Genomic DNA, 60,948 nt, shown 5'->3' on the forward strand with positions numbered 1-60,948 from the left:
GAGATATGGGACTAATTACGCATTTTGCAGCATTGCTCTGTCAGTTAATGGTGTGAAAAATCACAAAAGCTCTAATGTAGACAGTTATAGAAACAAAAAAAGTCCAATTAAATGAAATCTAGGAAATTAAATGTCCATAAGTAAAGATTTTAGTAAAGCTTTTGATACTGTCTCACATGACCTTCTCATAAACAAACTAGGGAAATGCAACCTAGATGGAGTTACTATAAGGTGGACGCATAACTTGTTGGAAAACCATTCCCAGAGAGTAGTTATCAGTGGTTCACAGTCATGCTGGAAGGGCATAACAAGTGGGGTCCCACGGGGATCAGTTCTGGATCCAGGTCTGTTCAATATCTTCATCAATGATTTAGATAATGGCATAGAGAGTACACTTATAAAGTTTGCAAACGATACCAAGCTGGGAGGGGTTGCAAGTGCTTTGGAGGATAGGATTATAATTCAAAATGATCTGGACAAACTGGAGAAATGGTTTGAAGTAAACAGGATGAAATTCAATAAGGACAAATGCAAAGTACTCCACTTAGGAAGGAACAATCAGTTGCACACATACAAAATGGGAAATGACTGCCTAGGAAGGAGTACTGTGGAAAGGGATCTGGGGGTCATAGTGGACCACAAGCTAAATATGAGTCAACAGTGTTGCAAAAAAAGCAAACATCATTCAGGATGTATTAGCAGGAGTGTTGTAAGCAAGACACGAGAATTAATTCTTCCACTCTTCTCTACATTGATATGGCCTCAACTGGAGTATTGTGTCCAGTTGTGGGCACCACATTTCAGGAAAGATGTGGACAAATTGGAGGAAGTCCAGAGAAGAGCAACAAAAATGATTAAAGGTCTAGAAAACATGACCTGTGAGGGAAGATTGAAAAATTGGGTTTGTTTAGTCTGGAGAAGAGTGAGAGGGGATGTGATAACTGTTTTCAAGTACATAAAAGGTTGTTACAAGGAGGAGGGAGAAAAATTGTTCCTTTTAACCTCTGAGAATAGGACAAGAAGCAAAGGGCTTAAATTGCAGCAAGGGTGGCTTAGCTTGGACATTAGGAAAAACTTCCTAACTCAGAGTGGTTAAGCACTGGAATAAATTGCCTAGGGAGGTTGTGGAATCGCCGTCATTGGGGATTTTTAAGAGCACGCTGGTCAAACACCTGTCAGGGATGGTCTAGATAATACTTAGTCCTGCCTTGGGTGCAGGGCACTGGACTAGATGACCTCTCAAGATCCCTTCTAGTCCTATGATTCTATAAACTATATTAAAGCAGTGTTAAGGTTGCCTAGTTCTGCCTCTTTCCCTTCCAGCATACGAAGAGTGGTGAAAGTTAAAACATCTGACAACTAGCAAATGAACTATACACCACACCTGCAAAAGGAAGCTTAACTCTGCCCCTACTCCCTAACCATGGAACCAGCAAATGCCACTGGGAATAGGTCAGTAAGGGTGATGCAAAGGTTTACCAACTAACCAGGGAAGTGGTAAATTTTCCATCTCTTGAAGTCTTCAACGCAACATTGGATGCCTTTCTGGAAGATATTTTCATCAAAACACAAGGTATTCAGCTCACTTCAATGGTAACTGGATGAAACCGTATAGCTTGTATTAACAGAAGGTCAGACTAGATGACCTAATAGTATCTCCTGGCCTTAAAATGTACTGATCAGAGAACATGCCCTGTTTGTGTTGCGTTCGACAGATTTGAATTCCACCACTTATCTCCATGCACTTCAGCTATGTGCTGTGTCAGCTGTAGCTTTACATGAACAGTGGAGGGAACAGTTGGAGCAGCTTGGCAGAACTGCGACTGTGATAAGAATCATAGAATAATCAGGGTTGGAAGGGACCTCAGGAGGTCATCTAGTCCAACCCCCTGCTCAAAGCAGGACCAATCCCCAATTAAGTCATCCCAGCCAGGGCTTTTTCAAGCCTGACCTTAAAAACGTCTAAGGAAGGAGATTCCACCACCTCCCTAGGTAACGCATTCCAGTGTTTCACCACCCTCCTCATGAAAAAGTTTTTCCTAATATCCAACCTAAATCTCCCCCACTGCAACTTGAGACCATTACTCCTTGTTCTGTCATCTGCTACTACTGAGAACAGTCTAGAGCCATCCTCTTTGGAACCCCCTTCAGGGAGTTGAAAGCAGCTATCAAATCCCCCCTCATTCTTCTCTTCCGTAGACTAAACAATCCCAGTTCCCTCAGCCTCTCCTCATAAGTCATGTGTTCCAGTCCCCTAGTCATTTTTGTTGCCCTTCGCTGGACTCTCTCCAGTTTTTCCACATCCTTCTTGTAGTGTGGCGCCCAAAACTGGACACAGTACTCCAGATGAGGCCTCACCAGTGTCAAATAGAGGTGTTGGAGACCCCAGGGCATGGTCACTAGTTAAGTTGAGGGGATGGAAGGCCATAAGGGTCGAGGAGATCTCCCTGCTGAAGGCCTAAGGGCTTCTTCTCAACCCCCCTTAATAGAATTCAGGCCTGGCTGGTTTGAGTAAGCTCTTTTGCTCTTAAAACAATGTTGCAGCCACAGATAATGCCTTATAGTGTAAGGTTTGCTGACGCCAAGTTAAAGGTAATAGGAGACAGCTACAAGGCCAGACAGAATGTGCTGGTTGTTTAAGTTGCTAGGAATGCTTGTTAGAGGTTGCAGGAAATAAACATTGTTGTAACCCATATAGGGAAGGCAGAGTATTTGTGCAAAGCTTTGATTGGCTGATGTGTAGTGCAGTAGCATTAAGGAATATAAAAGTGTGTGTAATGACCTGCTCTGGTGTGCAGGATTTGAGATTCTATTCTCCCTGTACCTTGTTTGCAGCTGCAAATAAACTTTTCTGCTTCTCCACCCCGTTGTGATTGAGTGAAGCACACCGGGTAACGAACCCCTGCTGTTGTTTTGCCTCTCGGCACTGGGTGCCAGCAACAGAGGGGAACGATCACGTCCCTCAATCTACTGGCAATGCCTCTACTTATACATCCCAAAATGCCATTGGCCTTCTTGGCAACAAGGGTACACTGTTGACTCATATCCAGCTTCTCGTCCACTGTAACCCCTAGGTCCTTTTCCGCAGAACTGCTGCCTAGCCATTCGGTCCCTAGTCTGTAGCGGTGCATTGGGTTCTTCCGTCCTAAGTGCAGGACCCTGCACTTATCCTTATTGAACCTCATCAGGTTTCTTTTGGCCCAATCCTCCAATTTGTCTAGGTCCCTCTGTATCCTATCTCTGCCCTCCAACGTATCTACCACTCCTCCCAGTTTAGTATCATCCGCAAATTTGCTAAGAGTGCAATCCACACCATCCTCCAGATCATTTATGAAGATATTGAACAAAACCGGCCCCAGGACCGACCCCTGGGGCACTCCACTTGACACCGGCTGCCAACTAGACATGGAGCCATTGATCACTACCCGTTGAGCCCGACAATCTAGCCAACTTTCTACCCACCTTATAATGCATTCATCCAGCCCATACTTCTTTAACTTGCCGACAAGAATACTGTGGGAGACTGTGTCAAAAGCTTTGCTAAAGTCAAGAAACAATACATCCACTGCTTTCCCTTCATCCACAGAATCAGTAATCTCATCATAGAAGGCGATTAGATTAGTCAGGCATGACCTTCCCCTGGTGAATCCATGCTGACTGTTCCTGATCACTTTCCTCTAAGTGCTTCAGAATTGATTCCTTGAGGACCTGCTCCATGATTTTTCCAGGGACTGAGGTGAGGCTGACTGGCCTGTAGTTCCCAGGATCCTCCTTCTTCCCTTTTTTAAAGATGGGCACTACATTAGCCTGAAGAGAGGTGCATGTGAATCTTGAAGGAACAGGTATTCCTCACATCAGTGCTAAGTGTTGTAGGTAGTGTCAATGAAGGTGCACAAGGGTATGTTCTTGACATGAGGGTTGTCAGCAGTCTGATGGCATATGTGCTAATGGTCTCCAGTGCTCAGTGAGGGTAAGTAAAGGAATCTGGAGTGCAAGGGTAAAGGGGTGGTGACATTAGGAAAGTCTGAGACAGATAGTGAGCAGTAGACTCAGTGTTTGAGTGCAGGCCAGGGGTAGGTAGCTTCTGTTCCCTGCACTGGACCTAACCAAGTTTTGCCTTTGCAAAGAGAAGGTGTTGGACTTAGTGTATTCCTGCTCCTGTCCTCTGTTTCCAAAGTGTTGTGTAGCAGGGCAAAGTGTTCATATGTGTCTCACTGGCCTGTTGGAGTGTTGCTGAAAAAGGGCACAATTGAGGTTGCATTGAGGGGTGTTGTGAACCTCAACTCTTCTTTCCCCTTCAGTAACCAAGGGGACAGGAATTCTTACCCAGTGAGGTCAAATTCTCATAGTTCTCCTGCATTACATCTCTGTAGAAGGCTCTCTGAGCAGGGTCCAGCAGAGCCCACTCTTCTGCAGTGAAATACACAGCCACCTCCTCGAAGGCTATTGGCCCCTGAAAGAGCAACAGCCCCTCACTCAGTACCTGCTGCCTACTGTAATAAACTCAGGACAGACAGCTGCAAGGGGGAGTAGAAAACAGTCCCAGAAGGTTAAAAGGCCCACGTCCCTATCAACTGAGAAGAGGTAACCACAGGTCAATCAGGTTCAGGTGAGAAGGGGTTATCAGAGAACCAGTTAGGATCAGCTGAGAGGGAATTACCTGAGGTAACCTGAGGTTGATTAGTAGGGGTTGTGATGGTCCCTCATATGTATACTAGACCAGTTAAAATGAATGGCATAGAGACCACTGTGTTAGTGGACTCGGGAAAGCTGGTCGGGCAAGACCAACTATCTCAGGCCAAGTGCACAAGAATATCCTGTATACATGGAGATGTCACTTACTACCCGACCATCCCAGTAAAAATAGAAGTCCTGGGAAACCCCACTAAGGTGACGGTGGGAGTAATCCTGAAACTCCCCTATCCAGTCCTCATAGGATGAGACTTCCCAGGGTTTGGCAGCCTACTCCCCAAAGAGGAGTCAGAAGAAGATAATAACCCCGAGAGCAATGGGATGACCCTGATAGTTAGCACCACTCCCCCCACCCCGGTCTTCCATGAATTTGCCCAGGATTTGTTCTCTCCCCCTGGGAAGCCCAGGAAGACTCGGCGAGAAAGGAGGGCAGATAAGAGGAAGGGAATAAGAATCTTGGCCCAGAACCAGAAGTCTACATTTGTAGGGGAAAGAGTTGGCCCAACTGACAAGGGGACTATGCAGGCAGTCGACAAACTGGCAGCTGGACCTAGTTCCCCGGGGACTCCCTCCGAGAGGGAGACAGAAATAGATCCCCCTGAGTTTGGGCAAATTGGACCTTCACTGGAGAATTTTGGCCAGGATCAGGCCAATGATCCGATATATAACAATATTTGCCAAGAAGTAGTTGAGATGAATGGGGTCCCTGTGGAAGGGAGAGCCAAGGGCCCAGGGCCATATTATATGATAAAGAAGGATCTGCTATACAGAGTAGTCCAGGTCCAAGAGCAAGTCATGGAACAGCTCTTAGTACCGCAGAAGCACCAGAGGGGTGTGACGGATCTAGCCCACAGCCATTTGTTCGGGGGGGCATCTAGGGGTAGATAAAACCCTCGATCAAATTCTGCAGAGGTTTTTCTGGCTTGGAATTTATGTGGCGGTCAGACGATATTGGGCCTCCTGTCCTGAATGCCAATTACCTGGCCCCCGACCACACTTAAGGGCCCCTTTGGTACCTCTGCCGATTACTGAAGTCCCATTCGAGCAAAGAGGGTTGGGAAGAACAGCCGAACCCAGGGAGAAACATGAAAGACAGGATAGCCCAAGTCGCCCCCATAGTGCGGGAACACATGGAGAGGGCACAAGGGGCCCAACAGACATACTACAATCGCCAAGAGACGATCCAAAAGTTCCAGGTAGGAGATCGGGTAATGGTGCTCGTACCCACAGCAGACAGCAAGCTCCTGGCCAGGTGGCAGGGGCCACACGAGAAAATAGAAGCCACTGGAGAGGTCGACTATAAAGTCCGACAGCTGGTCGCCAGAAGCTGGAACAGATCTATCATATAAACCTGTTGAAACCTTGGCAAGACAGAGAAGCTCATGTGGTCACTCTAGGCTCGCCACCCCCCAAAAGCAACTGGCCTGGCCAAGTGGGAATATCCCCAGAATTGACCCCTGACCAACGAACTGAAGTGATAAACATCATCAAATGCAACCAGGACATATTATTGGAAAAGCCAGGCAGGACTACTGAGGTTCACCATCACATCCTCACAGAGCCTGGAGTGAAGGTGAATGTCAAGCCATACCGGATCCCGGAGCCGAAAAGAGAAGAGATCAAGACAGAAGTCAGGAAAACGCTGAAGTTAGGAGTCACTGAAGAGTCTCATAGCCAATGGTCAAGTACAGTTGTCCTAGTACCTAAGCCTGATGGCAGTATGAGGTTCTGCAATGGTGCAAGGTTCTGGAAACTGAATGAAGTGTCCCAATTTGATGCATACCCTATACCCCGGATAGATGAGCTAATTGACCGATTGGGAAAAGCACGATTTTTGTCCACCCTTGACCTGACCAAGAGTTATTGGAAAATCCCCCTGGCCAAGTCCGACAAAGAGAAGACGGCCTTTTCAACACCAGAGGGACTGTATCAGTACACAGTCCCCCCTTTTGGTTTACATTGGGCTCCCGCAACTTTCCAACAACTCATGGACAAACTGTTGCATCCACATGGCAAGTATGCAGCCGTCTATCTCGACGACATCATAATACATAGCCCAGACTGGGAGACGCACTTGGAGAAGGTGGAAGCAGTCCTGGACACCATGAAGAAGGCCGGGCTGACTGAAAATCCCTCCAAATGCGTGGTTGGGCTAGCAGAAGCCAAATAGCTCGGGTACATAGTGGGGAGGGGTGTGGTGAAGCCCCAACTCAACAAGTTAGAGGCAATACAGAATTGGCCCCGACCAGTCCGGAAGAAACAGGTCAGAGAGCATTCCTGCGACTAGTTGGATACTTTAGGCGGTTCATCCCCCACTTTGCCACCAGGGCATGCCCGTTAACAGACTTAACAAAAGCCTGTGGCCCAGACATAATAAGATGGACCAGCGCAGCTGAGGAGGCTTTTGCAGATCTGCAGACCACCCTCTGCATCCAGTGCTTGTAGCTCCAGACTGGGAGAAAGATTTTATCTTGCAAACCGATGCCTCTGAGGTTGGGTTGGGAGCGGTTCCTTCACAAATGGTCGGAGAAGAAGAACACACAGTCCTGTTCCTCAGTAGGAAACTCCTGCCCAGGGAATGTAAACATGCCGTAGTAGAGAAGGAATGCCTTGCGGTAGAGTGGGCCGTAGAAAGCCTTCGCTACTACCTACTTGGACGGAGGTTTACCCTCGTCACAGACCATGCCCCTCTGAAGTGGATGCACCAAAACAAAGAAAGAAATGCTAGAGTAACAAGGTGGTTCCTGTTGCTACAACCCTTCCACTTCAGAGTACAACATAGATCCGGAATCAAGCATGGCAACGCGGATGGCCTGTCGAGAGTACACTGTTTGCCGACCCAAGTAGCCCAACCCCATAGTGTTGAGCAGTGCGGGGGGAATATGTGATAAACTCAGGCCAGACAGCTGCAAGGGGCGGGGTAGAAAACAGTCCCAGAAGGTTAAAAGGCCCTCCTCCCATCAACAGAGGAGAGGTAACTACAGGTCAATCAGGTTCAGGTGAGAAGGGATTATCTGAGAACCAATTAGGATCAGCTGAGAGGGAGTTACCTGAGGTTGATCAGGATCAGTTGATTCCAACTAAGGGCTGCCTGAGACCTTTTTAAACCCTCCCCTGTTGAGAGAGGGAGAAAAGGAGTCAAGCTACTAATAGGCTAGGTGCATCAAGACAGTGAGCCTCTCCAGGAGGGGAGGCTGCATTCCTTCCCAGAAGGGAAGAAAAACAAGCCCAAGAGACTGGCTGAGAGAAAGAACAGACTGCCCCTGTGCATCCTAGAAAGACTGTTTTACCCAAGCCCATCTAGCCAAGGCTAAAAACAGCTGAGGCTGGTGAGACTGAGAAGGTACCTTGCCACACTACTGACAACCCCACTACTCACAGGGGAGGAGGGTCAATCACCTTGAAGCTCTGGGATGCAGGCAGGCAGCATAGTTCCACCCATACCCCATCACAATACAGCAGCCAGAAAGCATCAAGGGAAGGGGAGACAAAGAGCACCCCCAATCCTCCCAGCAGAGAGAAGGGGAAGGAGTCTTCACATTTATCACTCACCTACTAGCCGGAGACTGATACAGAAGATGGAGCCCCCAGCAGGGTCCAACTCCCTGGTGCAAATCACAACACCCTCGTAATTGCCAGTAGCCAGGTCTAGATCCCAGCAATAGACAGCTGGGGTTTATGGATGGAAATTCCCTGATTTGTGGAACAGGAAACAACCCTGCTGGGCTGGGCAAACTTATCAGACTCCAGTACAGTATAAACTTTATACAGGGTAAAACGGATTTATTTGGGGTTTGGACCCCATTGGGATTTGGGCATCTGAGTGTTAAAGATGGGAACACTTCTGTAAGCTTGTCAAGGTTCCTTCCCCACTCTGAACTCTAGGGTACAGATGTGGGGACCTGCATGAAAACCTCCTAAGCTTACTTTTACCAGTTTAGGTTAAAACTTCCCCAAGGTACAAATTAATTTTACCCTTTGCCCTTGGAATTTCCACTGCCACCATCAAACTTTAACTGGGTTTACTGGGAAACGTCTTTCCCCCCAAAATCCTCCCAACCCTTGCACCCCACTTCCTGGGGAAGGTTTGGTAAAAATCCTCACCAATTTGCATAGGTGACCACAGACCCAAACCCTTGGATCTGAGAACAATGAAAAAGCATTCAGTTTTCTTACAAGAAGACTTTTAATAGAAGTAAAGGAATCACCTCTGTAAAATCAGGATGGTAGATACCTTACAGGGTAATTAGATTCAAAACATAAAGAATCCCTCTAGGCAAAACCTTAAGTTACAAAAAAGACACACAGACAGGAATAATCATTCTATTTAGCACAGTTCTTTTCTCAGCCATTTAAACAAATCATAATCTAACACATACCTAGCTAGATTACTTACTAAAAGTTCTAAGACTCCATTCCTGTTCTGTCCCTGGCAAAAGCAGCATACAGACAAACACAGACCCTTTGTTTCTCCCCCTCCTCCCAGCTTTTGAAAGTATCTTGTCTCCTCATTGGTCATTTTGGTCAGGTGCCAGCGAGGTTACCTTTTAGCTTCTTAACCCTTTACAGGTGTAACCCTTCTGCCAGGCCAAGTTGATAGCAGCAAGGGCCGGGTTCAGTACACAGGGGTTCCCTCTCATCAAAGCAAATGCAAAAATGGCTCGAGCCCCCACCCAGCGACCTGGGAAAATCTTACACACCCCCTGGGCGCCACAAAAAGGCAATACTTCCCCTCTCATAGAATCATACAATCATAGAATATCAGGGTTGGAAGGGACCCCAGAAGGTCATCTAGTCCAACCCCCTGCTCGAAGCAGGACCAATTCCCAGTTAAATCATCCCAGCCAGGGCTTTGTCAAGCCTGACCTTAAAAACCTCTAAGGAAGGAGATTCTACCACCTCCCTAGGTAACGCATTCCAGTGTTTCACCACCCTCTTAGTGAAAAAGTTTTTCCTAATATCCAATCTAAACCTCCCCCATTGCAACTTGAGACCATTACTCCTCGTTCTGTCATCTGCTACCATTGAGAACAGTCTAGAGCCATCCTCTTTGGAACCCCCTTTCAGGTAGTTGAAAGCAGCTATCAAATCCCCCCTCATTCTTCTCTTCTGCAGACTAAACAATCCCAGCTCCCTCAGCCTCTCCTCATAAGTCATGTGCTCTAGACCCCTAATCATTTTTGTTGCCCTTCGCTGGACTCTCTCCAATTTATCCACATCCTCCTTGTAGTGTGGGGCCCAAAACTGGACACAGTACTCCAGATGAGGCCTCACCAGTGTCGAATAGAGGGGAACGATCACGTCCCTCGATCTGCTCGCTATGCCCCTACTTATACATCCCAAAATGCCATTGGCCTTCTTGGCAACAAGGGCACACTGCTGACTCATATCCAGCTTCTCGTCCACTGTCACCCCTAGGTCCTTTTCCGCAGAACTGCTGCCTAGCCATTCGGTCCCTAGTCTGTAGCGGTGCATTGGATTCTTCCATCCTAAGTGTAGGACCCTGCACTTATCCTTATTGAACCTCATCAGATTTCTTTCTCTCTCAAGCACAGAGTCTCTCACAAGCACAGAGTCTCGGTGTAGAGAATCTTTAATAACATGAGGTAAACAACATCAGCATTAAATTGGGGAAACACCACAACTAGTGTTGATTAACCAAACCATGAGCAAAGACCCACCCCAGCAAATTGGGCCACATCCTTTCCCTCAGGTTCTTGAGTCCCAGAACCCAAACATCTCTTGAGTCCAGCAACCCACAAATCACCCAAAGTCCAAAAAGTCCAGCCCCAGAGTTCAAAAGTTCATCTGCAGAGTGTTACTCCCCAGTCTGGCTAAAAATGTGCCTGTGTGGGTGGTTGGGGGGAGGAGGGAGAGGTAAGGGGCACCTTACGTGACCTGAAGCTGACTGCCCCACAGGGCCCCACTCTGCACAGCTCAGCATCTCACAAACAGCTCTGCTCTGCACAGCTCGCCTCACTGGCTCACGAACACTCCACCAGCCTATCCACGAACAGCACCACTGCACGCTAGAGCTTCTAGCTCCCCACTACTTGACACAGTGATTTCAGCTCATAGTAGGGGGAGCCTTAGTGCTGGTGAACCATAAGGCCAAAGTGAATTCAGCACAGTACCTATAGCAAAACTCCTAATATCCCCAAAATGAGCTCTGATATTCCACAGTGGAGAGAGACAGAGGTGCAATTGGTGTTTCATGCCCTCACAAAGGGCCCCACACCACCAGGTACTAATACCTGTCTCAAGCCTCTCTCAATTCACAGAGTTTTGGAACCCATGTCCCTTGCCTAGCGAGTGCTACTTAGTTGATGGTGAGTCCCTCCATCATAACAAAAGGCCAAGTACAGTTCCCATAATCAGGGTAATAATTTATTCTTCCCACCCCAATAACAGAGACACTGGGGATCCCACAACAGCAAAAATGACCATTTGGGCAGTTATGGCCTCATTCTAGGTGGGGTGGGTGTGCCTATGCAAATGAGATCTGCCCCTGAAGTTCTTTTCCACAACTTGCCACACCTCACCACCAGATGTCAGGGTGGAGCTCATCCTGACTCTGCTTACACAGGTGAGAGGATTTTTGCTCTGGCCAGGAGGGATTTTAAAGGGGTTTTACCCTTCCCTTTATTTTTATGACAAAGCTGCTTTCAGTTAAGCCTACAGCTGTTAGGGGACATGGTTCAGACCTGGGTCTGGGTTTGCAACAGGCTAGTGGGTCTGGCTCAAACCAGGCAGGGTGCTGGAGTCCTAAGCTGGCAGGGCAGGAAAGCAGGAGCAGAAGCAGTCTTGGCACATCAGGTGGCAGCTCCCAGGGGGTTTCTGTGATCCAACCCATGACAAGCAGAACAAAAGGAGTGACCCTGGGGGAATTCCCCTGACATTGGCCCCAGGGCAGCACACTCTCACAGCAGGGGGCACAGGCAGAGTCAGGAATTGGCTTTTCCTCTCCCTGCACTTCACCTTGTTCACTGGAAAGTGACTCTGCCCAGGGATGCTGCACTAAGTCTGTGTGGGCACGTGAAAGATCTGGGAATCTCTCTCCCCAATTATTTCTCCCACTGCCCCTATCAATCTCTCTCTCCTTTTTCTCCTTGTGTTTCCCATCTCCGGTCCCTTCCCCTCTGGCAGACAGCCAGCCATTCCTGGGTGTTTGCTCTCCTATGGCTGGATCAGCTCCTGCAATTGCTAAGGGGAGGAGAGATGTGGGGTGAGGAGGGGCTGCTTGTGCAGTCACTTTCATGCCCATCCCCAGCACGTTCCCTGAGGTCTCTATCAATCATTTGGAGTATCTGCCTCAGAAGCTGGTGTGGGCAGAGCCTAGGGCTAGCCCATGGAGCTAATTACAGCTGGAGAAAGTTCTCACCTTGCCTGGGCATAGAGGAAGCTTCACTCCAAGTCACTCCCAAGCCCAGACCCCACCGGGGGAGCAGCAGCTGCTGCTCAGTCTGGGCTCCCAGATCACAACGCAGGCAGCAGAATCTTACGCAGGAAGCTCAACCCTAATATCCTGAGAAGAGAGAAACACAGTCAGACAGAGACTGAGGGCTTCCCCCCACTTTAGCAACAGCTAAAAACCCCTCCCCACAGGAACATATCCTGATTTTATTTACCCCCATGTTAATCTGGAGTCACTCCATGTTCTTCCTTGAAGTGTCTCAGTGAGACCAGAAACATGGCTCAGGAGGGATGAGGCCAGAGTCCTTTCCTCCTCCCTCATTCCCTCCTCTTCTTCTGAAAACAGCAACAGTTTTCCCTCCAAAACCTGAAATTCCTCCAGTTTTGAAAATGGGGAGAGAAGCAAAGTTTGTCGTGATTTCATATCAGTATTTGATAAATGGATAGGGAGTTATCAGCTGCGCCTCCCAGCCGTTCACACGGGGTGGGGGGAGCCCTGGGCGAGGATTCTTTAACAGGAAAATGGACGGCATGGAGGAGCCAAATTTTTTAAGAAATTTCCATGCTCAGTGACTGGCAGATAATGGCCAGTAGGTACCTACTCCCGAGACGACTACGTCTCAGCGCTGGGCGAAGCAACCCCTCATGGAGACCATTTGTCATGGGGGTTTGGGATATGGGACACGGGGCGGGGGGGGCGGTCAGAGGCGGGACGGTGGGGGTCGGACCCGGGGGGAGGCGGGACACGGAGTGGGGGACGGTCGGAGCGCGGGGGGCAGGACACAGAACGGGGGGGCGGTCGGAGCCGTGGGGACACGGAGACCTCGGGGCCGAGGCGCCCCGCAGCGCAGCGCCCGGCCGAGGGGCGGGGCCCCCGGGACACGAGAGTTCGCCTGAGAAGCGGGAAGGCGCCGGGGGGAGGGGCCGCTTGGCCGGGGCGGGTCTGAGAGGCGCGGGCTGGGGGTTCTCTGCGGGGGGAGGGGATGACAGGTTGGGGGAAGCAGGCTGATCTCAGGCCTCCCCCTTACCTGGGCTAAAGAGGGCGGAAGCCCCCCCAGGGCAGGCTGGGAGATGTAGTTCCTGACTCGCCCGGGAGCGGAAGTGACGTTGGGCGGGGGGGATCTGACCCCTGCTGCGTGCGCGAGGCGGTGCTGCTGCTGCTCCCCCGAGGCTGCGGGGCCGGGCTGAGACCCCCGCGCGCGCCCGGCCTGGGCCCTTCGTCAGCGGGAGCCGCCCTGGGCTCTGCCCCCCCGCGGAGCTGCGACCTCCAGGTACCGGAGCGGGGCCCGGCATCTCGCAGCGCCGCGATCTGCTCCCTGCGGCCCGCGCCCGCGGGGCTCAGAGCTGCTGTAAGAGCAGGAGCCCAGCGCCCCCCGGGGGCCGGGGGAGGGGACCAGCCCCCCCGGGTCCCTGTGTGTGGCTGGGCGGGGGCTGCCGGGCCGGGGTGTGTGAGCCCGGGCTGGGAGGAAGAGGAGGGAGACCTGGGGAAAGGGGCGGATGGAAAAATGTCTGTACAGTTAGGAAATTGCAGGAAGAGGAGAAGAGCAGGTGACCCCCGAGAAGCTGGGGGCTGAGATCCCCTCGGATTTACCGCTGCCCTCTCCCAGGGTGATACCATCCTTTCCGGTCCTTCCCCTTTCTCTCTAGTTGTGATTCCCCACCCCCCCCGCCGCCGCCGCCGCCGCCGCTTTTCTCTCAATTGCCTGAGAAGTTCTTCTCTGTTCTCCTCCACCGATTGTACCCCATTTGCTCTCCACTTCTCCAGTGTCTAGTTCAAATCTCAGATTTGGGGATGTTCCCCCCATTTTTCCCTACAGTGTTTTGTCCTTGTTTAGGTGGGAAATGTTCCCCTGAGTGATTTCTGAAATGGGCAGAGGCTGGGAGAGTCCTGATACGCTGGGCTGGGCTGGTGGGGCCACTCTCTGTTGGCAACAGGGCATGGAAAGGCACAGGAAGGGAAGAGAGGAGCAAGCATTCCCCATGGAGACTGCCCGGCCCCAGGTTTCCCAGTCCCAGCTACTTCCCCCACCCAACCCAGCAGCCCCTGCCCCTACCGCCTGCTAGTCACATTTCCAGAGCCCACTGCCAGCCCCTCCCCACAGCCAGTGACCACCTGACCCCAGCCCCACTCCTTTCCCCTGTGAAAGGGCTCCCTGCTGGCCATGTGAATATGAGGCAAAAAGAATCCATCCTGTTCTGTTGTTGCTTGAATATCACTGTATAATCCCCTCAAATTTCCCCTCTTTTCTCTTGAACTGTTGAATGGTGACATCAAATCTCCCCAGATCTTGGTGCTTCTCTCTTATATTGGCAAATATTTAGTTTGTGCCCCAGTTTCTCCTCAGTTCTGAAATACTGATATCAAATTCTTGAAAATCTTCCCGCTTTTCTCTCCAGGTGTCCAACTGAGATCAGGGTTCTAATCATACTGAGCGTGGCTCAGGCCTTGCCTGAGATCAGGTGCCCCAGTGTGCCGGACACTGCACAAACCTTGACCAAGTTTGGGGCACTCATTGTACCAGGAACTGCAGAGAGCCCCAAAGAGAGCAGGGACCTTGTTGTGCCGGGTGCTACAGTGACCCTGACTGATCTCCGGGCCCCTGTTGTCATAGAATCATAGAATATCAGGGTTGGAAGGGACCCCAGAAGGTCATCTAGTCCAACCCCCTGCTCGAAGCAGGACCAATTCCCAGTTAAATCATCCCAGCCAGGGCTTTGTCAAGCCTGACCTTAAAAACCTCTAAGGAAGGAGATTCTACCACCTCCCTAGGTAACACATTCCAGTGTTTCACCACCCTCTTAGTGAAAAAGTTTTTCCTAATATCCAATCTAAACCTCCCCCATTGCAACTTGAGACCATTACTCCTCGTTCTGTCATCTGCTACCATTGAGAACAGTCTAGAGCCATCCTCTTTGGAACCCCCTTTCAGGTAGTTGAAAGCAGCTATCAAATCCCCCCTCATTCTTCTCTTCTGCAGACTAAACAATCCCAGCTCCCTCAGCCTCTCCTCATAAGTCATGTGCTCTAGACCCCTAATCATTTTTGTTGCCCTTCGCTGGACTCTCTCCAATTTATCCACATCCTTCTTGTAGTGTGGGGCCCAAAACTGGACACAGTACTCCAGATGAGGCCTCACCAGTGTCGAATAGAGGGGAATGATCACGTCCCTCGATCTGCTCGCTATGCCCCTACTTATACATCCCAAAATGCCATTGGCCTTCTTGGCAACAAGGGCACACTGTTGACTCATATCCAGCTTCTCGTCCACTGTAACCCCTAGGTCCTTTTCCGCAGAACTGCTGCCTAGCCATTCGGTCCCTAGTCTGTAGCGGTGCATTGGATTCTTCCATCCTAAGTGCAGGACCCTGCACTTATCCTTATTGAACCTCATCAGATTTCTTTTGGCCCAATCCTCCAATTTGTCTAGGTCCTTCTGTATCCTATCCCTCCCCTCCAGCGTATCTACCACTCCTCCCAGTTTAGTATCATCTGCAAATTTGCTGAGAGTGCAATCCACACCATCCTCCAGATCATTTATGAAGATATTGAACAAAACCGGCCCCAGGACCGACCCCTGGGGCACTCCACTTGACACCGGCTGCCAACTAGACATGGAGCCATTTATCACTACCCGTTGAGCCCGACAATCTAGCCAGCTTTCTACCCACCTTATAGTGCATTCATCTAGCCCATACTTCCTTAACTTGCTGACAAGAATACTGTGGGAGACAGTGTCAAAAGCTTTGCTAAAGTCAAGAAACAATACATCCACTGCTTTCCCTTCATCCACAGAACCAGTAATCTCACCAATCTGTGCCAAGCCCTGCATCAATACGAAGTGAAATCAGGATCCCATTGTGCCAGGTGCTGCAGAGACGGCAAACAAAATCGGGGACCTTGTTGTTTCTGGAGCTGTAGAGACCCCAAGTGAGGTGAGACCCCACCATTCTGCCAGGCGCTGCGGAGACCCCAAGTGAGGTCAGACCCCACCATTTTGCCAGGCGCTGCGGAGACCCCAAGTGAGGTGAGACCCCACCATTCTGCCAGGCGCTGCGGAGACCCCAAGTGAGGTCAGACCCCACCATTCTGCCAGGCGCTGCGGCGACCCCAAGTGAGGTCAGACCCCACCGTTCTGCCAGGCGCTGCGGAGACCCCCAAGTGAGGTCAGAGCCCCTATTGTGCCAGGGAAAACGGAGACCTGGAGCGAGATCACGGCCCCCCTTGTGCCAGGCAGTGCCTCCATTGGGCTGGGCACTTCAGAGACCTCGACTGAGATCTGTGTCCCCGTTGGGCCTGGTACTGCACTGACCCCACCACTGTACGGGCACTGCACAGACACTGAAAGAGATCCTGGCCCCACATTTTGCCAGATGCAGCAGAGTCCCCAAACAAAATCAGGGATCCTGTAATGCCGGGAGTTGCAGAGCCCCCGACTGAGATCAGGCCCCCTGTTGTGCAGGGCTCTGCACAGATACTGACCAAGATCAGAGTCCCCATTGTGACAGGTACTGAACGGACACCAAGGGTATGTCTACACTGCCATTAAAAAGTCCACAGTGGGCCCATGCCAGCTGACTTGGGCTCACAGGGCTCAGGTGAAGGGGCTGTTTCATTGCAGTGTAGATGTCTGGGCTCGGGCTGGAGACAGGTTGTAGGACCCTGCAAGGTGGGAGGGTGCCAGACCTTGGGCTGCAGCCCAAGCCATAACATCTACACTGCAATTAAACAACCCCACAGCCTGAGCCGTGTGAGCCCAAGTCAGTGGGCACAGGCCAGCCGTCAGTGTCTAACTGCAGTGTAGACATGCACACACTGACAGAGAATCATTGCCACAAAAAGCTCAAAGGCTAAATAGGCAAATGGTGGGAGGCTACTCTCCATTTTACAGATGGGGAAACTGAAGCTCAGAGAGCTGAAATAATTTGCTCAAGTTTGCGTGGAGAATTTGGGGCAAAACTGAACCCAGATTGTTTGAATTCTTGCCTCTCCCCTTCACACAGCTGTCGCGGCACAGGAGCTAGCAAACAGAGCTGTAAACAGGAGTTTGAGTGGGAGTTCTGTTGGAGGAGAAGATTAACAGGACTTAGGTGGGAGGGGTTTGACAGATACAGAGGCAGCAGTGGGAGTGACTCATGTAGTGGAAGACACAATGAGGATGATTGGATGTGGAAGCTGCAGTATGTACATGATCCTGGAGGAGGTACCTGGTAAGAGTTTTGTCTGCATGAAATGCCGTCTGATAGAGCTGGTGGAGGAAAAGATCCAAGGTTTGGAGATGCAGGTGGAAAGGCTGGTTGAGTTTAGAAGGGTGTTCGAGCAGATTATGGAGCAAAGACATGAGGTATCTGAAGGGAAAAGCTCAGACTTGCAGATGGAAGCAGGACTGGGGAATTCTGAGGGGAGACTTCTGGGTGAGGAAAGTGGTCAGTGGAAGCATGTGACTAAAAGAACCAGGTAGAGGAAAAGATGGGCTAGTGAAGGAGAAATAGAGCTCAAGAACAGGTTTGCAGAGTTGGAAAATGAAGAAAGGGCTCAGCAGGTAGTCACTGAAGGTGGAAGGGCAAGGAAGAAGAGAAGAGTAGCTAGTCCTATAGGAAAAGGGGAAGAGTCAATGGAGACTACACCAAATATGAGCCCGAGGAGGATACAGGGTGGGTTGAAGAGGATTACAAGGGAGAATAGGAATGGAAAGAACTTGCAGCCAGAGGGAACCGGGGATAGACTGGAGAATAGCACTGTCACCAGGAAAAGGCAGGTCTATGTGATCGGGGACTCTTTACTGAGAATAGACAAGCCTGTAACCAGAGCTGATCCAGAGAATAGAAGGGTATGCTGTCTTCCAGGTGCTAAGATACGGGATGTAGACCTGAGGTTGAAAAGGATCCTAAGGGGAGCAAGAAAGAATCCCCTAATTATCCTTCATGTGGGAACAAATGATATGGCTAGATTCTCGCTGGAAAGTATTAAGGGAGACTATGCTAGGCTGGGGAAGACGCTTAAGGAAATGGAGGCTCAGGTGATCTTTAGTGGGATTCTGCCTGTTCCTGGAAAAGGGCAACAAAGATGTGACAAGATTATGACTATCAACAGATGGCTTAGGCAGTGGTGCTATAAGAAGGGCTTTGGGTTCTATGGCCAGTGGGAGGCATTCATGGACAGAGGATAGTTCTCTCAGGATGGACTTCATCTGAGTAGGGAAGGAAATAGACTTCTAGGGTGGAGACTGGCACAACTGATTAAGAGAGGTTTAAACTAGGAATTTGGGGGAGATGTCCAGGTAATCTCCACGCCGGATTTTAGCATTGAAAGGGAAGAAAACGAAGTAAGAAAGGATACAGCCGTGGTAGGAGAATGTATATAGGGAGGAAGGGCAGTGTGGATACCAGTCTAATAGGTTATACTGGCTGTAGAATGACTGTGCCTAATAGGGTACAGAATGTGAGCGAGGCCAAACAGCAAAAATGAAGATGTTTGTACACCAATGCGAGGAGCCTAGGTAACAAAATGGAGGAACTAGAGCTACTGGTGCAGGAAGTGAAACCAGATATTCTAGGGATAACAGAAACAGGGTGGAATAGTAGTCATGACCGGACTACAGGTATTGAAGGGTATGTGCTGTTTAGGAAAGACAGAAATAAAGGTAAAGGTGGTGGAGTAGCATTGTATATCAATGATGAGGTAGAATGTAAAGAAATAAGAATCGATGGAATGGATAAGACAGAGTCCGTCTGGGCAAAAATTACATTGGGGAAGAAAACTATTAGAGCCTCCCCTGGGATAGTGCTTGGGGTGTGCTATAGACCGCCGGGATCTAATTTGGATATGGATAGAGCCCTCTTTAATGTTTTTAACGAAGTAAATACTAATGGAAACTGTGTGATCATGGGAGACTTTATCTTCCCAGATATAGACTAGAGACAAGTGCTAGTAATAATAATAGGGCTCAGATTTTCCTAGATGCGATAGCTGATGGATTCCTTCATCAAGTAGTTGCTGAACCGACTAGAGGGGATGCCATTTTAGATTTGGTTTTGGTAAGTAGTGAGGACCTCATAGAAGAAATGGTTGTAGGGGATAATCTTGGTTCAAGTGATCATGAGCTAATTCAGTTCAAACTGAACGGAAGGATTAACAAAAATAAATCTGCAACTAGGGTTTTTTATTTCAAAAGGGCTGACTTTCAAAAATTAAGGAAATTAGTTAGGGAAGTGGACTGGACTGAAGAACTTATCAGGCAGAGGATGCCTGGGATTACTTTAAACCAAAGCTGCAGAAACTATCGGAAGCCTGCATCCCAAGAAAGGGGAAAAAATTCAAAGGCAGGAGTTGTAGACCAAGCTGGATGAGCAAGCATCTCAGAGAGGTGATTAAGAAAAAGCAGAAAGCATACAGGGAGTGGAAGATGGGAGGGATCAGCTAGGAAAGCTACCTTATTGAGGTCAGAACACGTAGGGATAAAGTGAGACAGGCTAAAAGTCAAGTAGAATTGGACCTTGCAAAGGGAATTAAAACCAATAGTAAAAGGTTCTATAGCCATATAAATAAGAAGAAAACAAAGAAAGAAGAAGCGGGACCGCTAAACACTGAGGATGGAGTGGAGGTCAAGGATAATCTAGGCATGGCCCAATATCTAAACAAATACTTTGCTTCAGTCTTTAATAAGGCTAAAGAGGATCTTAGGGATAATGGTAGCATGACAAATGGGAATGAGGATGTGGAGGTAGATATTACCATATCTGAGGTAGAAACGAAACTCAAACAGCTTAATGGGACTAAATTGGGGGGGCCCAGATAATTTTAATCCAAGAATATTAAAGGAATTGGCACACGAAATTGCAAGCCCATTAGCAAGAATTTTTAATAAATCTGTAAACTCAGGGGTTGTACCGTATGACTGGAGAACTGCTAACATAGTTCCTGTTTTTAAGAAAGGGAAAAAAATGATCCGGGTAACTACAGGCCTGTTAGTTTGACATCTGTAGTGTGCAAGGTCTTTGAAAAAATTTTGAAGGAGAAAGTAGTTAAGGACATTGAGGTCAATGGTAAATGGGACAAACTACAACATGGTTTTATAAAAGGTAGATCGTGCCAAACCAACCTGATCTCCTTCTTTGAGAAAGTAACAGATTTTTTGAGACAGGAAACGCAGTGGATCTAATTTACCTAGATTTCAGTAACGTGTTTGATACCATGCCACGTGGGGAATTATTAGTTAAATTGGAAAAGATGGGGATCAATATGAAAATTGGAAGGTGGATAAGGAATTGGTTAACAGGGAGACTACAGTGGGTCCTACTGAAAGGTGAACTGTCAGGCTGGAGGGAGGTTACCAGTGGAGTTCCTGAGGGATCAGTTTTGGGACCAATCTTATTTAATCATTTTATTACTGACCTCGGCACAAAAAGTGGGAGTATGCTAATAAAGTTTGCGGATGATAGAAAGCTGGGAGGTATTGCCAATTTAGAGAAGGACCAGGATATCATACAGGATGATCTGGATGACCTTGTAAACTGGAGTAATAGTAATAGGATGAAATTTAATAGTGAGACGTGTAAGGTTATGCATTTAGGGATTAATAACAAGAATTTTAGTTATAGGCTGGGGACACATCAATTAGAAGTAACGGAGGAGGAGGAGGAGAAGGACCTTGGAGTATTGGTTGATCATAGGATGACTATGAGCTGCCAATGTGATATGGCTGTGAAAAAAGCGAATGCGGTCTTGGGATGCATCAGGCGAGGTATTTCCAGTAGAGATAAGGAGGTTTTAGTACCGTTATACGAGGCATTGGTGAGAGCTCACCTGGAATACTGTGTGCAGTTCTGGTCTCCCATGTTTAAGAAGGATGAATTCAAAGTGGAACAGGTACAGAGAAGGGCTACTAGGATGATCCGAGGAATGGAAAACTTGCCTTATGAAAGGAGACTCAAGGAGCTTGGTAGGAAAAAACAAGGGAAAATAGGTTACCTTGTATAATGAGTTAGCCACTCCCAGTCTCTATTCAAGCCTAAGTTAATTGTATCCAATTTGCAAATGAATTCCAATTTTGCAATCTCTCGCTGGACTCTGGTTTTGAAGTTTTTCTGTTGTAATATCGCAACTTTCATGTCTGTAATCGCGTGACCAGAGAGATTGAAGTGTTCTCCGACTGGTTTATGAATGTTATAATTCTTGACATCTGATTTGTGTCCATTTATTCTTTTACGTAGAGACTGTCCAGTTTGACCAATGTACATGGCAGAGGGGAATTGCTTGCACATGATGGCATATATCACATTGGTAGATGTGCAGGTGAATGAGCCTCTGATAGTGTGGCTGATGTTATTAGGCCCTGTGATGGTGTCCCCTGAGATGATCATAATAAATCTATGAACCCCAAGCCCAGTGTGTGCGTGTACAGCATTGTTTTGGTCTGTGTTTACATTGCATTGGCTTCCAAGGGAGGTTGTGGAATTTTCTTCATTGGAGGTTTCTAGACCAGGGTAGAGGTACGCTGGTCTGGGAAAGTCTAGGGATACTTGGTCTGGCCTCATCACAGGAGGCTTCAGTAGACAACCTCTCAAGATCCCTTCCATGCCTATATTGAAATAATTTTTCTCTTTTGTGCTGTTGTGTTCTACACTGACGTCTGATTTGTGTCCATTTATTCTTTTACATCGAGACTGTCCGGTTTGACCAATGTACATGGCAGAGGGGCATTGCTTGCACATGATGGCATATATCACATTGGTAGATGTGCAGGTGAACGAGCCTCTGATAGTGTGGCTGATGTGATTAGGCACTATGATGATGTCCCCTGAATAAATATGTGGACACAGTTGGCAACGGGCTTTGTTGCAAGGATAGGTTCCTGGGTTAGTGTTTTTGTTGTGTGGTGTGTGGTTGCTGGTGAGTATTTGCTTCAGGTTGGAGTGCTGTCTGTAAGCAAGGACTGGCCTGTCTCCCAAGATCTGTGAGAGTGATGGGTCGTCCTTCAGGATAGGTTGCAGATCCTTGATGATGCACTGGAGAGGTTTTAGTTGGGGGCTGAAGGTGATGGCTAGTGGCATTCTGTTATTCTCTTTGTTGGGCCTGTCCTGTAGTAGGTAACTTCTGGGTACTCTTCTGGCTCTGTCAATCTGTTTCTTCACTTCAGCAGGTGGGTATTGTAGTTGTAAGAACGCTTGATAGAGATCTTGTAGGTGTTTGTCTCTGTCTGAGGGATTGGAGCAAATGCGGTTGTATCTTAGAGCTTGGCTGTAGACAATGGATCGTGGGTGTGGTCTGGATGAAAGCTGGAGGCATGTAGATAGACATAGCGGTCAGTAGGTTTCCGGTATAGGGTGGTGTTTATGTGACCATCGCTTATTAGCTCCATAGTGTCCAGGAAGTGGATCTCTTGTGTGGACTGGTCCAGGCTGAGGTTGATGGTGGGATGGAAATTGTTGAAATCATGGTGGAATTCCTCAAGGGCTTCTTTTCCATGGGTCCAGATGATGAAGATGTCATCAATGTAGTGCAAGTAGAGATGGGGCATTAGGGGACGAGAGCTGAGGAAGCATTGTTCTAAGTCAGCCATAAAAATGTTGGCATACTGTGGGGCCATGCGGGTACCCATAGCAGTGCCGCTGATTTGAAGGTATACATTGTCCGCAAATGTGAAATAGTTATGGATGAGGACAAAGTCACAAAATTGAGCCATCAGGTTTGCCGTGACATTATCGGGGATAGTGTTCCTGATGGCTTGTAGTCCATCTTTGTGTGGAATGTTGGTGTAGAGGGCTTCTACATCCATAGTGGCCAGGATGGTGTTATCAGGAAGATCACCAATGGATTGTAGTTTCCTCAGGAAGTCAGTGGTGTCTCAAAGATAGCTGAGAGTGCTGGTAGCATAGGGCCTGAGGAGGGAGTCTACATAGCCAGACAATCCTGCTGTCAGGGTGCCAATGCCCGAGATGATGGGGCGCCGAGTATTTCCAGGTTTATGGATCTTGCGTAGCAGATAGAATACCCTTGCTCGGGGTTCTAGGGGTGTGTCTGTGCGGATTTGCTCTTGTGATTTTTCAGGGAGTTTCTACACCATCTGCTCAACAAACTTGCTGAAAAAGCACAAGAGCAAATTCGCACAGACATACCCCTAGAACCCTGAGCAGGGGTATTCTATCTGCTACGCAAGATCCGTAAACCTGGTTTGTGGGGGGGGCAGTGACCTCACTGAGGCCTGGGGCTGCCTGAACAGTACAGCTGGTAACGGAGGGGCAGCAGTGAGTGCTGGAGGAATGAGCCAGGAGCACAGCACCACAGGACTGGACACGGACTTCTCCTGACCCATGACGCACCCCCAGCCATGTGCAGGGACGGCAGCTGAGCTGCCCTGCCAAGACAGCCTGTGCATCCATGGACAAACCAGCTCTTCCTGCAGCCTAATACAACGGGGTCTGGGGACCTTTCCGAGCTGTGGGTCATGGGGCTCTGGAGTTACCGGGGTCTGTTCCTGGCTCTGTCACTGACCTCATTGGTGACGTTGGGGAAATCACAGCCCCTCTCTGTTTTCCTCCTACCCATTGTCTACTTGGATTGTGATCTCTTTGGGGCAAGGACTGTCCCTCTCTGTGCAGTGCCCAGCACAGTGGGGATCCTGATCTCAGTCAGGTTCTCTGCCATGTGCTGCACGATAGGGCTCTGATCGCCATCAGTGTCTGTGCAACGCAAACACAGTTTATAGACTCTCAGACTTTGAGGCCAGAAGGGACCATCATGATCATCTAGTCTGACCTCCTGCACATCGCAGGCCACAGAACCTCACTCACCCACTCCTGTAATAGACCCATAACCTCTGGCTGAGTTAATGAAGTGCTCAAATCATTATTTAAAGACTTCAAGTTACCCAAAAAATCCACTATTCACACTAGTTTAAACCTGCAAATGACCCATGCCATGTCCCATGCTGCAGAGGAGGGCAAAAAAAAAAACCCCCACAGGGTCTCTGCCAATCTGAGTCTGGGCAAAATTCCTTTCCATCCGCAATTATGGCAGTCAGTTAGACCCTGAGCATGTGGGCAAGACCCAGCAGCAAGACACCTGGGAAAGAATTCTCTGTAGTAACTCAGAGCCCTCCCCATCTAGTGTCCCATCACCGGCCTTTGGAGATATTTGCTGCTAGCAGTTGCAGATCAGCTACATGCCATTGTAGGCAGTCCCATCATACCATCCCTCCATGAAGGCATTGAGCTCAGTCTTGAAGCCTGTTAGGTTTTTTGCCCCCACTGCTCCCGTTGGAAGGCTGTTCCAAAACTTCATTCTAATGGTTAGAAACCTTCGCCTAATGTCAAGCCAAAAGTTGTTGATGGCCAATATCCATTTGTTCTAGTGCCAACATTGGTGCTTAACCTAAATAACTCCTCTCCTCTCTGGTATTTATCCTTCTGATGTATTTATAGGGAGCAATCCTATCTCCCCTCAGCCTTCTTTAGCTTAGGCTAAACAAGTTAAGCTCTTTGAGTCTTCTCTCATATGGCAGATTTTCCATTCCTCGGATCATCCTAGTAGCCCTTCTCTGCACCTGTTCCATTTTGAATTCATCCTTCTTAAACATGAGAGACCAGAATGGCCCACGGTATTTCAGGTGAGGTCTCATCAGTGCCTTGTATAGCAGTATCAGAGGGGTAGCCGTGTTAGTCTGTATCTGTAAAAGTGGCAAAGGGTCCTGTGGCACCTTATAGACTAACAGACATATTGGAACATAAGCTTTCCTGGGTGAATACAGAGCACCGTGTGACATAGTGGGTATTCACCCACGAAAGCTTATGCTCCAGTACATTTGTTAGTCTATAAGGTGCCACAGGACTCTTTGCTGCTTGTATAGCAGTACTAACCCTTCCCTGTGTCTACCGGAAATACCTCGCCTGACCCATCCTAGGACTGCATTAACCTATTTCACGGCCACATCACATTGGGGGTCTGGGGCTCTGAGTTCTTGCCCTTTATCGTTTTACTCCCACCTGTGCCCGATGCCACTCTTTTCTTAACTTGCTTTGGTTATTTCAGTTCCAGTTTTTACATGAGATCTAATAACTGCAAAGCTGAATGAAAGATAAAACAAACAGAACCATTTCAATTTTGGCACATAGCTGGTAGAACTATACCTAGTGAAGGTATGCTGTAATTACCTGGTTACCTATAGCATTTTCTGGTGGGGTGGATAAAGCAATGTCAAAGATCCAAAAGCAATTTTAGGGCGAAAGGGCTCATCAGGTGTTTGCTGTCCAAGGAGCATGCCACCAGCCAGGGCTTGAGGTCTTTCAGGAGTGGGGCGCTGGATTGTATTTAGTAATCTCAAAAGGTTAAGACGGCTGGTTCACAATATCCAATGAAATCTTGCAAACAATTATACAAATAGACTCTAATGCTATTAAAACAACATGGTATTAATACTGATTCAAAACTAAAATTAAAATTTTGAGATAAACACATGAGAAATGAACTGACACCAACTTTCCATTTCTTAATGCCTGAAATTTTGACACTTGCTCAAGCCATCTTTTTTTTAAAAGTGCGGCACAGCACACAGTCAAGTTAATTAATGAAAGCACACCAATTATTGACTGCTTTGTGTTGCATAAGCATCTGATTAAGCACCTAATTAAAACTATACCACTGTAAGTGGAAATGCATCAACACAGCTTAGCTCCACTGTGTTTAAATGTGAATGAAGAGTTGCTAAATTATGGCGGGATGGTAAACGGGGGAAATTACACAGAAGTGCCTCTACCTAGTCCTGTTGACTTCTTGTCCCAACCCCCCATGAGTTCTGGCCTCTTGGTCAACTCAGCTCCCAGTCCCACATCAGCCAGCCTAACCCATTTCTACTGCAGTTCTTCATCCCCCTCGCCCAGGTAGGGGTTTGGCGCTGCAGCCCCTAAGACACCTGCGTTAATCACTGTCTCTCATTCTGCGGCTAATAGATTTCAGGGAACGATTTATCAGAGTTACCGACTCTGGGAGGTGGGAGAGAGGAGAAGTGGAGAGGGAGTTTGCTCCCCACAATCTGTAGGGTCATGTTCAACCCTGGTAACCTCCATGTTACCTCATCCTCCACCCTCCCCCATGGGTCTCTGCTCATGTGTCAGAGTGTCACCTTCTGATCATAATGCCACTGGCCTCAGCAGAGCTCCCAGACAGGAGCTACATCATGATAGGGTTACGGTACTGAGAGTAAAATACATCACAGGGAGAGTGTAATTATCCCCAAAGGAAGCATTACAGTCCAGGAAGTGAAAGAATTAAAGCATGTAGTTACTTAAAAGTACGCTTGAAGGGATTGGATTTTTATTAATAAATTGCAGTAAATGTTGATTTCACTGTACACACACACACACACACACACACACACACACACAGATGGAAAAAACTGTTTATATAGGTAAAATACAGAAATGCTTCTGGAGAAAGTAGTTTGATTTTAAGGATATTTACACTGTATATTTTGCTTGTGACATTGACAATTTGTGTTTGAACATTTAAAAAGATTTGGCTTTGGGAATCTCAACATTTACTGTAATTAAATAATTGTTGTCTGACCACCCCCATAATTTCCCACAGCTCTGAACATTGAAATTGTAAACATTGAAAAAAGGGCTTAAAATAAATATCAATATTGTCAATTGAAATAAAAAATAGAAATAGACAAAATGAATGTTGCCAAACCCACTTAACTGCAATCACAATGTGCTGGGGATGGAATTCGCAGCTAAGGCACCCAACCTGGATTCTGCCCTGTAGTGACATTAGACAATAGCCATAGCTACAAAGGGGAGGAGGGATAGCTCAGTGGTTTGAGCATTGGCCTGCTAAACATAGGGTTGTGAGTTCAATCCTTGAGGGGGCCATTTAGGGATCTGGGGCAAAAATTGGGGATTGGTCCTGCTTTGAGCAGTGGGTTGGACTAAAAGACCTCCTGAAGTCCCTTCCAACCCTGATATTTTATGAATAAAGTATTTTAGTGTATAAAGTTCCAGATTAGATTATACCAATTTGTAAAGACATATGAGGCCTTTCCCTCAGGGTATCACCTTCATTGGGTTGTTTCTTTTACTGGGAATTCCCAGAAGTCAACAGATAAATAACATTCTATCAGTTATGAAGTGGCCATTTCAGATTTCTGGCGAGTGCGTACTATTTTGCACTAGGGGCCAGGTCCTTGGGGAGACGGAACCTAGGTTTCATTTGTGCATGCTTAGCAGCTTCCAGAATTTGGTTTGAAGTATTTACATGTTTCCCTGGCCTGTTCTTAAAAGTGCTGCTATAGAAAGTGGGGAGGGGCAGGAACTCACTGCAGGATCAGTAGCTGAATCCCTTATATATTTATAGCTCATCGGAAGAAGGATGCAGATTGGTGGGTGTCTGGGGATTTAATAATAAACACACAAATATCATAGTTCTTAATGAATTTTCATCTTCTAATTCCCATAACCCACTAATTATCTCTGGCTGCCCCCGGAAGTCTGGGGAGGGAGTACTAGTAAACTCCTTTGGCCAGTGTGGAGCCTAAGGCGCAAGGATCTTTCAGTGGCTGCCTCAAAGTCACCCAGAGTGAAATTCGCTTCACTGGATAAATCCCTAGTTGCTGGGCTCTGCAGAGGGGTGGGGAGGGGAGGTGAATTCCATTCCTGGGCATGGACACCACCACCCCCCGGCAATCCTGACCCTGATCTCAGACACTGCCCCAACCTTCCCCTGCAGTGATGGACCCACTTGATGCTCCCAGAGCCATCTGCCATGGGACCTAGAGGGGCAGAGGCCCAGCTCCAGAACAGCTACCCCTGCCTAGAGCCCTGATGCTGTGCTGGAGTTGCCCTGGCTTTCCAGTCTGCAGATGGGTCTAGCTGTTTGGGGACTCGCCCATGTACCCACCACACACAAACTTCCTCACAACACACATCCCAGGATGGGGAAGGACCATCTGGCTGGCTGCAGTCTCCCCTTGCTGCTGTGAAAGGAATGGGGTGGTCCCTCATATAGGACACAAACACCCAGGTGCAGAAGGGAAATGTAGTTTCTTCCAGGGGCTTATAAATGTTTGGTTTAGAATCCTGAGCTCTGTCTTCCTGTTTATGTCTCCTGCCACTTTCAGGTCTCTTGGCGAGACAAGGTGGGTGAGATCATTTCTTTTAGAACCAATTAAAAATACATCTCTTTGATATCCTGGGGACAGCAACTCTTTTCACTTTGTACCTTCTCCCCTTCTCACCTAGCCCTCAGCTGAGACTGTCCCATGTGATGGGAAAATAAGGGTTCAGTCCTGTAACTGGATTGGGTCTTGCAAGCAGTAACAGGTGTGAAAGCCTGTGTGCATAAATGACAGCAGCAGCTCTGAGACATACAGAGAAGAGATTGGAGTGAGCAGGTTATGTTTGTGCAGGGTGTGAGTTACTCATGCAGCCACTGGGTGTTCTCTGCTGCACTCCAGCTACACTCACTCAGTTAGGTGTAGATGTACTGAAAGGTAGAGGGTGAAGGGTGCGGCTGTTGCTGGGGAGCAGGCTCAGTGTCTGAGTGTAGAACAGGTGTCAGTAGCTCCTGTAAAGTGTAGCTCACATAAAACCAAATTCTGTTGTAGCAAAGATAAAGTGCTTGATTCTGTGCCATAGTTGTCGTTTTCCCTAGTACTTTAGTGATAGGCACAATCTCAAATGGCTGGGGTCACATAGGGGTTTTGTAGGAATAAATAAAGGGTCGTTGCTCACATGGGTCAGAATTAGGATTACATTGGTGTGTACCTTATCTCTGCATTTCCTGATTATTACAAGTTTGAGTTTTGCTGATGTCTCTTCTGGAGGGGCACCAGACAGCTCTGGGCAACCTTAAATCCTGCATTCATAAAAGTTTTTTTGTAAGTGAATTTCCTAGCTTTTTGCACAGAGCGATGTTGGCTGGAGGAGTTAGCAGCCCTATAGGCAGTTGTGGATCTCACACAAGTTTGCAATCAGAGGCACAGAGAAGTGCAATGTCTTACCCAAGATCACCCAGCAGGCCGATGGCAGTGCCAGGAAAAGTCCCTGTCCAGTGCTCTCTCCACGTAGTTGCTGGGTGATTCTGAAGTGCTGCACCCCTCTCCTGTACTTTTTGTTACGGTGGAATGGGAATAATGGTCATGCTTTCAAATGTCTCTCTCCTTCCCCACCTTCTCCTTCTGCCACTGTTTCCAGCTCCACCTCCCCTTCTTGTCCATCCCCTGCAGCCCTCTCTTAGGGACCAGTTGCTGTCTCCTGTCCTAGGCTGCTGCAGGCACTTATTACAGGCAGCAGCAGCATACGGTATGGCACATGCCACCTTGGTGATGTAGCCTGAGCTGCACACTGAGCTGGGCCCCCTGACCCTGGTCCAGCCATGCCCTAGCTCCGCCCAGTCTGCCCCTGCTCCAAACATGCCCCCTCCCCTATACACTCTGGCCTGCCCCTCCATACCATACACATGTAACATGTACCTTTACACTATTCATATTTTGGATGAATCAGGGCCACCCAGAGGATTCAGGGGGTCTGGGGTCTTCGGCGGAGGGCGTCCTTCCACTCCAGGTCTTTGGGGCACTTCGCTGAAGACACGGAGCGGAAGGACCCCCGCCGCCGAATTGCCGCCGAAGACCCGGAGCAGAAGAAGTGGCAGCGGGTCTTCGGTGGTGGGTCCTTCACTCCGGGTATGTTCGGTGGCACTGAAGAACCTGCCGCCGAAGTGCCGCTGAAAATTCTCCTGGGGGGCCCCTGAAAACTCTCGTGGGGGGGCCCGGGGCAAATTGCCCCATTTGCTTCTCCCCCCCGGGACGGCCCTGCAGATGATCTACAAATTTGTGTTACCTTCAGCTCCCTCCCCACCCCAATTTCAGGTGTTTGGTAGTGCCCCAAATGGTTTTCCATTGATAGTTTGGGAGGGAGCAAGGCCGATCACTTGAGCCTTGCCTTACCTTGCAGCTGACTAGTGAGAAGTGACGACTCCCTCTTGGGTGGATGGGCCAATCCTCTTGGTGATAGATTTTTTCCATTCTGAGTCCATAAAGTAGATTTTCAATATAAATGCTTTGTTCCTTACATATGACCCATACGTTGATCTCTCAGTCATTATGAGTCTTGACCAGTTATGAGTTTTCTGTACACACCTCACATGATCATCCTCCAAGAGATGTGTTTGCTGTGATGGCAGGTATCAGGTGAGAGCTGCTGTCAAAGACCAAGTCACCCTTTTCCAAGGGATCTCTGTGTCACTGTCTGACCCCTGTAGGCCAAGGAGAGGACAACTTTCTACTAATGGCCTTTAGGATGGGTGCTGAGTTCACTGCAGTGCCCCTCATCCCCTCTCCATTTCTCTTCTCGGAGTGCTGTCTGGGATGCTGCCCCGCTTCCTCTTCCCCAGGCCACCCCGTATCTACCCCATGTGCCAGGCTGCTGGCAGCCCACAGTGAGAGCCCATCAAACTGGTGCCAAACTGCTGGGCCTCAGGCCTTCTGGGGTGCACCTCTGTGAGTCCAATTGCCCCCTTCCCAAGGTGTGCTACAGGGCATGTCCTTCTAGTGTGTCAGGGCTCAACCCTCTGGCTGAGGCCTTGGGGCACTTTCTTCCTCTCTTGGGGTACCAGCTGAAAGAGCCAACTGTTGGAAAACAAGGGTAAATAAAGGAATGAAAGAAAAGAAACGGGGGGGAAACGTGGACAGATCCCATCCGGATATTGGCCCCTCTTACTTCTGGAGGCCCTGGGAGCATCTGAGTCCTCTGCAGAATTTACTGGCTCTCCAGCGCAAGTTTCAGCCTGCTCCCCCTTTGAGCTCTGGGGATCCCCACCCTCCCTCGGTGAAGGCCAGAGCCCCGAATGCTGCCAGCCCTCTCCTTGCGGCCGGAGATGCTCCACAGACTGTTCCCTTCCTAGCGTTGCTCCCCTCTGAGTAGAGTAGGTCTCTCCTGTTAACTCCTGCTCCAGTCCTGGCATGGTTTGCAGGTGTGGAGGGGCTGGGCCAGTCCAGACTAAAGCAGCAGTTTTACCCCTTCTATGCCAGCGTGGGGTTTATATAGCCCTTCGCAGGCACCCAGACCCAGGGAATGGCCCTCTATCAGTCCCATGCCTGATGTGGTGGGGCGACCCACTGGCAACATTGCCTTTGAGAGTGCTGCTCCCTCCTGCTCCCACTCCATCCCCTCCCCCTTTACTGTCACCATAATGCCTGTCACCTTCACTTCCTGAGGGATGACTCCCAATAGGTGTGTTTTGTTATATATTTCCCTACCCTGCCCCCCCTCCAGGATCCGTTGTGCACCCTCTGTCATTCACCTCTGTCTCAGGAGATAAGGCGGGTCCTGGGGCACGGGTGATTCTATGCTGGAGATCCATCATCACTGAAGGAGTGGCAGCCTTGACCCTCCTTGAAGGTTGCTGGGATGCTGATGTGCACTGGAGGAGAACTGGGGCTTGACTGAGTCCATGGACCATTTGGCCCACACGGTGCCACTGTGAAGCCTGCTCTGCGTGGCTGCCAATTGCTGCTGGTGGCGTTGCGCCCATAAGTCTCTGTAACACTGTCTCCAGTGACTCGAGAGCATGAGGGCCAGCCTCGGGCAGAGTGGTAAGAAGCAGGGCACAAACCCCAGATTGGTTGTGAGGTTGATATGTAGATTTCACCAACCAAGTATCCAGTGTAAACGCTTCAGGCACTGTAACAGCATTAACATGGAATCACAGACAGTCCCCTTGGGTCATCCCGTAGATCTCCCCACGCAGGTGACCCAGCCTTTGTGACAGATGGTCCCTTCCACCAGGGGTTCTGAACCTTTTTCTTTCTGAGGTCCCCCCAACATGCTATAAAAACTCCACAGCCCACATGGGCCAAAATAACTGGTTTTCTGCATTTAAAACCAGGTCTGGTGTTAGGGGGTAGCAAGCAGGGCAACTGCCTGGGGTCCCATGCCACAGGGCCCCGACAAAGCTACATTGGTTAGGCTTCAGCCCCGGGTGGTGGGGCTCAGGGCCCTGGACTTCAGCCCCATGCACTGGGACTTCAGCTTTCTGCCCTGGGCCTCAGCAAGTCTAATGCTGGCAGCCCCCCTGAAACCTGCTCGCGGCCCTCCAGGGGGCCCCAGACCCCTGGTTGAGAACCATTGCCTTACACCACAAATCACAGCAATGTTCAAGTTACTGTCAGTCCCAAAGGACCAGTCACTTACTTAGGTCAGTTGATTCTTAGATCTCACAACAAAGACCACACTTGTAGCCAGTCCTGTAGTAACCTGTATTAAGATTTGTTTAAAAGGAAATGAGAGTTGTTTACAGAGTTAAAGCAGGTAATCATATAGATGCAGAAGAGTTACAGTCTTAAATTTCGAAAGGTAATAGAAGCTTCTATAATAAGCAAGCTCTATATATTCTTTAGAACTAACCCAGGCTAAGCAGCTGGGGATCTCTTGCTTATGCCTTGAAACTTTGCCCCCAGGAGTCCAAGCAGCATACAGATAATCAGTTCCTTCTATATGGGTTTTTTATCCCCTTCCTGCCATGTGCTCTGAGCTGCAAACTCAGCTAATGGGAAGTCAAGAGCACAACAACAGTCTTTTGCCGTCTTTAACATCCCATAATGCTCTATCTGCTGTTGATGGACCTTTCCTCCCAGGCAGGGTGTAATGCATTTTGTTGCCAACCAGCACTTCACATAGGTAGAGTCTCTCTCCTGTCTGGTGATTTACAGAGCCACAGAGGCTCACAATGCAACTAGTCAGATATTAACCAAGGCAGCAACTCACAAGTATTTAATAAAGTCTAAACACATTCTTATAATCCTAATGCTTGTTTTAACAATACTAGCACAGGTGAGCCAGACTGATTCCAGCAATGCATTTGTCCATGATCAGTTAAGACATGGGGGCTTTTGCAAGAGCTAACGCTTCATCTGCCAGTGTCACAGGCAGGATGGGCAGGGATGGTGTCTCTAGCCTCTGTTTGCCAGAAGCTGGGATGGGTGTCGGGGGATGGATCACTTGATGATTACTTGTTCTGTTCATTCCCTCTGGGGGGCCTGGCATTGGCCACTGAGCTAGATGGACCATTGGTCTGATGCAGTGGGATGTTCTTATGTTCAGTCTCTATCAGGAGTATCTACTCATTTGGACTCACTGGGGAGTCACAGAAAGAAACAAGGTGTGCTGAGGCAAGAAGATCGAGGGATGTGATTGTTCCCCTCTGTTTGACATTGGTGAGGGCTCATCTGGAGTACTGTGTCCAGTTTTGGGCCCCACACTACAAGAAGGATGTGAAAAATTGGAAAGCTTCCAGTGGAGGGCAACAAAAATGATTAGGGGACTGGAAACATGACTTCTGAGGAGAGGCTGAGGGAACTGGGATTGTTTAGTCTGCAGACGAGAAGAATGAGGTGGGGTTTGATAACTGCTTTCAACTACCTGAAAGGGGGTTCCAAAGAGGATGGCTCTAGACTGTTCTCAGTGGTAGCAGATGACAGAACAAGGAGTAATGGTCTCAAGTTGCAGTGGGGAAGATTTAGGTTGGAGATTAGGAAAAACTTTTTCACTAGGAGGATGGTGAAACACTGGAATGGGTTACCTAGGGAGGTGATGGAATCTCTTTCCTTTGAGGTTTTTAAGGTCAGGCTTGACAAAAGCCCTGGCTGGGAGGATTTAGTTGGGGATTGGCCCTGCTTTGAGCAGGGGGTTGGACTAGATGACCTCCTGAGGTCCCTTCCAACCCTGATATTCTATGAAGAAGGCCCAGTCTCAGAGCCCCTGGGGTCACACTTGCCAAAAGGTAAAACAAGACCCCATTCCATGAAAGGGGGCCCTCCCAGAAGAGACTGTATAAAGGCTGGAGCATCAAACAACTTTGTCCCCAAGGCAGCTGTCTCAGGTTTACAATGAGAGGGAGAATCCCCCAAAGTGACTCCTTTGGTTCATAGAATCATAGAACTGGAAGGGACCTTGACAGGTCATCTAGTCCAGTCCCCTGCACTCAAGGCAGACTAAGTATTATCTAGACCAGTGCTATTCAAAGTGGTGGTCTGCGGACCGGTGCCAATCTGCATGCAATTGGGGGGGAAAAGATTGCCGGTCCCCCACATCAGATAGCTTGAGAAGCACTGATCTAGACCACCACTGACAGGTGTTTGACCAGCGTGCTCTTAAAAATCCCCAATGAAGGTGATTCCACAACCTCCCTAGGCAATTTATTCCAGTGCTTAACCACTCTGACAGGAAGTTTTTCCTATTGTCCAACTTAAGCCACCCTTGCTGCAATTTAAGCCCATTGCTTCTTGTCCTATCCTCAGAGGTTAATAAGAACAATTTTTCTCCCTCCTCCTTGTAACAACCTTTTATGTACTTGAAAACTGTGATCATGTCCTCTCTGTCTTCTCTTCCCCAGACTGAACAAACCCAATTTTTTTCAATCTTCCCTCTTCGGTCATGTTTTCTAGACCTTTAATCATTTTTTGTTGCTCTTCTCTGGACTTTCTCCAATTTGTCCACGTCTTTCCTGAAATGTGGCGCCCAGAACTGGACACAGTATTCCAGTTGAAGCCTACTCAGCGTGGAGTAGAGCAGAAGAATTACTTCTCATGTCTTGCTTACAACACTCCTACTAATACATCCCAGAATGATGTTTGCTTTTTTTTTGCAACACTGTTGACTCATATTTAGCTTGTGGTCCACTATGACCACCAGATCCCTTTCCGCAGTACTCCTTCCAAGGCAGTTATTTCCCATTTTGTATGTGTGCAACTGATTGTTCCTTCCTAAGTGGAGTACTTTGTATTTGTCCTTATTGAATTTCATCCTATTTACTTCAGACCGTTTCTCCAGTTTGTTCAGATCATTTTGAATTTTAATCCTATCCTCCAAAGCACTTGCAACCACTCCGAGCTTGGTATCGTCCGCAAACTTTATAAGTGTAACACACTCTGTTACTGGGAGGGTTTCACCATGTCTCAGGGTTACACCCTGGTGGGAGGGAGCTAGGCCTGTACTGGAATAAGGTCACTCTGTGCTTCACAGTGTGGCAGAAACTAGAATGTCCATTAGCAGGGAAAAATCCAGGGGGAATCGGCTTGTGGGATGGACAAAAGCTCCATCTGAATTCTTTCACATAGCTCTTCTTACCCTCGCAGGCTACAGAATAATGTCTACGTTTCACTCCAGATCATCCCATCCTCCCAGGGAGAAGGAAATGGCTGCAATGGAGCTGGCTCAGGTAACGGATTATCAGGGAGCTGGTGGTGGGTTCTGCTTGGAGGGAGAGGAGCAGTAAATGCATAGGAAGTTGGGAGCTGCTAGAGGTGGTGGGAGGCAGGAAATATCTAGGGTGGAGAAAGGGAGGGGACAGGATGTGACAAACCTGCTGAGACTTGTGTAATCTAGGTTGTGATGGGTTGTCACCCCCAGGGTGCAGTCTTGGGGGCTTCTGGGAACTGCTGTGCCCTCTAACCCTCAAGCTGGGCTGGCCCTTCTCACACTGCTTTGCTGGAGATGCAGCCAGCCTCTCTAGGCCCTGTTATCACTCAACACAACAGCAGCTGGCGCCATACACCCAACTAAGCTACCTGAGTGCGTTACCTAAGCCACTCAAGGACAGATAGAAGACAACAGCCAATTTCCCAGCTCCCCAACTTTGCACACCTGCTGTAGTATAAATCCAGAATTATACCATCTTATAGTGCACAGGGATCTGTATAATGTAAGCTCATTAATATAGTTCGCCTTCCCCTTGATATGGGAAAGATATGTAGAACAAGCTTGTGCTAACCAAGCTGAGATTTTTCCCCAGACACTTCACTCAAAATACACAGGTTAAGATAAAGCATAAAACAAGTTTATTAACTACAGAAAGATAGATTTTAAGTGATAGCAAACAGATCAAAGCAGATTACTTAGCAAATAACCAAAAATTCAAACTAAGCCTAACATACTAGATGGATAGAATTTGGATTAGCAATTTCTCACCCTGACTGATGATACAAGCAGTCCACCAAGTTTCAATACACAAGCTAGAAATCCCTTTACCCTGGGACCAGCACTTCCCGCAGTTCAGTCTTTGTTCCTCAGATGTTTCCAGTTCTCTTGTGTGGGGAATGAGGCCAAGAGATGATGTCACACCCCACCTTATGGCTTTTCCATATGGCAGGAACCCTTTGTTCCAAACTTAATTCCCAGTCCACTTTGTGGAAAAATACAGGTACCAAAATGGAGTTCAGTGTCATGTGGTCTGGTCACATGACCTAGCATGCCGTGCTGAGTCATGGTAGCCATGATTCATAGGTTGGCTGAAACATTCGCAGGAAGGCTAAGCTCTTCCATGGTCCATTGTCTTTGTTGATGAGCCATCACCACTGTCTCGCTTCTTCATTGTTGTACCTTAAAGGCTAGTTGTGGGTGTTACCCAGAGTAAGCACATTTGAAATACAGATATAGAGTCAATATCCATAACTTCAGATACAAAGATGATACAGGCACACAAATAGGATAATCCTATTCAGCAAATCATAACTTTTCCAATAACACTGCACATGACGCATCTTGCACAAAATGCATCATAATTATGTCCTAATCATACTATAATCCTACCACTATGCTGAATATGGGTGTAGTGTCAGATAGGGCCTAATTTCAAGGCACAGGAGTTGGGAATGGAACTTTCCCTCTTTGTGGAACAGGAAATAACCCTCCAGCCAGGGCTGAAAAAACTTCCCAGACTCCCAGTGCTGGAACCTGAATCTACTGACACTTCATTAGTTACCACCACCCCCAGTCTTTGTGGCAACTGCAACCTTTATCAGTGATGGTTTTATACAGTAACTCCTCACTTAACGTTGTAGTTATGTTCCTGAAAAAATGCAACTTTAAGTGAAATGGTGTTAAACTAATCCAATTTTCCTATAAGATTTAAAGTAAATGCCGGGGGTTAGGTTCCAAGGAAATTTTTGGGGGGCAGACAAAAGGCATTATATACAGCTGTTTGGCAGCGCTTAGGACTTTCTGGGAGGGAGAGGGAGGAGTGGAGACGCAGCGCTTCCCCGCTCCTCCCTGTCCCTCCCAGAAAGTCCTAAGCGCCACCAAACAGCTGTTTGGTGGTGGGGGAAGCGCTGGGAAGGATGGGGAGGAGGCGGAGAAGAGGAACTTATGCATTGCTCCCCTGTAAAGTCGCTGCTCTTCCTCGAAATCTTACATGCAGTGCACAGAGCAGGCAGCCAAACGATGGTATAAGGGAGCATTGCACAACTTTAAATGAGCCTGTTCCCTAATTGAGCAGCGACGTAACTTTGAAACAATGTTAAGTGGGAGGACGTTAAGTGAGGAGTTACTGTATTCTCTTCTAGGTCATTGATAAGAATGTTAAATAGCAGAGGGCCAAGAACCAATCCTTGCGGGAACCCGCTAGAAATAAATCCATTCGACCATGATTCCCCATTTACAATCACAGTTTTTAATCTATTTAATGTATGCCGTTTTTATTATGTATCATTCTAGTTTTTTAGTCAAAATATTGTGCTGAACGAAGTCATATACCTTACAGAAGTATATTACATCAATACTAATAGCTGCAACCAAACTTTTTATCTTATCCAATAATGATATCCAATTAGTTTGATAGGATCTATTTTTTTCTAAACCTTTGTTAATGGGTACTAATTATATTACCCTCCTTTAATTCTTTATTAATGAAATCCAGTATCGGCTGATCAGACTTGCCCAGTATCGATGTCAGACTAACACTCTTATAATTAGCTGGGTCATCTCTTTTACACTTTTTTTAAATATTGGCACAGCATTAGCTTTATTCCAGTCTTCTGGAATTTCCCCAGTATTCCAAGTCCTAATTAAAATCAACATTAACAGTCCACCACGCTCCTCCACCAGGTCTTTTAAAACTTTTGGATACAAGTTATCTGGACCCGCTGATTTAAACATGTCTAACTTTAATAGCTACTGTTTAACGTCCTCGTGAGTTATTGTTAGAATGGAAAGAATGTCGTCGTCAACATCTTATGATATGAGTACATCATCTGTTTTTCTCCAAATCCAGGAGAGAAATATTTATTGAACACTTTTACCTCTTCTGCGTTATTTTTGATAATTCTGCCATTTCCATCTAGTGATTTACCACTACCATTGTTAGGATTAATTTTGTACTTTAAAAGCTTCCTTCTTATTTTATTGATTGGTCATTGATTTGCTGATAGCTTCCCTTATCAATTTTCTACAATTCTGACCTAACTTCTTTTATAGATTCATAGATATTAAGGTCAGAAGGGACCATTATGATCATCTAGTCTGACCTTCTGCACAACGCAGGCCACCGAATCTCACCCACTAACTCAGGCAATAAACCTCTCACCTATGTCTGAGCTACTGAAGTCCTCAAAACGAGGTGCAGAGAATCTTTCAGCAAGTGACCCGTGCCCCATGCTACAGAGGAAGGTGAAAAACCCACAGGGACTCTTCCAATCTGACCTGGAGGAAAATTCCTTCCCGACACCAAATATGGCGATCAGCTGAACCCTGAGCATGTGGGCAAGATTCACCTGCCAGATACCCAGGAAAGAATTCTGTGTAGTAACTCAGATCCCACCACTTTTCTTTACTATTGACATCCCCTTTCTTCCGTATATTTTATTTGGAGAGTGTTGGGATTCCTAACAGGGAGCCACCAGCAGTGTCCATAGATAGTCCCATCTCCTATATCAAGCTCTGGCTAGTAGGTATGTGATAAATGTGAAGACCCTGCCTCTGTCTGTCAGCTGGCAGACACAAAGGTTCTTTCTTTCTACCCTCTGATGCCTCCTGGTTGCTGTAAGCAAGGTGGGGTGGGACTGTTAACATGTGCCTCCCAGAGCTTCCATTTACCTGGTCCTGCTGTTCCATGAATAGTGGGGCTGTCACTGGGGCAGCAGGTACTGAGTGTTGGACTCTTGCTCTTTCAGGGGCCGGTGACTTTCGAGGAGGTGGCTGTGGATTTCACCAGGGAAGAGGGGGCTCTGCTGGACCCCACTCAGAGATCCCTCTACAGGGATGTCATGCAGGAGAACTATGACTCGGTGGTCTTGCTGGGTAAGGAGTCCTGTCCCCTCGGTTATTTGAAGCTGTGGGGGTCTCTAAAGAACCTGAGTAGTAGTAACTTTATACCATTATTCATCCTACAAGTTTTGACAAGTTTCCTTGCCCCCCTTTTTTTGCCTTATCCCCCACCCACTAGTATAATTTTTGGACATGTGCCTTTTTGGTGCCGTCAGTCATTTTAAAATTGCATTTAATGTATCCTTATTGGATACGTTAATAACTATAGCTTTCATGCCTTCCTCATTTTAAGAAGAAAATATGTTGCCTGTAGAATTCTAAATTAAGTAAATAGGTGTATGACTCTGTTATGATGCTGCTTCTGGTGGGACCCAACTGAGAGTGCCAATTCAGGACAAATTGCTTAAAGCAGGGCAGTTACAGCCCAAGGCTGGGGTTTTCCCACCTCTAAGGCAAACCAAACCAAACTAGCCAGACAGAAAGGACTTTGGTTTTACCCCACTGGCTAACCACAAGTCACACGAGCAATTCCCTTAGACACGCCAGTTTCCCAGTATTGTGACAGATTTCTGTCACCAGTCTGTCTGAGGCATCAGGTGATCAGGCTGAGGCCACAGAATCGTTAAGGGAGGAGATGACAGAACACATCAAGTGTCTAAATTTTTAAACTTTATTGATAAAATAATAAAATAACAGCGGAGAGTGCTAGAAATGCTTCTACGTCACTCGAAGGAAGGAAGAGTTACTGCCCCAAGCCCTAACCCACTTTCATACTCACATACGCCTGACCCAAAGCTGGCCAAGCCTGGGTTTAACGTAAGAAGAAGAGTGGGGGAAGGGTGGACGGGAGTGCTGTCCTGGGCCCAGGTCATCCGAGGATTCGCTGTGATCTCCAAGTTGCTCCAGCTCTCAGGAGGGTTTTAAGTCCTGGGCTCCTTGTGCGGGGTGCTTCGTTCAGGGACCTCTGCTCCTGGTGCCCTCTGTGCCAGTCCAAACCAGCTTTCCATGGTGTCTTCAGCTTTCTCAAAACACCCTCGCTCCAGGGATGCAAGGCTCAATGCCCCCTCTTGCTCTCTCGCCGGTGTTTTCAATCTCTTCAGTCTTAAACCTTGTTTTCTTCTTTCCTGGCCTCGCTGCCTTGTAGGTCTGTGCAGTTGGGGTTTTCTTTCTCATGGCTGCTCGGGCACATTCACGCCCCTGTCTTTCTTGGCTGTCAGCCAAGTCTTGGCTGTGAGCAGCGTCCTTGGGCTGGGGCCAGCGTCTTATTGTTGGACTGAGCTTGCTAGCTGCAGTGTTGAGTTAACCCGTTCTCTGCTCTCTTTCTCCTTCCCCCTTTGGCCTCTTGCAGCCTGCAAAAGAATCTTCCACTCCCCAATCACACCTTTGACCCTCCCCAAAATGCTCCCCACCACTCATTGTGGGGATAAATGGTTATGAAAACCAATACCCCAGTAAAAGAAAAAAGGTTCTCTAGATCTCAAAGGGCCAAGCCTCAGACCCAGGTCTACATACAAATCAGATCTTACTCACAAATCATGCTGTTGCCAATCCTTTAGAATCTAAAATCTAAAGATTTATTTATAAAAGGAAAAAGATATAGATGAGAGCAAGAATTGGTTAAATGAAATTAATTACATACATAATGGCAAAGTTCTTAGTTCAGGCTTGTAGCAGTGATGGAATAAACTGCAGGTTCAAATCGAGTCTCGGGAGGACATCCACAGCTGGGATGGATCATCAGTCCTTTGTGTAGAGCTTCCATTTGTAGCAAAGTCCCTCCAGAGGTAAGAAGCAGGATTGAAGACAAGGTGGAGGAACTGCAGCAGGTTTTTATAGTCTCTTGCCATGTGGTTTCTGCTTTCTTTGTCCCAAAGACAAGCTGTCCATCACATGGCCTGAAAAAACCTCAAGAGTTCTGTTCATACACCTGTCCCTGCATACCTTGCTGCTTCACAAGGTGTATCTGCCTTCTCTCAATGGGTCAGTTGTATAGCTGGTGGTCCTTAATGGGCCATCAAGCAGACTAGGCAGAGCTGACACCACCTTGTCTGGGGTGTCACCCAGAAGCATAGCATAAGTTTGAAATACAGACAGTATAGAGCCAATATTCATAACTTCAACTACAATTTGATTCACATATATAGACAGTATAAACATAACCAGCAAATCATAATCTTCCCAGAGACACCTCACACAACAACCTTTGTACCATATTTTCTGCAAATATATAACAGTGGTTGCAATAGTGATCTGTACAGTTACTGATTCTGTCAATAACGTCACAGACTCATGCATAGCTTGTGTGACAGTCAGATGAGCTCCTCTTTTGGTAGAAGAATGTATAATGCTGCCATTCAGGACCCCATGGGTGGGGGGAGGAGAAGAGGGGGAGTAGATCATTTTTGGGTGCCAGGACATGGGGAGGGTGTGTGCAGGATTAAAGCTAAGAAGCAGCAGGGAGGGATGAGGTAGTGAGAGATGGGGAGAACATAAGAACAGCCATACTGGGTCAGACCAGAGGTCCATGAAGCCCAGTATCCTGTCTTCTGACAGTGGCCAATGGCAGGTGCCCCAAAGGGAATGAACAGACAGGTTATCATCAAGTGATCTATGCCCTGTCAACCAATCCCAGTTTCTGGCAATCAGAGGCTAGGGACACCATTCCTGCCCATCCTGGCTAATAGGGGGGGAACACAAGAAGCTTCCAAAGTGCTGGGAGGTGGTGCCGGCTGAGAGTAATGGGAAGAAGGGGAGGGGAGTGTGGAGAAAGAGCACCCGGGAGGTGGCCTGGGTGCATCAGTGGGAGGGAGGAGAGGTTTGGGGATCTAGAGCTGTGGGGAATCCTAGACCTTTAACCCCAAATCCCTACCCAAGCCTTGTTGCTTTAGAGCCTACACTCCAGTTTTATTTCTGTTCAGTTTCACTTCATTATACATTTTTTCCTTAAAAACATCTAAGGAAGGAGATTCCACCACCTCCTAGGTAACCCATTCCAGTATTTCACCACCCTCTTAGTGAAAAAGTTTTTCCTAATAGCCAACCTAAACCTCCCCCACAACAACTTGAGACCATTACTCCTTGTTCTATCATCTGTTACGACTGAGAACAGTCTAGATCCATCCTCTTTGGAACCCCCTTTCAGGTTGTTGAAAGCAGCTATCAAATCCCCCCTCATTCTTCTCTTCTGCAGACTAAATAATCCCAGTTCTTCCTGCTCCCAAAAACATAACGAGTCCATGTATGCTTCCCAGTTCCCTCAGCCTCTCCTCATAAATCGTGTGCTCCAGCCCCCTAATCATTTTTGTTGCCCTCCGCTGGACTCTTTCCAATTTTTCCACATCCTTCTTGTAGTGTGGGGCCCAAAACTGGACACAATACTCCAAATAAAGCCTCACCAATGCCGAATAGAGGGGAACGATCACATCCCTTGATCTGCTGGCAATGCTCCTACTTATACAGCCCAAAACGCCGTTAGCCTTCTTGGCAACAAGGGCACACTGTTGACTCATCCAGCTTCTTGTTCACTGTAACCCCTAGGTCCTTTTCCGCAGAACTGCTGCCTAGTTGCTCGGTCCCTAGTCTGTAGCAGTGCATGGGATTCTTCTGTCCTAAGTGCAGGACTCTGCACTTGTCCTTGTTGAACCTCATCAGATTTCTTTTGGCCCAATCCTCTAATTTGTCTGGGTCTCTCTGTATCCTATCCCTACCTTCCAGCGTATCTACCACTCCTCCCAGTTTACTGTCATCTGCAAACTTGCTGAGGGTGCAATCCACGCCATCTTCCAGATCATTTATGAAGATATTGAACAAAACCGGCCCAAGGACCGACCCTTGGGGCACTCCGCTTGATACCGGCTGCCAACTAGACATGGAGCCATTGATCACTACCTGTTGAGCCCGACAATCTAGCCAGCTTTCTATCCACCTTATAGTCCATTCATCCACCCCATACTACTTTAACTTGCTGGCAAGAATACTTTGGGAGCTGTATCGAAAGCTTTGCTAAAGGCAAGGAATAACACGTCCACTGCTTTTCCCCTCATTCACAGAGCCAATTATCTCATCATAAAGGCAGTTAGATTAGTCAGGCATGACTTGCCCTTGATGAATCCATGTTGACTGTTCCTGATCACTTTCCTCTCCTCAAAGTGCTTCAAAATTGATTCCTTGAGGACCTGCTCCATGATTTTTCCAGGGACTGAGGTGAGGCTGTCTGGCCTGTAGTTCCCCGGATCCTCCTCCTTCCCTTTTTTAAAGATGGGCACTACATTATCCTTTTTCCAGTCATCCAGGACCTCCCCCGATCGCCATTACGTTTCAAAGATCATGGCCAATGGCTCTGCAATCACATCCGCCAACTCCTTTAGCACCTTCGGATGCCGTGCATCCGGCCCCATAGACTTGTGCTCGTCCAGCTCCTTGCCCCTCCATGCATGTTCCAAGGTAATAAGCAATACTCTGATAAAGACATTTTACCTCTAGCATGTATAAAATTGCCCACAAGACATGAGACTAGGTCATAGATCATAAAATCACGTCAGAGTCAACAGGAGTGAGCGTTTGGAGAGAGTGTTCTCCCCCACCCCACCCCTTTCCCCCATCTGCAGCAGCTGCAAGCTATCTTCCCTCCAGGCTCCTTAGATCTTTGAACCTGTTCCTCCCGAGGTTGCGTGGCCCAGTTCTTCTTTCTTACATTCTCCTTTTCCGGAATAATTAGAGGCTGTTGCTCCTGAATTTTATTGTTTAATTACCCAGCCTTCTCCACACACTGGGGGAGTTTAATTGTCCCTCCCATTACACCTTAGTCACTAGATTTCCTAATTCCCCAAAATGTGCTTTTGCGATGTCACAGTTCTGGGGTAGCTAAGCCTTAGACCTGCCTCTATGGTCTGCTTAAGGAATGCCCTCTCAAGTATCAGGCCTCCTAGCCAGCCCCTCTCTATGGGTAGGGACCCACATGCCTCTACTTTTTGATCAGGGTTTGAGGATTGCAGCTTGTCCTCCACTGTGTTCACTGGACTAATCTCCAGTTCTTGTGCTTTGCTTTCTCTCCAAGGGCTGTGAGCAGTTGGTGTGTGATAGAGGTAGGAATTTTGGTGATACTTGTAGGATGCCAATACACACCTCAGTTTCCCTCTGTGATCGGTATTGCTATGATTATAAAGAGCAGGAGACATGAGGTGTTTTGTCACGTAACTGTCATGGGGTGATATGAATGGGTCATTAAGGACTGGCTGGGACCAACCTACATCAGTGGAATACCCGACAGAGACAAGGGAATAATTGTCACCTGTCCATGGGAGGATTTCCGCTTGGCTGAGTGAAGCATACATGGACTTGTTATGTTTTGGGGAGCAGGAAGAACTGGGCTCGCAGATGCAGGGAGCTCTACTGGAGTGAAGACAGATGGACAGGCACAGTGAAAGGAAACCAAAATGTTTTCTACAGCAGCATGGCTCAAGGGCAGTGGCCAGTATAGACTATATTGTCTTCTTTGCTTTCCGGTGCTAATGTAAGGACTTTCCAATGGTGTGTTTTGTGTTTGGTAAACCCTGCTGTGTTTTATGTCTGCCCAGTGTCACAGCAAAAACTTGCTGAGGTGCATTGAAGCATGCGTGAGGAACAGTCTCTGAACAGCAGTGTGGTTCAGCTGGACCTGCTGGGCAGAGCTCACAGGTTGGAATAGGAGTGTTGAAGCCATAGGCTTAGTCTCAGGTGTTGAAGCTACATGGCCCATCCTTGTGAAAGAGTGGGACGCCTTGGAGGGCTAGTGCACTCAAGGGGCACCTCCCAAGGACTGTTTAAAAGCCAGGGCATTGCACAGGTCCTATGGATCCATGACAATGTGCCAGAAGTTAACCCTTATGAGAAAAAGATATAAAACAAGAAAATGATCTAAATTCATATTTACCATTGCCCCCTCCTCAGCCCTCATGGGAATACCTGATGGGTTCCAAAGTGTATTAGAACCTTCCTTAAAGGCTTACCTCTTAGTTATCAGGTCATGTCAGTTTTGTTAGAGGGCTTTCCCTTCACCCTCCCACTTCCCTGGTCCTTGTCACGCAGACAGCAAGAAGCAAAAGACCAGAAGTCGGAAGCGCAGATAATGCAATGTTTATTGGGGTTAGTTTCCAAGCAAGCATATTCCGAAGCCTTTCACACTTGTCGGGCTTATCTCTGTACGCTGATAGTCTGTTCCCCAGTGTTCCCTTCCCAGCTCCGACGCTGCAGAGCGTTTACCTAGCATCCCCCTTGCTGGCTCTGACGCCGCAGAGCCTTGCCTGTGTCCCTGTTCCCGTTCCACCCCTTAACACACATGATTCCAATTTCCCTTCCCCCTCCTGATTGACCCCAGTTTATATAGTAATATTCTCAGCTATATCTTAACCAATCATTTTACTGAAATTTAACAAACCAGTTCTAACATAGTGTAACATAATTCTCTAACAAATTATATCCCACTACCCTAATTAACTTACACCTAGCAACGTTAATTATACAGCTGACAAACAATTAGAGAACCAGACTGATTAATAATGTAAAAGTGGTGGCCATAAATATAAAACAATACAGAAATGAGGGTTTCACAACCGTTGATAAGTGATTTCTTGCCAGACAGGATGCTATCAAACTAAGTTTTCTTTAATATCTTAAGATCTGTTTCTTTATCTGGTGGTGATGGGCACTATCCAGACAGGATCATCTTCCTAACAGCCCAATACAACCTTATTTCAATGTGACTGGTTTGGGATGTGAGGAGGTGACCCTACGCTTCCCAGCTTATGGCTGCCCCTGCTGCTTAGCCAAAGGCCTTAGCCTAACAACAAGGCCTCAGACTATCCTAGTGAGAGAAGGCCCATACATAGGCAGACTGTGATTTTCATTCTTTGTTTTTATACCCCTGTAACTAGCTAAGTGATTAAAAATACAGTAACTCCTCACTTAATGTTGTAGTTATGTTCCTGAAAAATGCGACTTTAAGTAAAATGATGTTAAGCGAATCCAATTTCCCCATAAGAATGAATGTAAATGGGGGGGTTAGGTTCCAGGGAATTTTTTTTTTTTTTTGCCAGACAAAAGGCATTATATACATTTTAAACAATTTTAAACAAGCAACTTAATTCAGGTGTAAGTTTTAAACTATTTTAAAGCAACAATTTAATACTACAATCATCATTGCTGAGTATGAAGCTTGGTTGAGGTGGTGGAGTCAGAGAGTGGAAGAGGGTGGATTGTCCGGCTGCTCCTCTTGCTGTTCTTGCTGAGCTTTCTGAACGTGAAAAAACACATCTAGAGATTGTTTTGCTTTCCTTTTTTTTTCTTGGTAAATTTCTTTATAGCAAGTCATTAGATGATCAACTCCCCTTATCACTTTGGAGCTGCGTTTCCTGTCAAGATCATCACCACTCAGGATTTGCAAGCCAGCCTTAACCTGCCTCTTCTCCCTCCAAACCTCCTCTTGCTTTCGTCCACACACCGCATCCTCGCTTCGCCCCCTCCCTTCCCTACCTCCTGCCTGTGGCAGTCAGCTGGTTGCAGCATTCAGGAGGGAGGGGGGAGGAGTGAGGACTCGGCTTGCAGGCTCCCCCTCCCTCCCCTGCCTTCTGAATGTTGCAAACCAGCTGATTGCTGCAGGCAGGAGGCAGGGAAAGGTGGGGGAGGCTGCGTGCTGAGTCCTTACTCCTCCCCGCTCCCTCCTGCCTCCTGAATTCCACAAACCAGCTGATTGCCACGAGCAGGAGGTGGGGGGAGCAGGGGGAAGGCGCTGATCTGCAGGGTCTGCTGGTGGGCAGGAGGCGCTGGGGGGCACATAGGGGAGCTGATGGGGGGCTGCCAGCTGAGGACAAAGCAGGCAGCTAACCAACGTTATAGCGGAGCATTGCACAACTTTAAATGGAGTATGTTCTGTAGTGGAGCAGGGACGTAAGAGTGAAACAACGTTAAGCGAGAGGAAGTTAAGTGGGGAGTTACTGTACACCTAAGTTCTTAAAGTATAGGCTTTACAGGCAGGCCTGAATATCTATATTCTAATAGTGCATTATACCCCCATTTTGTGTCTGTCTTGTATATTTAGATTGTAAATTCTTCAGGCATTGGCCATCTACTATTCTCTGTTTGTACTTTGCCTAGCACAATGGGGACCCACTGTTAGTTGGTCCTTAGGCACTAAGGTAATGAATATGATTTATAATAACAACTCTCCTGCCACTTTGAGCCAAGGAAGATGGCCTTGGGATCTGAGGATGAGGGGAAAGCAGTGGACGTGTTGTTCCTTGACTTTAGCAAAGCTTTTGACACGGTCTCCCACAGTATTCTTGCCAGCAAGTTAAAGTAGTATGGATTGGATGAATGGACTATAAGGTGGATAGAAAGTTGGCTAGATTGTCGGGCTCAATGGGTAGTGAACAATGGCTCCATGTCTAGTTGGCAGCCGGCATCAAGCGGAGTGCCCCAAGGGTCGGTCCTCGGGCCGGTTTTGTTCAATATCTTCATAAATGATCTGGAGGATGGTGTGGATTGCACCCTCAGCAAGTTTGCAGATGACACTAAACTGGGAGGAGAGGTAGATAAGCTGGAGGGTAGGGATAGAATACAGAGGGACCTAGACAAATTAGAGGATTGGGCCAAAAGAAATCTGATGAGGTTCAACAAGGCAAGTGCAGAGTCCTGCACTTAGGACTGAAGAATCCCATGCACCACTACAGACTAGGGACCGAATGGCTCGGCAGCAGTTCTGCAGAAAAGGACCTAGGGGTTACAGTGGACAAGGAGCTGGATTTGAGTCAACAGTGTGCCCTTGTTGCCAAGAAGGCCAATGGCATTTTGGTATGTATATGTAGGGGCATTGCCAGGAGATCGAGGGATGTGATCATTCCCCTCTATTCGATGTTGGTGAGGCCTCATCTGGAGTACTGTGTCCAGTTTTGGGCCCCACACTACAAGAAGGATGTGGAAAAATTGGAAAGCTTCCAGCAGAGGGCAACAAAAATGATTAGGGGACTGGAACACATGACTTCTGAGGAGAGGCTGAGGGAACTGGGATTGTTTAGTCTGCGGAAGAGAAGAATGGGAGGGGATTTGATAGCTGCTTTCAACTACCTGAAAGGGGGTTCCAAAGAGGATGGATCTAGACTGTTCTCAGTGGTAGCTGATGACAGAACAAGGAGTAATGGTCTGAAGTTGCAGTGGGGGAGCTTTAGGTTGGATATTAAGAAAAACTTTTTCACTAGGAGAGTGGTGAAACAGTGGAATGCATTACCTAGGGAGGTGGTGCAATCTCCTTCCTTAGAAGTTTTTAAGGTCAGGCTTGACAAAGCCCTGGCTGGGATGATTTAGTTGGGGATTGGCCCTGCTTTGAGCAGGGGGTTGGACTTGATAACCTCCTGAGGTCCCTTCCAACCCTGATGTTACTGCTTAAAAATGAGTTGGGATTAAAACCATGGAATAATCTTTGTGACACACATCCCACAAATTCCACTGACCTCCCTTGTTTTCTTTGCCTGGAGTAGGGTTTCCAGTTTCCAAACCTGGTGTGATCTTGCAGCTGGAACGAGGGGAAGATCTGTGGGTCCCAGACCTCCAGGGCTCTGAGCAAAAAGTGCTCCCAAGAGCTGCCTGCTGGTTTAACCAATTCCAGGTGAGGAATTGTTTAAACCAACTCCAAAAACTGTTTGGGAATGCAGGAAACATTTGGGATGCCCTACAAAGAGCCTGTGAGCTCTCCAAGTTCAGGATTGTTCCATGTAGGTGTGGAATCATTATGGCAGATGTCACCTATTCTGACTGACAACTGGCAGCCCGTCCCTCTCCGATCTCGCTTTCCCCCAGTGTTCTGGTGAGATGCGGACCAAAACTGATCCCTTCCTCTCTCCTCTGAGGAAGGGTTTGGGGAAAATCAGCTCCTGATAGGTTTGATCTCTCCCACACATATTTTGGTTTGTTCATCCCCTTCTCCATTCCTTTCTCTGAGATTTCCTTTCTTTCTGACACAGGGAGTAACCTATATCTGGATTCTCTCTGTCTCCCATCAGGTGATGGGATGGTGAGTGAAAATGAGGAGGAGAAACCTCAGCAGGAAGATGCTGAGGAAGAAGAACCACATGGAACGTTATCAGGAAGATCCAAAGGGAATGTTTCCAGGAGTTGTGCACTCCCAGAAAAAGCAAAAGCATATGAGACTGAGCAGAGGCCAGAGGAAAACTTTAGTAGCCACTCAGACCTTATTACACGTGAGAGAATCAACTTGGAAGAGACACGCTACACATGCCATAAGTGTGGGAAAAGCTTCAATAGGAGCTCAACCCTTCTCACACATTGGAGAACCCACACTGGAGAGAAACCCTACACGTGCTCTGAGTGCGGGAAAAGCTTCAATCGGAGCTCTGCCCTTATCACACATCAGAGAATCCACACCGGTGAGAAACCTTATGGATGCTCTGAGTGTGGGAAATGCTTCAGTCAGAGGCCACACCTTACTGCACATCAGACAATCCACACAGGTGAGAAACCTTATGAATGCTCTGAGTGTGGGAAACACTTCATTGATAGTTCAACCCTCATCTCACATCAGCGAATCCACACAGGAGAGATGCCCTACACATGTTCTGAGTGTGGGAAAAGCTTTAATCAGCACTCACACCTTATCACACATTGGAGAACCCACACTGGAGAGAGACCCTACACGTGCTCTGAGTGCGGGAAAAGCTTCAATCAGAGCTCAAACCTTATCAAACATAGGAGAATCCACACGGGTGAGAAACCTCATGGATGCTCTGAGTGTGGGAAACGCTTCATTCATAGTTCAGCCCTCATCTCACATCAGAGAATCCACACAGGTGAGAAACCTCATGGATGCTCTGAGTGTGGGAAACGCTTCAGTGATAGATCAGCCCTCATCTCACATCAGCGAATCCACACAGGAGAGACGCCCTACACATGCTACGAGTGTGGGAAAAGTTTTAGTCGACACTCAGCCCTTATCACACATCGTAGAATCCACACAGGAGAGAAACTCTACACATGCTCTGAGTGTGGGAAAAGCTTCAATCGGAGCTCAAACCTTATCACACATAGGAGAATCCACACAGGTGAAAAACCTTATGGATGCTCTGAGTGTGGGAAACGCTTCATTCATAGTTCAGCCCTCATCTCACATCAGAGAATCCATACAGGAGAGATGCCCTACACATGCGCAGAGTGCGGGAAAAGCTTCAATCAGAGCTCTGCCCTGATCACACATCAGAGAATCCACACAGGAGAAACGCCCTACACATGCTCTGAGTGTGGGAAAAGCTTCAATCAGAGCTCAAACCTTATCACACATAGGAGAATCCACACTGGTGAAAAACCTTATGGATGCTCTGAGTGTGGGAAACGCTTCATCGATAATTCAACCCTCATCTCACATCAGCGGATCCACACAGGAGAGAGGCCCTACACATGCGCTGAGTGCGGAAAAAGCTTCAATCAGAGCTCAAACCTTATCAAACATCAGAGAATCCACACAGGAGAGATGCCCTTCACATGCTCTGAGTGTGGGAAAAGCTTTAGTCAGCACTCACAACTTATCACACATTGTAGAATCCACACAGGAGAGAAACCCTACACATGCTCTGAGTGCGGAAAACGCTTCAGTTATAGCTCAGCCCTTACCACACATCAGAGAATCCACACGGGTGAAAAACCTTATGGATGCTCTGAGTGTGGGAAACGCTTCATTCATAGTTCAGCCCTCATCTCACATCAGCGAATCCACACAGGAGAGAAGCCCTACACATGCTGTGAGTGCGGGAAAAGCTTCAATCAGAACTCTACCCTGGTCACACATCAGAGAATCCACACAGGAGAGACGCCCTACGCATGCTCTGAGTGTGGAAAAAGCTTTAATCAGAGTTCAAACCTTATTAAACATCAGAGAATCCACATGAGAGAGACGCCCTACGGATTATCTGAGCATGGGAAAACCTTCAATCGGAGCTCAAGCCTTATTAGACATCAGAAAATCCACATGGGGGAGAGACCCTACACATGCTCTGAGTGCGGGAAAAGCTTCAGTTATAGCTCAAAGCTTATCACACATCAGAGAATCCACAGTGGAGAGAGACCCTACACATGCTCTGAGTGTGGGAAAACCTTCAATCAGAGCTCAAGCCTTATTAGACATCAGAAAATCCACATGAGAGAGAATTGTAATAAATGTCTTGACTAGGGCTGGCCAAAGACTTTTTTTTTTTTTTTTTTTTGAATCACATTTGCTAATTCCCACATAGTGATCTTTGCACCATCTTCACCATGGTCTCTCAGCTCCCTGAGATGAGTTCCCTGCTTCTGCCTTTGCAGCTCACCCTTCTTTGGGGTCAGTCCTGTGATCTTTTCTATCAATTCCTTTCCTTTCGAGTCATAGGAGTGTGTGTCCTTCCAGCCAGGAATGTTCATCAGCTCCAGGTGGGAGAGAGGTTTGATCCCAACAAGCTACACTGAGGCAGAAACTACCTGTGCCTTACATCCACTAGGACTGTACATGGCATTGGCTGCTCAAGTTAGTGATCTTGTTGTAAAAAGACAATTAAACTTGTAGTGCAGATGCAGCCCATGTGCAGTGGTTGGCATTAGCTTTCCCCTTGACCTGACCGAAACTCCATCACTTTTCCTAGTCTAAACAAACCCTGAGCACCATTGTTATACTGTTCCCCCATTTCAAAGCAATTGTTAGTCATCAAGTTCCCCTTTCGGGAACAAATGTTTTCGTTCCCAGTTGCTCTGATGTTGCTTCAGATTGTTCTGGAGAGCAGATATTTTTACTACCATTTCCTCACTTAGAATATATTGAACTATAACAAAGAGCTGGAACAGGGCAGGGATGGGGGGAAATGTCATTTCACCCTCTGTAACAATAAAAGAAGATAGGCTAAGTCAGAGGGATTTCCTTATTCCCTATCAGCGTTCCAATCCCCCTATTGTTCAGTTGGTTAGGTCAGTATTTTTTCTAAAGGGCCAGGAAGAGTATTTCCTAGTAAATGACTTGTAACTAAGCAAAATACCCATGCATTTGGCTCCCAAAGCAGTTGTGGCCCAGGCCCTGCAGGAGGTCGCTCCTGAAGAGATCTCCTTCCTAATCAGATACATGTTGCCTATTATTTGGGAAATGCAATCCCTGTCTAGGTAGAGATGGGACAAATGGAAGTGACATTTCTGTTCAGCTCACCCCTGGGAGATGCTGCAAATGTGTACAAAATGAAATCCATGTTGAATGTGATATAGCTGCAGAAAGATACCTTTTTTTAATAGATACCTGACATTTGGTGTCTTACAAGGATTCTAAGGCACTCCTGAATTTGGTCCCTAATTTAAATCTGTGCCACCAGATTAAAGAAATAAAAGGGCATATTTGGGGGAGTTATACGTCACTATCGCTACTGATATGTTGTGGGGTTGGTGAAGAATTCTATTCCAGAGAAGTGTAAAATTACTCTAAGTCAAGTCAAAGATTTGACAAGAACTCAGGTAGAAATTGCAGGTACTAGTGGTTGATTGTTCACCCCTAAGATGGACACTATGGTGACCTGTGGCCCAGGTAAACTATTTTTAGAACACTGCTCCCTAGTTAAGTGGCATTAATGACACTCCTAAAGGATGCCATGATTAAATTGGGTACAACTGTCTTTTACCATTTAGATCCAAAGTTTCATGAAGCACAGACAGAATCATAGAAGATTAGGGTTGGAAGATACCTCAAGACGTCATCTAGTCCAACCCCCTGCTCAAAGCAGGACCAACACCAACTAAATCATCCCAACCAGGGCTTTGTCAAGCCGGGCCTTAAAAACCTTTAAGGATGGAGATTCCACCACCTCCTTAGGTAACCCATTCTAGTGCTTCACCAACCTCCTAGTGAAATAGTGTTTCCTAATATCCAACCTAGACCTCCCCCACTTCAACTTGAGACCACTGTTCCTTGTTCTGTCATCCGCCACCACTGAGAACAGCCGAACTCCATCCTCTTTAGAACCCCACTTCAGGTAGTTGAAGGCTGCTATCGAATCCCCCCTCACTCTTCTGCAGACTAAACAAGCCCAGTTCCCTCAGCCTCCTCATAAGTCATGTGCCCTAGCTCCCTGATCATTTTTGTTGCCCTCTGCTGGACTCTCTCAAATTTGTCCACATCCTTTCTGTAGTGGGGGGCCCAAAACTGGATGCATTACTCCAGGTATGGCTTCACCAGTGCCAAATAGAGGGGAATAAACAATTGCCTAGATCTGCTGGCAATGCTCCTACTAATGCAGAGTTCAGAGTGGGGAGGGAACCCTGACATGGTGGCAGTGATGGGATCATTTTGAACCAGAAGCGCAGACCTCAGGATTTTAAAAGGACACTTTTTTTTTAAGCTCACAGCAGCTTGAGGTTTGTTTGGTTTTTTTTCTTTGCCTGAGGATAGAGTAGTTAAGCTATAGCAAAGGAATTCACAAGCTGTTCCCCTCCTCCCCCCGCAGCTCTCAGGCTAGGCAGGAAAGTTAGCAAAGATGACAGAAAGTGAGGTCCAGAAGAAACTGGAATTAGTCAGAAGAAGCTGAAGAGAAACAGAAGGAATATGAAAGACAAATGGACTTACAGCGCTTGGAGGTGGAGGAGAGGAAAGAGGCAAAACACTTGGAGACGGAGTTAGAGCTGAAGCTCTTACAGCTGGAAAGGGCTAAGCTGGGTCTACCAGATAACCCTGACAGTCCTTCTCCAGGTACTTCTCCCCATTCCCAAAATTTCCCCACCTACAAGGTAGGCAATGATACAGAGGCCTTCTTAGAAAATTTTGAAAGTGCCTGCCTTGGATACAGCATCTCAACAGACCAGTATATGGTGGAGCTGAGGCTGCAGCTCAGTGGACGCTTAGCTGAAATGCCTAAAGAACACATGAACAACTAAGAACTTTTTAAAAAAAAGGCCAGAATTAGAATGGAGCTAACACCCAAGCATGCCCGTCGGCAGTTCAGAGCCCTAAGATGGAAACCAGACATAGCATTTTCCCGACACGCCTACCCCATTGTAAAAAATCGGGATGCCTGGATATCAGGAGCAAGTGCTAAATCTCTGGAAGATCTGCAGGTGGGAAGAAGGTTATCCCATGGAGGGAGACTGGAGCCCAGGTGTCAGCTATCCACCACTCCTTAGTGGACCCCAAATTTATCAACCCAGAGGCCCAAGTGATGATTCAACCCTTCAAGTCAAACTCTTTAAACTAGTCTATAGCCAAGTTGCTTGTCCAGTACAAGGGCTGGTCAGGAATGTGGACTTTTGCAGTCTATCACGATTATCCCATTCCCATGCTGCTGGGGGAAGATTTGGCCAACGATGTGAAGCGGGCCAAGAGGGTGGGAATGGTCACCCGCAGCCAGGCTAAGCAAACCTCCACACCTATCCCTGTTCCTGAGCCTTCTACAAGGGCCCCATCTATGTTCCCAGAGACCCAAACTGAGGAGGTAGAACTGGATCTCATGCCAACGACTGCAATAGCAGTAGTAAATCCAGTCCCAGAGACCCAAACAGAATGAATAGGCGAAGCAACCAGCACCAGAACCATTGCCAGCACTGAATCCAGCACTTGCAACCCCGTCTACAGCTCCAACACCAGAGGGCACCATCGAGCCTGCCCTGGCAGCAGCAGCTAAACCTGTGCAAAAGGCTCAGCCAGAGCCTGAAACACAACATAGTGCACCAGCAGAGAACAGTTAACAGTCAACGGAAACAGCCCCATCCCCTGCATCGTGTCCAGAGGGACCAAGCCCGAGTCCACAATCCAATGAGGAACTGATGTCTCCACCATCAAGGGAACAGTTCCAGGCCGAACAGGAAGCAGATGAAAGCCTCCAGGGAGTTTGGACGGAGGCACGGAGCAACCCACTGCCTTTCAGCTCTTCTAATCGATCCTGGTTTGTTGTAGAAAGAGGACTTTTATACAAGGAAACTTGTTCTGGTGGGCACCAGGAGGACTGGCATCCTCAGAGGCAGTTGGTAGTTCCAACTAATTACAGGGTAAAGCTCTTGAGCTTAGCCCACAATCATTCTTGTGGCCATGCTGGGGTAAGCAAGACCAAAGACCATTTGGGGAAGTCATTCCACTGGGAGGGAGTGGGCAAGGACGTTTCTGTCTATGTCCAGTCTTGTGAAGTGTGCCAAAAAGTGGGGAAACCCCAAGTCCAGATCAAAGCCCCTCTCCAGCCACTTCCCATCATTGAAGTCCCATTTCAGCGAGTAGCTGTGGATATTCTGGGTCTTTTCCCTAAAAAGACACCCAGAGGAAAGCAGTACATACTGATTTTCATGGATTTTGCCACCTGATGGCCGGAAGCAGTAGCTCTAAGCTACACCAGGGCTAAAAGTGTGTGCCAGGCATTAACAGACATTTTTGCCAGGGTAGGTTGGCCATCCAACATCCTTATGGATTCGGGAACTAATTTCCTGGCAGGGACCATGAAAAACCTTTGGGAAGCTCATGGGGTGAACTACTTGGTTGCCACCCCTTAGCACCATCAAACAAATGGCATGGTGGAGAAGTTTAATGGAACTTTGGGGGCCATGATATGTAAATTTGTAACTGAGCACTCCAGTGACTGGGACCTAGTGTTGCAGCAGTTGCTCTTTGCCTACAGAGCTGTACCACATCCCAGTTCAGGGTTTTCACCATTTGAACTTGTATATGGCCGTGAGGTTAACGGGCCATTACAGTTGGTGAAGCAGCAATGGGAGGGATTTACACCTTCTCCAGGAACTAACATTCTGGACTTTGTAACCAACCTACAAAACACTCTCCGAACCTCTCTAGCCCTTGCTAAAGAAAACCTACAGGATGCTCAAAAAGAGCAAAAAGCCTAGTATGATAAACATGCCAGAGAGCGTTCCTTCAAAGTAGGGGACCAGGTCATGGTCTTAAAGGCGCTCCAGGCCCATAAAATGGAAGCATCGTGGGAAGGGCCATTCATGGTCCAGGAGCGCCTTGGAGCTGTTAATTATCTCATAGCATTCCCCACTTCCAACCGAAAGCCTAAGGTGTACCATATTATAGAATCATAGAATATCAGGGTTGGAAGGGACCTCAGGAGGTCATCTAGTCCAACCCCCTGCTCAAAGCAGGACCAATCCCCAATTAAATCATCCCAGCCAGGGCTTTGTCAAGCCTGACCTTAAAAACTTCTAAGGAAGGAGATTCTACCACCTCCCTAGGTAACACATTCCAGTGTTTCACCACCCTCCTAGTGAAAAAGTTTTTCCTAATATCCAACCTAAACCTCCCCCACTGCAACTTGAGACCATTACTCCTTGTCCTGTCATCTTCTACCACTGAGAATAGTCTAGAACCATCCTCTTTGGAACCACCTCTCAGGTAGTTGAAAGCAGCTATCAAATCCCCCCTCATTCTTCTCTTCTGCAGACTAAACAATCCCAGTTCCCTCAGCCTCTCCTCATAAGTCATGTGTTCCAGACCCCTAATCATTTTTGTTGCCCTTCGCTGGACTCTCTCCAATTTATCCACATCCTTCTTGTAGTGTGGGGCCCAAAACTGGACACAGTACTCCAGATGAGGCCTCACCAGTGTCGAATAGAGGGGAACGATCATGTCCCTCGATCTGCTCGCTATGCCCCTACTTATACATCCCAAAATGCCATTGGCCTTCTTGGCAACAAGGGCACACTGCTGACTCATATCCAGCTTCTCGTCCACTGCAACCCCTAGATCCTTTTCCGCAGAACTGCTGCCTGGCCATTCGGTCCCTAGTCTGTAGCTGTGCATTGGGTTCTTCCGTCCTAAGTGCAGGACCCTGCACTTATCCTTATTGAACCTCATCAGGTTTCTTTTGGCCCAATCCTCCAATTTGTCTAGGTCCCTCTGTATCCTATCTCTGCCCTCCAACATATCTACCACTCCTCCCGGTTTAGTATCATCCGCAGATTTGCTAAGAGTGCAATCCACACCATCCTCCAGATCATTTATGAAGATATTGAACAAAACCGGCCCCAGGACCGACCCCTGGGGCACTCCACTTGACACCGGCTGCCAACTAGACATGGAGCCATTGATCACTACCCGTTGAGCCCGACAATCTAGCCAACTTTCTACCCACCTTATAATGCATTCATCCAGCCCATACTTCTTTAACTTGCCGACAAGAATACTGTGGGAGACCGTGTCAAAAGCTTTGCTAAAGTCAAGAAACAATACATCCACTGCTTTCCCTTCATCCACAGAATCAGTAATCTCATCATAGAAGGCGATTAGATTAGTCAGGCATGACCTTCCCCTGGTGAATCCATGCTGACTGTTCCTGATCACTTTCCTCTAAGTGCTTCAGAATTGATTCCTTGAGGACCTGCTCCATGATTTTTCCGGGGACTGAGGTGAGGCTGACTGGCCTGTAGTTCCCAGGATCCCCCTTCTTCCCTTTTTTAAAGATTGGCACTACATTAGCCTTTTTCCAGTCATCCGGGACTTCCCCCGTTCGCCATGAGTTTTCAAAGATAATGGCCAATGGTTCTGCAATCACATCCGCCAATTCCTTTAGCACTCTCGGATGCAACTCGTCCAGCCCCATGGACTTGTGCACGTCCAGCTTTTCTAAATAGTCCCTAACCACCTCTTTCTCCACAGAGGGCTGGCCATCTACTCCCCATATTGCGATGCCCAGCGCAGCAGTCTGGGAGCTGTCCTTGTTAGTGAAGACAGAGGCAAAAAAAGCATTGAGCACATTAGCTTTTTCCACATCCTCTGTCACTAGGTTGCCTCCCTCATTCAGTAAGGGGCCCACACTTTCCTTGGCTTTCTTCTTGTTGCCAACATACCTGAAGAAACCCTTCTTGTTACTCTTGACATCTCATGCTAGCTGCTATTAATTCTCTAAAGCCCTTTTATTTCAGAGAATTAAAGGTTTGTCAGTTTACAGCCCAGGGAGGAGATGACATTGAGTGGCCTGAAGGTGTCTACTACGAAGGGAAAAATGCTGGTGGTGTGGAAGAGGTGAACCTCTCCATGACCCTCGGACGTATGCAGCGACAGTACTAGCTGTGCACTAGCTTTGTGCCGATGTTCTCAGCCACCCCAGGAGTGACCAAATGGGCATACCACTCCATTGACACAGGTAATGCTCGCCCAATTAAATCCCAACCTTACCAGGTAGCTCCTAATCATTTACCAGGTAGCTCCTCAAGCCAAAACTGCTATAGAACGGGAGATCCAGGACATGCTACAGATGGGTGTAATCCACCCCTCTGAAAGTGCCTGGGCATCTCCAGTGGTTCTAGTTCCCAAATCAGATGGGGAAATACGCTTTTGCATGGACTACCATAAGCTAAATGCTGTAACTCGCTCAAACGACTATCGAATGCCACACAACAGATGAGCTGTTGGAGAAACTGGGTCTTGCCTAGTTCATCTCTATCTTAGACTTAACCAAGGGGTACTGGCAAGTACCACTAGATGAATCCACCAAGGAAAAGTCAGCCTTCATCACCAATAAGGGGCTGTATGAATGTAATATGCTCCCTTTCGGGCTGTGAAATGCACCCACCACCTTCCAGAATCTTGTAGATGGTCTCCAAGTGGGATTGGGAGAATCTGCAGTCACCTACCTTGACCATGTGGCCATATTTTCTGATTCATGGGCAGAACACCTGGAGCTTCTACAAAAATTCTTCAAGCGCATAAGGGAGGCAGGACTAACTGGGCTAAAAAGTGTCAAATAGGCCTAAACAGAGTGACGTGCCTTGGACACCAGGTGGGTCAAGGAACTATCAACCCCCTACAGGCCAAAGTGGATGCTATCGAAAAGTGGCCTGTCCCAAAGTCAAAGAAACCGGTCCAATCCTTCTTAGGCTTGGCCAGTTATTACAGGCAATTTGTATCGCAATACAGCCAAATTGCCGCCCCACTGACAGACCTAACCAAAAAGAAACAGCCAAATGCAGTTCAGTGGAATGAAGAGTGTCAGAAGGCCTTAACCAGCTTGAAGCGACACTCATGTCTGACCCTGTGCTAAGGGCCCCAGACTTTGACAAACCGTTCCTAGTAACCACAGATACGTCCGAGTGTGGTGTGGGAGCAGTTTTAGTGCAGGAAGAACCAGATCAAGAATTCTATACTGTCATATTTCTCAGCAAAAAACTGAGAGGAAAAGCCACTGTTAAATCACCGAAAAGGAATATTATGCCATTGTGTACACTCCGGAACAGCTATGCCCATATGTTTGGGGATGGCGTTTCCACCTGCAGACCGACCGTGCTGTGCTGAAGTGGCTTCATACTGTCAAGGAAAATAATAAAAAACTTCTTTGGTGGAGTTTAGCTCTCCAAGATTTTGATTTTGAAATACAACACATTTTAGGGGCTTCTAACAAAGTGGCTGATGCAATCTCCTGTGAAAGTTTTTCCCAGAATCATTTACGTCCTTAAAATTTGGAAAATATTGTTAGTTTTATATAATCAGTAGTATGTCTAGAGGGGCATGTGTCTTATTAACTCTGTTTTTCTCCTAGAGCTCCAGGAAGAAATCACAGCCAGCGTGGAACAGGCTGTCCAGCATCATCTATGATTTGGGGGGCATGTCATAAACATACAAATAAAGATAGCATAAAACTTTCCTGGGCAGCTGTACTGAATCTTTACCTGTAAGGGGTTAAGAAGCTCAAATAACCTGTTGACACCTGACCAAAAGGACCAATAAGGAAAGGAGACACTTTCAAATCTGGGAGGGGAGGTTTTGTTCGTGCTCTGTTTGTTCCCTCTCCGGATGGAGAGAGAGACGAGGCAGGTACAACATCTCCTAAAAACATACCTGAACTGAACCATCTAAAATTACAAAAGTTGTAAGGCAAGGAAATGCATTAGATTATCTTTTGTTTTAGCTTGTGAATTTTCCCTATGTTAAGAGGTGGTTTTATTCCTGTTTTGTAACTGTGAAACTGAATCCAGAGGGGAGTCCTCTGTGTTTTAAATATTTTTATTACCCTGTAAAGTTACCTTCCATCCTGATTTTGCAGGTGTGATTCTTTTACTTTTTTCTTTATAATAAAGTTCTTCTTTTAAGAACCTGATTGTCCTTGTCATAAATATAAAGGGAAGGGTAAACCCCTTTAAAATCCCTCCTGGCCAGAGGAAAAATCCTCTCACCTGTAAAGGGTTAAGAAGCTAAAGGTAACCTTGCTGGCACCTGACCAAAATGACCAATGAGGAGACAAGATACTTTCAAAAGCTGGGAGGAGGGAGAAAAACAACGGGTCTGGGTCTGTCTGTATGATGCTTTTGCCGGGGGCAGAACAGGAATGGAGTCTTAGAACTTAGTAAGTAATCTAGCTAGCTATGTGTTAGATTAAGATTTCTTTAAATGGCTGAGAGAAGAGCTGTGCTGAATAGAATGAATATTCCTGTCTGTGTGTCTTTTTTGTAACTTAAGGTTTTGCCTCGAGAGATTCTCTGTGTTTTGAATCTAATTACCCTGTAAGGTATCTACTATCCTGATTTTACAGAGGTGATTCCTTCTATTAAAAGTTTTCTTGTAAGAAAACTGAATGCTTTTTCATTGTTCTAAGATCCAAGGGTTTGGGTCTGTGGTCACCTATGCAAATTGGTGAGGATTTTTACCAAACCTTCCCCAGGAAGTGGGGTGCAAAGGTTGGGAGGATTTTGGGGGAAAAGATGTGTCCAAACCATGTTTCCCAGTAAACCCAGATAAAGTTTGGTGGTGGCAGTGGAAATCCAAGGGTAAAATAATGTTGTGCCTTGGGGAAGTTTTAACCTAAGCTGGCAAAAGTAAGCTTAGGAGGTTTTCATGCAGGT

General features: G+C 47.4%; 1 protein-coding gene across 1 annotated transcript; it reads left to right on the forward strand.

Annotated features, from left to right (window-relative positions):
- The first annotated feature begins 24,676 nt into the window (after positions 1-24,676).
- On the forward strand, positions 24,677-60,570 carry LOC141976046 (uncharacterized). Its single transcript, XM_074936828.1, has 6 exons — positions 24,677-24,710; positions 35,232-35,314; positions 39,042-39,168; positions 49,128-49,634; positions 49,719-55,206; positions 58,036-60,570. The coding sequence occupies exons 1-5, from the start codon at positions 24,692-24,694 to the stop codon at positions 51,341-51,343; spliced, it is 2,361 nt and encodes a 786-aa protein (XP_074792929.1). The 5' UTR covers positions 24,677-24,691; the 3' UTR covers positions 51,344-55,206; positions 58,036-60,570.
- Positions 60,571-60,948: the final 378 nt, after the last annotated feature.

Source organism: Natator depressus, chromosome 22 (assembly GCF_965152275.1).
Source record: "Natator depressus isolate rNatDep1 chromosome 22, rNatDep2.hap1, whole genome shotgun sequence".
NCBI classification, from domain to species: Eukaryota; Metazoa; Chordata; order Testudines; family Cheloniidae; genus Natator; species Natator depressus.

Coding starts and splice junctions, on each gene's coding strand:
- LOC141976046 (XM_074936828.1), top strand. Junction 39,169..49,127: donor TGACTCGGTGGTCTTGCTGG/GTAAGGAGTCCT, acceptor TTTCTGACACAG/GGAGTAACCTATATCTGGAT. Junction 49,635..49,718: donor ACATCAGACAATCCACACAG/GTGAGAAACCTT, acceptor GAATCCACACAG/GAGAGATGCCCTACACATGT.